Here is a 72,089-nt window from a genome sequence, read left to right on the forward strand (position 1 = left end):
TTACTTGGGGACTCTTGCCTTACATGCTTACTTGTGGGCTTTCGACTTACATGCTTGTTGGTTGATAGGCTTGCAAGTTAGAAAGTATGCATGCAACAAGCATGCATGTGTGCCAGCCATGTTGCTGCATGCTTGCATGCTGATTGGCTTATAAGAAAATCTAAGATCTCCCCTTGGGTTGTGCCCTAGGATCACCTAGCATAGAACCCTTAAGAATCAAGACACAGGACATATCTAAGAACCCTAGCAAGGTTTCCATAGACTCGACGCCAAAACTCATCGCATGACCATGATAGATTGTGGCTAGTGACTCACCACCCAATTGTAGGTTCAGTACCTTTTAAACAATCCTGAGTATTTCTATTATCCTCTAACAACTTGAAGACAACATATGACTTCAACCATGCTTGTGTTATATGTCCCTTGTCCTCTAACAACCTGAAGACAACATATGACTTCAACCATTCTTGTGTTCTATGCCCCTTGTCCTTGAATAACTTGAAGATACTACTTTTAACTACTTCAACCAGTCTTGTTTTCTATGTCCCTTGTCCTTGAATAACTTGAAGATACGACTTTTAACTACTTCAGCCATATGTGTTATGTCCCTTGTCCTCATGTAGAGGCCCTACTTCCCCAAAAGCAAACAAGGAAGTATAATATATTCTACCCCTAGCATGTCCATAGCTATAGCCCTACGAACACATGGGATTCCATATGACTCCAAAATCCTCTAATTAAAATAACCTCGTGAAACATCCATAGCTATAGCCCTACGAACACATGGGATTCCATATGACTCCAAAATCCTCTAATTAAAATAACCTCGTGAAACATCCATCCACCCATTGGGACTCACCAATATATGTCCACAAGGTCACTATAAAAATAAACGTTCCTAAACCTTGGACATGCAACCTAGTCTTGCACACTGAGTCCACGCATGTCATGTACATCCTACATTTGGATGCCATGTGGACATATCTATACAATAGGTACAATGTGTTAGAATGGTTATTAGCCCTTTGTGAGCACTTGTGTCCATGGCATGCCAAGAGTACACTAGATACTCATGGTCAGGTGTGTAAGTGGAGCAGTGCCAGGTCGTAGAGTATAAGTCACTCCCTAGAATGATGTAGAGTTATATCGGGCATTGCCTCAGACACCGCTATTAGGGTTAGAAGTCTTGTTGTATGCATACTTTTGTATGTAGGAAGGTAGGTAAAGAGGCAACCCTATGGGCCACCCCATAAGACTTCAAGGCCTTGCCATCAACAGCCATTAGAGGCTACCCTAGGGACCAAGGAGGCTCCCATGCCCACGCAACCAACCATAGGAGTTGGCAACCTATTGGGGGCACTTATCACAGCTAGTCATCCAAGTAGCAGGAGCAAGTCGACCAGCCCATAATGCCATGTATGAAAAGGTGTCTATTTTATGGTGATTATTCATGTTACGATAATTAATTTATTAATTATTAGGTGACCCGACAAGTGTAAAGAATATCTTGGGTTAAATTGATTGTGAGTGAATTCGATCAACGGTAACAGTGTGAGACGTGCCCAAGCTAAGTTGATTGTGAGTGAATTCGATCAATGGTAACCTCTGATGTTATGGAAATGTGAATTGTGGAATTATTTGATATTTTATGTGATATTTATGGTATGCTCATTTGCCACACGGTCGTGACTGGCTACACGACGTGAGAGCGTGGTGGTCACATCATGATGGACGGATAAGCAAGATTTAATGTGTCTTGTGTTTTTAGTGTGAGTAGATCAGTGCACGGAGTAGCATGGATGCGATGGATTTTTGGCCGGTGCGCGGCCGTTGGGTTTTGGTGTGCACCGATGGTCACCCGTCCATAGTTTTATTTAATTAAATTGCTATAGTTTTAAAAAGGCGTCGAAATAACAGTCAAAATATGCGTGGAAAAAGTCACCGGAATAAGCGTCGAAATAACAGTCGAAATTTTTCTTTTTTCAAAAAATTGAATTATATATAATATGCTAGTTCCCATCTTGGGGTGTGTTTTAGCCTTCTCTTTCTACCTCTTTGCAAGCATATGTTTCTATGAGAGAGAGAGAGAGAGAGAGAGAGAGAGAGAGAGATGATCAGAGAGAAAGAGATAGATAAAGAGAGAGAGAGAGAGAGAGAGAGAGAGAGAGAGAGAGAGAGGGGGGGGGGGGGGAGCCAAGGGAGAGAGGAGGGTATAACTTCCATCATGCTCTTTGAAGGAGAAAAAATGCTAGCTCCTCCTCCTCATTACTAAGGTGCAATTAAGAAAGTGCTCTATTTTACAATGAAATTAAAGTTCATCATCAACTTGCTCGTCCTCAGCGAGATCCATGGCTCCAAATAAATCTATTTCTAGAAATACTCCATCATTGTTGTCAATTGGTGGAGCCGGTTGTCTTGTAGTAGTAAAAGGTAATTCATCCATGTCGTCATCCTCTTCTAGCTCTAGCATGAGAGATGTCGATGCATCATGATCATACTCAGCTTGAATCTCTTCTTCTTCTAGATTTTCTCTAGTGTCTGTTTCTTGTTCAAGATGTATTTGCTCAATGAGTACATCTTCATCCGATCCTAATCCCGTGTGAGCCTCACCTATTTCCTCAACTAGTATGTCTTCTTCTTGTTCTTCTTGTTGTTCAATAGGTGCTAGTGGTGTATGCTTACCCATCACATGATCTGGGGGGAGTTCCTCAGCATCTGGCAAACAGTCAACTGCTATTTTCACCTCTTCAAATATTTGTTTTCCACGTGGATTTATTTGAATCACAAACGACCATTTATGATCTGTCGAGTCTTCCACAAAGATGACTTGCTCACATTGCTCTAGTAGCACAAATGTATCCCTTTGGTCAGTCCATATCTTTGTGTAGTCTACTTGAAGAAATCCACACTTGTCTTTGCGTACAGGTTCTTGCACCCCTTGAGTTGCCAACTTGAATCATTTCACATAAAAAATGAACATATCAAAACTTTTTGAATCCAACCTTGATAATATCTTGGATTGTTCCACTATAATCTAGCATGCCTACTTCAGTATTGCCATCACTTGCACTTGAACGACTTTCTTGCATGAAATTAGCTGTCACACCACAATCAAATGTTGTTCTCTTTTTATCTATTCCTTCTACTCGAAAAAGTGATGTCCACGTAACCAAATTGCCCCAAACTTATGATATTGCAAGTACAATAAATAAGTACTTTTATTATATAAATTGATGAAAGTACAACATAAAAGACAATGCGTAGATATCTCTAACTCACATACATGGAAATCACAACCATATGCAAGCTCCTCCTCCTCATCACTTATTGATTCACCATTGCGTTTAGCTTGTAGTATGGTTTGCTCGAGCCATTTATTAGAAGGAAAGTCTGGAAAAAGTGCAAGTTCTGTTGGGTACGGTAGTGTGCGGGTTGTTCGACTCCTTCTAAAACTAAAACAAGCTTGGTCCCTTTCAGCCTTCACCAAGTTATATCTCTCAATCCATTTCTCCATAGCATGTGAGTTTAAGATGCAAAATTTATTGATCTTCTCACGCAATGCTACATCCATTGTTCTCACAAGGCCTTTCCCTTGTGGCTCTTCCCCAACTAGTCGATCATCTTCTTCTTGTGTCCATAATCTTGGCATATCGGGATCAAACGTACTAAGAAATTCAGTTATATATACAAGTGATTCTTGAACAAGCCATCCCACTACCATACTACCTTCAGGAAGAGCTCTTTGACGAACAAATCCTTTAAGTGTCTTCATAAATCTCTCTAAGAAAAACATCCACTGGGTATGGACAACCCCAGCCACAACAACTTCATCAACCACATGAACGGTTAAAATACTTGTTGGAAAGTATTTCTCAGCCATTGTAACAACCTCGATGGAGTTTAATCGTGCTGCTTCCAATGTGTCTCTACTAATCTCTTTCCTTGATATCCAACATGCCACTGCACCAATTTTATAAATTGTTGCTCTAATGTCATCATTGAGGCAATCCTTGATGGCTATAGGAAGCACGAATTGCAAGAATTTGTGCCAATCATGACTCTTCAAACCACTAAGCTCATCGTCCTTTGTAAATGCTCCCTTCAAGCAATGCATGCATCCTGTAGGGGTATGAAACTCACTAATGCACTTCTTTACACGCCATTGCTCATCCTTTGTCATGACCCAAGGTGCTTTTGGTAGCTTCACCTTTTCATCTAATCTATTTTTGGGCCCATAAGTGGTGCATGCATTGAACCTCTTGTAAATCATCTCGTTGTGCCTTGCTCTCCTTTTCTCCTGTGATGGTTTTCCAAAGCACCTTGGCTATATTCTTGAAAATGTGCATTGGGTCAAGAAGATGGTTCACTAAAAGGTCATTCTAGTATGGAAGTTGATGGAAAATGGATAGACGCTTCATTCCTGGAGGTGTACAGGTTGGATCCAGCTCCCATAAGGTCCTCCAATCACTGCTCTTCCATATGCGAGGAGACATCCCTCACGCAAAGGATGGTCCACTGGGAGATACTTCTTGTGGCCCTCGTATACTATCTTCTTCATAGACTTTGAGTATTGAGCCTCAAGTTGCGGCCCACATAATGGACATCCATTATACCCTGACACTGAAAGCCCTGTAGAACATCAAAAAAGATTGTAGCAGGTAAGTTTGGATGACAATCATGACTTAACATAATATGTTAACAAGCTACAGTATTACCTGAGCACTCTCCATAGCCAGGCCAATCATGCATAGTCCACATAAGTATTCCTCTCAATGTTAGCGCACGTTGTCTAGACCTCTTGGAAATATCATGAACTTCAATGCCCTCCTATAGAACACGAAGCTCCTCAACTAAAGGGGATAAATACACATCCATGTTCTTCACCTTATACTTTCTAAGAACTATAAGACAATAAAAGATGCCCTTTTTTTATTGCTAGCCATGGTGGAAGATTATAGTTAACTAGACAAACAGGCCATGTACTCCATGATGAGCTTTGTAGACCAAATGGATTCACTCTATCCATCGTTAGTCCGAGTCGAATATGGCAAGCCTCCTACCTACTTCTCTTCAATGTGCTTCCATCATGCAGGGGAATCTGCGGGCACACGCATAACACCATCCGTGGACCTAGTGTTACGATGCCAAGTCATCAATCCTACAATGGATTTACACTTGAACATTGTTTTAATCCAAGGGATGATGGAAAAGTGTCGTAAAATTTTTGTTGGTACCCTTTCTCCTTGCACATCTTGTCTATATCTCGATGTACCACATTGTGAACATTGTACTGCGTTGTTATATTCTTGTCGATAAAGAATACAATCATTTGGACAAGCATGGTGTGTGTTGTAGTCCATGCCAATCGAGTGCAACATTACTTTTGCTCGACTACGGTTCATTGGCATCTCATTATCTTCTGGTAATATTTGATGTTTCAATAAGCTGTTACACAAAAAAGTTAGGCTAAGCAAATGCATATAAAGGTACATAACTCACTAATTGCATATGATATCATCACTTATGCAAAAAGTTTTGATACGCTCGTAGGATCAGACCATCCAAAAATTGATTTGCAAGTTCAATATGGATAGGCAAGCGCGTAAAACAGACGCATGTGCTCCACAATATAGTGGAAGACGAGCAAGCCTGCGTAGCTGTTTCTCTTCTTGGGAAGCTTATTCCACACATCGTGTGTTTTCTTCTACCCCTTCGTGTTTCAAACCTCGATCTTCTATTCCATCGTGTAAGGCATTTATCATGTCATCTATGTCATGTTCTAGTATTTGCTCCGAATCTGCCTCAAGTTCCTTGGGTTGTTGGATCACCTCGTTTGTGGTACTCTTGTTGGTCTCCATCGTTCAGGCTGGATATCCACTGGTTCGTCATTGTTGAAGCGCGCATTGCCACTAATTACATGTTCCAATCGCTCCACCAGAAATATTTTTCATTTTTTTGTATGATCATTGCAAATTCGTCGAAGTCGAGCCACTTGGTATTTGCAGCGCGCGATGAGTACATGTGCAGAGTGTCTTCTCCTCTAAATCAACAAAATTTGAGGGTGTAGCATCATCCATGGTTTCCATATTGATTTGCAAAATGGGAACGAATGCTTATTTTTGGAGGGGAATCCAAGTATTTGTGGAGGGTGGTAGTCGGTGATACGTAATTTGAAATGTCGGGGGCGCGCAAGATCTGAAAAGATTTTGAATTTGAATGAAAAGTAGCGACGGTCGAAATAAGCGTCGAAAAGTCGTTGAAATAAGCATCGAAAAGAGCGTGGGAATTTTATTTTTTCGACTCTTATTTCCACGTTATTTTTCATGTATTTTTGACACTTTTTTCCACGTATTTTTTGACGCTTTTTTCCATGCTTATTTCGACGCATATATCGATGGCGTAGGTTTTACAGTAAAACAGAACCTCTCTTTTTTTGCATTTTTTTCGTACGTGCGTGTTTTGCTTGCTTCCTCACCAAGTATGCCTCCTTTTCCCTCACTCCCATCTCCTCTTGGTTACATGTACATGTGATGTAAAATGTCTGTGTGTGTAATTATAAGTAATTTTCTTGTTTTTTTTGCTTTCTCATTTGTTTTGTAGGTTCTTTCTCTCTCCCAAGCTCTTCTCCACCTCCTTCTTTGCCCTCCCTCCCCTCCCCTTCCCTCCCCTCCCCTCTCCTCTCCTCTCCTCTTGGTTGTTAAATTGGTGTGTGTGTGTGTTGAAGAATAAACCTCCTTGTCTATCCATGCTATTCACACTTTTAGGGTTTTGTATTACTAATTCTTTTCTCAACTTTTTGTTTTGTTTTGTAGGTCTTCTAATCCTCTCTTTCAACTTCACCAAAAAGAGGTAAATTCTTTTCTCTCTTTCCTCTCTTTTCGATTTTATATGTATGCATTAGTTTCTTAGGGTTTTTGTATGTATGCATTACTAATCCTTTCCTCACCCTTTTGTTGGCTTTGTAGGTCTTCTAGTCTTCTCTTTCAACATCACCAAAAAGAGGTAAGTGCTTTCCTCTCTTTCCTATCTTTTTATCCGCTTTTTTCTCTATTTATCAAAAAGAGGGGTTTTGTTTTGTAGGTCCTCTATGCATGCATTAAGCTCTATCTATGCATGTATTAAGCTCTATACATAGAGCTTAATGCATGCATAGAGCTTAATCTATGCATGCATTAAGCTCTATCTGTGCATGCATTAAGCTCTATGCATAGAGCTTAATGCATGCATAGAGCTTAATCTATGCATGCATGCTTAATGTATAGTGCCGGGGTACGGTTTAGTTTAGGATAGCGTGGCGTGCATAGTGCTTTATGCATAAGCCTCATGCATAATGCTTATGCATAAGCTTTATGTATAAGGCCTCATGCATAGCTTTATGCTTATTAAAGCTTTATGCATAAGGCCTCATGCATGCTTTATGCATAAGCTTTAGCATAGCTTGCATAAGGCTTGCATAGTGGCATAGTTTGCATAAGGCTTGCATAAGCTTTTGTATGTATGCATTACTAATCTTTTCCTCACCCTTTTGTTGGTTTTGTAGGTCCTCTAATCCTCTCTTTCAACATCATGAAAAAGAGGTAAGCGCTTTTCTATCTTTCCTCTTTTCCTCTATTATTATTGCACCCTTAGGTGTGCTGGTTTGTTTTGTAGATTTGCGCATAAGCATTATGCATAATGTTTTATGCATAAGCCTCATGCATAGCTTTATGCATAAGGCCTCATGCTTAAGGCCTTATGCATAGTGCTTTATGTATAAGCTTTATGCATAAGAATTATTTTTTAGATGCCTCCTTTACCAAAGGGATCTACTATGTTGGTAACAGACCAAAAATTTGATGACCATGTGTGGCCCAGAATACACAACATGTTCAATGGACTCATTCAATGGGTTGGTCAGAATGAGTAGATATGGTGGTTTCGTAAGGTGCATCAACGTTGATTGTGAATTCCTTGAACTTAGAGGGCTTGTAAATGAAACTCATTAGAAGGGAAAGCTAAGGAGAATGTGCTCGCCAGGACTAATTACACATGAATACGGTTTGCTTGTGTGTTTGCATTGTGGTGAAATGCTGAAGTGTGTTAGGTCATGCCCTGCATTGATATACTATGAAAGAGAGCACACTACTAGATGTGCTATACATTTGGGTGTCCATGACCACCCTGTCAACACACACAGGTGTGTCGAGGGCAAGAGAGAAGCAATAAGTAAATGATATGGTGTCCACATGTGCTAAACTCAACCCATATGCAAATGAAAAAACATTGAGGTGGGTGTTACAAAGGACTTGGTGATGGCAATGTGGCCGGCCCACCAATAAGGGTGAGACATTGGAGGAGCTTGATGACACTTGTCTTCAAGAGGTGATTGAATCTATTAGACCTTAGGTCTTTGCAATTCGCAAGAGCAATTCGCAAGAAGGATACACAGAGGAGTGATACAAGAATGGATTTATTGCTTGGGTTGAAGAGAAGGTGTAAGTATCGTTTCTCGTAGGGCATACTATTAGGAGATGAAAGTCAACCCCACGTTTTTAAGATGTCCAATATTGGGGCAGGTTCACGTATTGATCGGGTTAAGAAAATGCAGCTAGAAGGAAGTTTGGTGGGTGCATTTTGATCATGTGCACACAATGTGAAAGAGTGGTCTCAACAATGGGATGAACCTTTCATTAGGATACTGTTACTTCTTTACAATTGCAACATGTGAGTTTAAATGCAAACATAAAGAGGCACAAGTGGAGTTTTGGAGAATGCTAAATGAACTAATGTTAAATAATGATTATCCCAATACCAGAGTTTAGAGGATTCATGGGTGTTGAGGCTAGTGATAATTGGCTTGCACTCAGAACAATCTATAATGGTGGTGGATGAGGGGGTGGCAAAGAAAGAGCATGTGGGTTTCAGTAGAACATCGTGGATCATACAAAAAGATGCATTAAACCAGAGTTAAAATGCTTTGGAGAAGAAGATGGCTGTGTTTCCTCTTTGGCGGCTTCCGTGGGTGTCTTGTCAGGTGGAAGCTCTTGGGATCGCTTCTTGTCGTGAGTGCTGGCTTTCTGGTGAGTTTCAAGGTAAGGGCACGGGCGGCGGCACTGCTGCTGCTGCAGGCGTGCGGCGCGGCGCGGCAAGGGCAGCGGCCTATGCGAGCACCCACAAGAAGGCGGCACGAGAGGAGGTGTGGCGTGCGACTGTGCAGATGAGCCGCCAGGAGCAAGAAGCGGACCTGCTGACGATGGCTCTAGTAGGGCTCAGATTGTGAGAGTACCACATCTCTACTTGAGGTTCGTCTCCACTTGGTTTTTTGTGCTCCACATAAGCTTTGGACTAAATGCTGGCTCATAGGTCTTTGCTTGGGAGCAGTGTAGAACCTTCCCTCGGTTAGTCAGAATAAACTACTTTATGAGTAGTTAAAAAACCACTTTAATTCATTCTAAACAAGAAAAGGATTATCCTGGTAAATTGGGAAAAGAGGAATGTTGAATTTAGCTTAATCTAGTGGGATGATCATAATTATGTTTATAATTATGGTTAAAATTATGATTTGAATTCATAGTTTAAATTTAAGCTTAAAAGTAGAACTTCTATCATATTTTCATTACAAGCTTTTATTCTTCTAAGAAAATTAAAAATTATCAGTAAGAGCAACAAAGCTATGGTAAATTTTTCTGGGAAAAAAATACATATCTTATTTTTATGCATATACTAAAAGAGGAACTCCTACCATATTGTAGGTATAGAAATGTAAAGTAAAAAGAATGATTTTGACCATATTTAGGAAAGAATACTTTTTTGTATTTATGCATAATTATTTAATTAAGAAAAAAAGGAATTTATGGATAAATTTATGCATAAAAATTTTTAAATGATAAAAGAGGAATTCCCATGACATTTTGAATTCAATCATTTAAATGCAAAAAGAGGAATTTTTGACATATTCAAAATAATGGATATTTTTATTTAATTTAAAAGATGAATTCTTGATAAATTTATTTTATACATAAGAATTTTTAAATGATAAAAGAGGAATTTCCATGACAATTGGAATACAATCATTTAAATGCAAAAAGAAGAATTTTTGGCATATTCAAAAAAATAGATATTTGTATTTAATTAAAAAGAGGAATTTTTATAGTATTTTAAGTTAAGAAGGTTTAAATTAACTTTGATGACAAAAGAGGAATTTTCACTATAATTCCACCTAGAAAATTAGAGTATTTTAATGTTGATAATTAAATTGGTGTGGTAAGAATATTCTTAGATATTTTTATGTGGATAAATTACCAAATTGATATATACCCAAAATTGGATTAATGGAAGAAGAGTATTTTTATAAAATCCTGATATTCTTGTATAGAACTATTTCTTAATCTATTGTGGTTAGGAAGGAATGAAATTCATAAAGTTAAAATTTTCCTTACGGTTAGAAGTTCAGTAGATTTTTATCTGAAGAAAATCCTTAGGAATCAAAGTTAGAAGTAAACCGAATAATTTTGGTTAGACCACGACTGTGAGAAGGGCGGCCAGTAAACTACTTGCCCATCTCTCGAATCTGAATCAAGTAAAAACCTCGAGACCAATTCCAATTCTTGACATAAAGAATCGACTACCGAATCGTACATTTTTTCCTTAACCAAAATCACCAAGAATCTAGTTGGAAATTCAGTCAAATGATGGGTAGATTACCCTGATGAGAGATCAATGATTCTCATTAAGAAAATCTAGATTACAGGAAAAGAGTTTTGTAAATCAATCTCGAATCGGGAATTCTACTTGCATAGAACCTATGTTTTCTTTTAAAGGACTGTTTTACGCCAAAATGCCGAGGAAGCATTTTGGTATGTAATTAACAGCTCGCGAAGAGTCGTCGAGGGACGTCGCTCGCGCAGCAAAGCCTGTCGAGGTCTTGACCAGCCTCGATATGGTTAAAATGGTACGCTTCCGGTACGATAGGTGAGGACCGACGAAGCGGTCCCTGAGTGGAGTGCTAGGACACCTAAGTAGGATCCTAGAGGGTTCTGACCAGGTGATGCACGGGCTCGCGGTTGCTAGGACACCCATGCGTACGTCGAGGAAGATACGGATGAACTAAAAAGAATTACTTTTGTGAACTGAATTTTGATATTGGATCTCGTTGGTTGACCAGCTCGTCTTCAACACTGGAGATTCCGGATGATATATTTTGTAAAACAACGGACTCAATATTTTGGAGGATTATGATCACTAATACTATGATTTCATTGAAAGATTGTTTTAAAGACAGCTGAATCTGTTAAAATGGCAATTTCATATTAGGTGTGTAAGTGGTATGACTACCTTGAATTTTGCTTGAAGCGTCGGCTAGGGGGCCTGGGAACTCTTTTCCTCGGTATCCGGGCAAAACATAACTAAATTTTTATAAAGAAATCCCACTAATATAGTGGTTGGGCTGTTGGCTCTAACCCATGGGCCGGTTGGGGTTAGAGGCTTGGATCGGGGGATTCCTGCGATACAAATAGTTACGATTAAGTTACGTTAGTTAGATTAGGTCCTAGGAAAACCCTTGTTCTGTGTGGGAGGGAATCAGCGGGTTGTGCCCGTCTCGCTAAAGGGAAAAAAAAGCGGTGATTCTATGGACCAAGTGCAAGTCTCTTCCTTGATCTTACCATGTGATTTTCGGGTTCATTCGGATCAGTTTGGTTAGTTAAGACTTGGACTCGTTAGATCAATTCTCCCGTTAGATGATTTTCCTGGTGAAATCACCCATGCCTTCCGAGCGAGAGAAGTTTTTTCGGGTTCAGTTTTGGAGGAACCGCCGGGCTAGTCTCTTGCCCGGATATCTGTGGGGGGCGAGACTCCGAGTGTGGATCCCTGCCCCACGTGGTGAGAGGCTAACGCTGCTTCCACCGCCAATGCCCTCGGAGGGGGCATCGTGTGGAGGGGACGAGGGTCACAGTTGGTATCAGAGCTTTGTGAAAAGCTAATAAGAAAAAACGAATTCTCATCAGAAATATATAATAAAAACTCAGAAAGAGCATTTACGTATTGTATTTTCATTCCTTAAGCTTCATTAATGAAGATTTTTAATCAAAGAATTAAGTTTTATAGATGGAAGTTCCATACTTATCCAGTATTCCCGATCTCACCCAGTCACACAGGATATGACTGCTGTTTTGCCTTTGAGCATATCATCTCTTCCGTTATACGACTCGAACGAGCCAAGCCAAACTCGCAAGCCATTTCGAGGATTTATATTTTCCAGACCCAGCGGAGAGATGGTAGCACAAGTGGTTTGCAGGGCAGTATGTCCATGCCTCTTGCGACCAGTGCGTGATACTGAGGGAGAATATCTCGTTGGCCATGATCCTGATGAGGCTAAAAGTGATCCATGGTGTTATTCTGTATCACCCCACGCCTCGAGATTTCAGACTTTCGTGCCATATCTATAGACTTCTTAGCCGCTTTATTCCAAAGAGTAAGATAGTAGCTCCTTTAGCAGTGAGGGAACATTTATATCAGGGCATGTCTGTAGCCCAGTATTGCCATCTTATGCATTTTTTCCGAGGAGGTTTTGATTTTTTGGAGCCGAGATGCTCTATGTACATATTGCAACCTTTATATAAATAAAGAAATGTTTTGTGAAAAATTTCCTAATATATAAGTGATTGTTTATTATATGATGAATTGAAGAAGCAAGATCTGTTACTCGAACATATGTCATAGATCTCCAATAAGATCGTTTATCTTGTTTAAGAAATTATTTTTCGAACCTCTTAAGTCTTAGGATCTCGTTGACGAAATCAAATAAAAATTTAATAATGTATCATTTTTGGTAGAATCATGAGGCGAGCGTGAACCGTGGCCGACAGCCAGATCCTCTCACTGTGATGAGGAAGAGCTTGACCCCGACGTTCGCAAGGCCCTTCACAGAACTCATCTAGGTTCCTTCAAAGGTGAAAGGGAGAACTTGGGCGAGGCTGGGAGAAGTGGGTCGAGGCCATGGAGGAATATTTTCATGTCATCGGATACAACAAGAGGAGAAAAATGGCTCTCGTCCCTTGCGAGGCTCAAGATTATGGAAACAGCCAGGGTGGCATGGAGAAACCATTGCGATACCAACCATCTGGATATAGGAACACCCAGTCTTAGAATGATCTCAAAGCTTATCTAAGGAAGAGATTTTATCCCCCTGGATTTTTAGAAACCAAGATGAATGAATTCTTAGAGCTAAACCAGGGGAACAAAACTATTAAAGAATATCACCAGGCATTTGCTCTTCTCCTCAAGTACAAACCATCGCTAGACGAAGAGCAACTCATGGCCAGGTTCATTCCGGGAATGAACAAACCTTTACACACACTGGTCAAGAATGCCAAGCCAGTTTCCATGGGCTGAAGCTGTAAGGATGGCGGACTTTGCCAAAGCCTTCATCGTTAAAGTCCCGCCGCCAAAGCCAACTCCCTCATCCTTCAAGAGATTCCAAACACTGAGAAGTTCTTCCAAACTTCCGCCTCCAAAGAGACACCAAGGTCCCAATCAGAATCTGGAGACAAGAAGTTTCAGGAATGAAGAAAGACCTTTTCCTCGAAGCTCTTTCTCAGGAACTCCAGCTCTTTTAAGAATGCAGAGGGAAGAGCTTCAAAGTGAGAACAGGTGTTTTGGTTGTCAGGGGTTTTGGCACCAGCTCAAGGATTGCCCATCTCCTTCTGTGGGCCAAGGAAGCCAGGGTCCGAGAGTTTAGAGACAAACTCCTTTGTATCAGTCCAATCAGGGTCCCCCGCGCGAAAGTTAGGGCAACCCCAGAAGAGTGCCAACTCAGCCTGTAGCCTCCATGCAAAAGTAGTCTCCGAACTCCCTCCCAAAATTGGGGAAACTATAGAGAGAGAGTCCCACCTCAAACTGCACAAGCTAGAGCCGTCACTATAGCTGAGGAAGTGGAGGAAGAAAAAGGACAGATCTATGCCGCAATTGAGCGTCAGGGGTAGAATCATCAATTTTCAGTCCTCCAAACTCCAGCAGAGTACCAAGGTAAGCAATTCAAGCTTTTGATTGATCCAGGCACTACTCATTCTTTTATTTTACCAAGATGTCTGCGTAAGTTAGTTCTAAATCAAAAATCAAGGAAACCTATGTAAGTGGAATTGGCGACTCGAAATATTCTTTTCACACACCTTGGGACAGACCTTATTCAGTTTAGTCTAGATGGGAACGTAACAGATTGCCAGTTCAGAGTCCTACCCTTGGGAATCTATGATGGAATCCTTGGAATGGATTGGCTCCATAAGAATCAGGCTGACATTCTTTGTCACAATGGAACCATCTCTTTCCTTGACCTTCACGAGAATAAAGTTCAAGGAATTGGAATTTCCGGATCCCCAATGCTGGAATTAGTCAAAGCTTCTAAATTGTTAAAAGGGCTTAGAAAGAGGCAAGCTGTTTATGTCGTTAAGATGAATCCACTAGACATAAAATGCAAGGCTAAAGAACTAGAGTGGTTAAGTGAGTATGCAGATGTGTTTCCTGAAGAGCTGACTGAGATGCCTCCGACTCGTGAAGTAGATCATGAGATCAAGTTAACCCGCGGAGCTCAGCCACCAGTAGCCCAACATGTATACAAAATGCCAATCCCTGAAGTCATAGAACTTAAGGAGCAGTTAAGATAACTGTTAGAACAGGGAATCGTCAGACCTAGTGTCTCACCTTGGGGTGCGCCCATTCACTTTCAGAAGAAGAAAGATGGAACGTTAAGACTCTATATTGACTACAGAGGATTGAATCAATTAACAATTAAAAATAAGTATCCTATCTTTAGGATCAATGAACTCTGGATCAATTAAGTGGAACCCAAATGTTCATCTAAGATCATTAATTTAGTTTAATTGTGTGTTTGTTGTTGAAATTGTTTGGATTAGAGTGTTAGCAAGCATTAGGAGTAGCTTAATCTTTCAAAAAAAATCTTTAAAACATCAAAAAAATCCTTGAATTTGACTAATTTCTCTTAATGGATTGGTTTTTGTCATTAAGGGTGATTAATCTTGTTCAAGAGGCCAAAAATTTAGAAAATGTGTTAATTAGGGTCTAAATGAATCATATGAGAGTCGAAATTGGTGTTCTTAAGTGTTCTGAGAGCATCTAGATGCATCAAAACACTTAATCACATCAATTTTTTCATCAATGGAGAAATTTGACTCTCTTTGCTTAATTTTGCCTTAAAAGAGGAGACCATAATTAAGAGTCTAATTAATCTCCTATTTTAGATTAATTTACACAATTGTTGATGTACAAAGATTAGCATTCCCTTGCTCTATCCAATGATGTGCTCAATTGTGTGAATTAATTAAGAATTAGTGGTTAATTAGAGTCCTTGATTAGTGTAAAAGAGGGAAAGATTAGTGAAAGGATTAATCTTGGATTAATTCTTAATCACTTTTTTACATAACTCATTAAGGCTACAAAAAAATATTCCCCCCCAAAAAAGGAAAATTCGTATTTCCCACTAGACTCCCAAAACAAAAAATCCGATCGTGAACGAAATTTCGACCAGTGAACAAAATTCTGGCATGAAAAAAAAATTTCGACCACGAACAAAATTCCGGCTGTGGAAAAAATCCGCTGCGAAAAAAATTCTGGCCGCGAAAAAAATTCTAGTGTGAAAATTCTGACCATGAAAAAAAATTGAGCGTGAAAAGAATTCTGACATGAAAATTCCGACCGGTGAACAAAATTTTGACCATGCAAAAAAATTCTAACGTGAAAATTCTGGTCGTCTCGTGAACAAAATTTCGATCGCCGTGAAAAAAATTTTGACCGTGAAAAGTCAAACGAAAAAATATATAAAATCAAAATTTATAAAACTCGTGAAATCCATCGACGTGAAAAGTCTAGAAAACATCCCTGTCTGGAGACCCGTATCTCCTAAACCGTATATTCGATGCAGGTACTCTAGGTCTCATTGAAAAGCTGACATCAAGCTCTTCGACTTTGGACCATTCATCCGAAGTCAAAATCAACCGTTTTGGCCTCTAATCAGCAGTCTCAAAATTCAACCCGAAAATCGGGGCAAAAATACAGCCCAAAAACCACGAAAAATCACAAAAAACAATACAAAAACGACAACGAGCCATATTCGGGCTACTTTTTTAGGGTCTAAACGACAAAATCACGAACGACTCAAGGAAACAAAGTTGTAGTACTCCAAAAATAATACAACTCCCTCATATAGAGTTTTTCAAAATTTCTTTTGGAACACCCTCAAAAATGTGCTGCAAAACAGGGGGAAAAATTCTCGAAATTTTTTTCGTCTTAAGACAGTGATGGTAGGTTTTAGGACCTCTTTTTCCATCTGGGAAGTTCCTAGCATATGCTTTTTTCGAAAAAATATCTCTAAGAGGTCGTTCACGTGCATATAGCACCTAAGCTAATTAGGCAAACGGACACCCGTTTGATCCAACGAAGAGTATGCCAAGCCTCTTGAGGCTCTAAACGGGTTGTGGGAGAATATAAAAAGCAAAAAAAAAAAAACCTAAAAAAACTATGATTGCTCATTAAGGAGCATTTAGGCACTCTACCATGGCCACGATAGAGGGATTGCTATGGATTGCACAAGGACTAAATCCAATGGCTGACATCTTCGAGCCGTTGAGATCTATGCCACAAATTCACCTCCCAATACCATTGGCCATGCCTATAACAAGCATGTCATTGGGTTTTACACCCCCTATCACTTTTATCCCACCAAGCTTTGGTCCCTTACATCGCAAATCCTATAAGTACCAACCCTTTCCTGCTGGATGTCCACACCCTGGACATACTAACTAGTCTAGGAAGGGGGTGGCCCAAGGACTCAATGAGTCTCTTCCAACAAGAGCACTCACATACGGCCTGAGTGATTCATACAAAAATATGGCTGTTCAAATTTTCAAAATTATGGCCAAATATGACGGAACAACAAACCCTATTCAATTTATTCAAATGTTTGAACAGAGATGTGAAGCCTTTGGAAATCCCAACTACCCCACTAAGGTATATGCGTTGAACTTATGCTTTAGAGGGGAAAGCTAGTCGATGGTTCATCGCATTGATGCCGGCGATCAAGACCACCATCAAAACCTTGAAATCAACCTTTATACATGGCTTTTCCAGACAAGATGATCAGTGGAGTGCAACAACAGAACTCTATTCAATTGAGCATCAACCCAATGAATCCATTATAGATTTTATCCTTTGGATAAAACTCTTGGAAAAAATTAAACAATGTTCAATTGAAGAGATGTTTCATGATGGGCTTAAAGAATAACAGCTTACACAACTTGATCATTGTATCCAATCCGAAAACATTTGATCAATGTTGTAAAGAAGCAATACGTTTAGATGACAACATTTGATCAATGTTGCAAAGAAGCAATACGTTTAGATGACAACATGCTAAAAGATGATCATGCTACGAGGTGTTCCTCATCTAACCAAGTGAAGCAATAACAAAAGAAAGATGAATCTCGAAATTAACATTCCCAAAATTTTATGCAGTCTTGCTTAAAACCTTACAGGCCAACAGTAAGAGAGGATGAAAACCTTCAAAACCAGACATCCTTAATGCCTCTAAAAGTGAGGAACGAATGCCTTGTGTTGAGTGCAATCACTACGATCATCCCAATCCTCATTGTTCATACAAGGCACCTATTCTTCTATATTGCATATATTGCAAAACCTTTGACCATGATACTAAAAAGTATCCCGCTTCATCCACAATGGACTCAAAACCTCCGTCTCTCGTGCACCAAACAAAAACAGTCCAAAGGGTAGAAGCTGCTCAAGAAGCAGTTAATCAAACACTTTAGTGTTTCTATTGTCGTGGACCTCACAAGGTGGCAGACTGCACTGTTTGGAATACTTCCATGCCCATAGTCACTAACACCTTGCGACCAATGTGTGAACAATGTGGCATTGAACACATGTTTCAAGATTGCCCAATACGAGTTGCTTCAATACAACTTGTCTCACAAAATACAACTCTTAACATCTTAAGTGTACAAAATACAACTCTTAACATCTTAAGTGTATAAAATGGGCAACTGGCCACACTACCATTGAATGTGCTTACACGTTTACAAGCCAAGGCACGACAAACAGTCCAAAAGAATGTAAAAGACAACACCTCAACATGGGTAGAAGAACATGCTTTAAAAAGAACCCAAGAAAAATAAAGGACAACAAACTGTTGAAACCAAGGTCGAATTAAAAGATACGGAAAAGGATCCTGTAGAGAACATAAACCCAAAAGGGGACATAAACACAAAAGAGCCAAAAGCTATACATGATGTAGAAGCATCCACCTCAAAGACCACCACACAAAACTCAACACCCATATGTGAGACACAGGATACAAAAACCCAAAAGAAAATTCGATCTCATCGCATGGGTAAACGTAATGAAAAACTGACAAACCAAAGAAAGTCAGAGAATGAAACAAGTTCTAGTACATCACTAAGTGAGGATGAAACAAGTTCTTACTCTTCGCTCAGTGCACCACATAGACCAATCAAGAAACTAGAATCCACCCAACCACCCCAAAATGGATAATTGTGATCACATGACATATGTGGAACGCAAAAAGCAAGCTCAGGAGAACATGCTTAGCTTGGTTGAATGTCCCCGGTTGTGATTGAGCCTCATAATGCCCATCCTAAAAGAACAACAACCAAAATACAAAGCACAGAGAAGTACCACTTCCCCTTTCAAGAGGAAGATATACTCTCTACAGAAGAGTCATTTGAAATAGATTGTACGAATTATACGCTTGAGAAAGCACATGAAGAATTCGATAATTCCCTTATAAGATTAAAACAATCTCTCAAAACCTCATTTGGAGAAATGCTCTTCTCTCATGCCAGCATCACATCAGCACTTTCATCTTTAAGGGCTCAACCTGAGTTATACAAGGACATAATGAACTCCATAAAACATGACTGTGAGGATTCACAAGTTTCCAACAGACCTCATTAAGAATTGTCAGAGGGCCAAGTGTACCAGTGTACGCATTGGGTACTCTTGAAAAAGCTAAAAGCCAAAATGAGGATAAAAGTGAATGGGAGTATGAAACAGAAACGGGATCTGAAGCTGAGTCAATAACCGAAACATCCATGGTTCCTTTGGAAGATTCTATCATGGTATGGTTGGATTTCCCTACAGGCAATGATGTTAAGCGCAAACACGCATTAATTAGCCCTCGAGCTAGTCATAACATCGTGGTGGACAATAGACACTTGGGTGTCATTGGGATAACCTAAACTGATCCCTACAAGTAATAGTCTTGCAAAAGGAGCCAATAGACAAAACATTGAAGTTCCAAGTTACTTTAGATACACTACTCAAACAATCGATGGCGATATGGAATTTACATTCCATGTTACCCTAGATTCCCTTGAGTATAATGTCATCCTTCGCGGAACTTGGATAGGTGAATCGTTGTATTCAATAGATGAATCCATGCAAATAGTCACCTTGAACACTCCTGCAAGCAATGTAATATTGCTATTATGGGAGAAAGAGACCTTGCAAGAGCTGGAACTTCCAAAATATCTTACTGAAAAGATCCCTAGGATTTTGGTGGGATTGGAAATTTCAAATAAAATCACCACAGCTCAAGCACGAGAACACAATCTCACGACCCTCGAGCTGTGGGATTTGTTAGGTCAACCACACTCCTGGCACATCTTGAAAGGAATACATTTACACAAGACTTGAACATGCCATGTTCGGGGTACTTTAAACATACAATGTATATTGAAACTAAACCCCTCACTTGCAAGTTTTTTGTGGTTGAGTATGTGTTGGAAGCATATTTGATCTTGGGGCATAAATGGACTATTGCTACCCAAGCACCACTGTGCTTTGCTAGCGATAGAGTCATCATGATGGTCAACGACAAAAGGTTGACAATACCATACTACAAGAAAGAGGATCCAACTTTAATGGATATCTATAATGCTGAACGCAAAAGGATACAAGCCTCTTCCACAAACTCCCCTACACAATGACCTACCATCTGCATCAACGAGACCGACTCCGATAAAGCATCTACTCCTTCAACCCTATCCTCACCTACAATGTTCGATGCCAAAACCTCGCAAATTAATAGCTATTCTTGAAGAATTTCCCACAGCCAAAACATCTATCTCTAACAAGAAACTCAAAGGAAAGGCCTGAGAGCCTATGCATCTTCCACCGACAAACTGCACCAAAGGAGACAACAACTTGATCAAAGGCCTCGTCATCGATAGCCACTCCACAAGAGACTCTAACCTCATCATCATCAACAATGCACATGAGTCTCAAACTTGTAGCCTCAGCATCAACCAAAGTCAAGGAGGGCCCCAAACCTTCCACGTCAACCCAAAAGAAAACTCCACCACAATAACCACAATCAAGGTATCTTAATAGTATCAAGATGTGGGTGGAGAAGCAGCTACTTATAGCTCAAGGCTACTATGAAGGTGCCAATCAAATTTGGGTGCCTCGACAGTCAAAGCCTCTTCCTCAACACAGCACTCGGAGGCCAAGGAAAAAGAAAAGACTCCACAATACAGTCCATAAAAGCCTATGCGAGTTCCTCAAAAATCTCCACCAAGTCATCAAGTGTGGGTACCAAAAACACTGCTGCACACACAAGGGTACTACCAAAGAAATACCAAAGCTTGGGTCCCCAAGTGCGTCACAAAAGACCCATAAGATTGTATAAAGAAGAAAGCCTCAGCACCAACAAGCACATCGGCCGCCACTTTAGAGTGTTCATCAAAGATGGGTGCCTATGCCTGTGCTTCAACAACAAGGATACTATGATGGTAATTCCATCATATGGTTGCCAAAATCGAATAATGTGAAGAAAACCTCACCACCACCGACTTTAACCCCAACAACTTCACCTAAAGTTTGACAAGAATGGAGGCCCAAGCAATGACAAGAAAATCACTCAACCACTCTCGTGTATTCAGCACCAACACAAGAGCTTGTCTGTTCAAGCAAACAATCAGCACTCTTCCCTACTGCCTCAATAACATTTGAGCAACAAATTCAAGAATCAATACCCACGAGACATATGAGCGCATCAAGAACAAAATAAAAATGCTCTTATCACCCCTTTGGATGTGAGAAATAAGTGCATAAGATGCTGTTGTTTGCAAGTCATGACCTAGATGACCCATAAAATTTAAAAAAAAACCCTCGGGGTCGAAACCCGCAACTTCACCGAATTAGGCCATTTTACGAAAAAATCCTACAATCTCACGAGTTCAGGTTTCTCACAAATTATAGTCTCACGGCTTAAGAACCTGCACTTTCTTCATGATTTAAGCCCTATCATCACGGATTAAGCCATATCACGCAATAGCCACTATATATTTGTTAAGCTTATTGCTTACTATTCTTTTGGCTAAATTAATGTAGCAGTTGCTCCATGGGTACATATCCATACTCATGCACTGGAGAATATTGCAACACAGCGTCACCATCAACAACTTCTAGGTACATCCATGAGTACATATCCATACTCATGTACTGGAGAATATTTGCACCACCAAAGCCTCACCATCAACAACTTCCAGGTACATCCCTGGATGGGGGAGCCATGGTGGACGAAAGCCTGGTCAATGGTATAACCCATCGCCTGGAATTTTCCTTCAAATTATAAACCTCTCCTAGCTTTGACATGTCAGAAGCTTGTAGGGTAAAGAAAAAAACTGATGTTCATGCTGCCATGAAACTCATGAGTTGCTAAAGATGCAGCTACATACTTAGATTCGGTTATAAAGACTGCAACACAATGTGGTTTCTTGCTATCTTCACAAGTCAATGATCTTCAATCCTTAGTGAAGATACCTATATTAGCCTCACAAGTCGACATAATTCTTTCAATCCTCACCAACAAGTGGCTACTTCAACACAGAGCAGTTCAATAAGAGTCTATATGACTCAATTCTTGTACTTCATGTAAATATGCTTCATAAGAACACTTAAATATACATAAAAACATAAAAAAGCACATGGGCAAAAGAAGACAGGAACAGGTCCTTCTCAACAACATTTGACAAGAATCTTGCCACACAAAGAGACATCATCAAAGGCCAAATCCTTCAAATGATGAATGTCACTTCAGTAAATCAAATAAGAAACGAAGAATCACCATCTCGTTCTGATGATTAAGTCTGCGTTCCTCCGGAGTCCTTCCCTCTCTTCTCTACCATTATTAACATCTCTTAGTGTCCCCTAAAAAAAATCACATGTAACCTGGCGATGATTGCCAAAAACAAATTGAGCCAAAAAAAGGGGGGACTCACACAAATATAAAAATACAATCATTCGCAAAGACCCCACCCCCACCCCGTTAGGAATTCCCAACACACCACTAACCTCTTCATTCATTAACTAGCTTTTCTTATTTCTTCCGAAGGAATAAAGACAATTGAATGTCACTCAACATCAAAGACATTGACAAAGCTTTCAAAGGTCTTCAACGTGATCACGCGGATGCAATCGCCATCAGGAAGGGGGGGATGTTAATCCAATTTTAGGATTAACAAGTGCTATCGCCATTATCTTACATCATCAAAGAGTCACGGTAGATACACCAAAGGGTCATACATTCAAGATATGAAGCAATAGTGTCCAAAGCTACAACTTGGATGGGCGCCCGTAATGGTGTGACAGAGTATTTATGGCCATTCCCACTTCAAGAGTGTGTGGTAACAAGTTAGGATGAAGTCCTAAGTGATGTACTTCATGGATATGTTATGAGAGTAGCCATTGTAATAGCCATTGTAATAGCATTAGGCTCTTATGAGCCTAAAGTGTCCGACCGGCCATAGTTTAAGTGAGTGTGAACACTTATGGCCATGTATATAAGTGAATTTCTCTCATAATACAACATACTCTCCCATTGTGCAATTGAGTCTTTCTCTTGCTAATCTCTCTCCCTAATGCATGCTAGTGAGTGTCTGTGAGTGAAGTGAGATGAGAGGAGGGATGAGGATCCGTAGTGCAACGCGGCGGTATGACAACGATTGCAAGAGGCTCGGTGGAATTGCTTCTCAAGGAGTTGTAGAGCTTGGAGACCTCAAGGGTTATGAGCTCGGCCATTGGAAAGATCCTCCTCACGACAGTTGCCGTTCACCAAGTAACCTCTTTTGGATGTGTTTCAAGGAGGGTTAGGGTGAGCCATAACATTGATCAAGGACTCACAAGGACTTTCCCACTAGCTATAAAAAGGTTACATCAAAGGGAGTTTTACATAGTACCACAAAGTTATAAGGATCTTCTAAAAATGTTTCTTTGCAATGTTTGCTTCTTGTTTGTTACAACCCTTGTCTTCATATTTGGTGGAGCCCTCCTCATCCTTCTTCCTCTTCCAATAGTCCTTTATAACATGCCCTCTCTTCTTACAATAATAGCAAGTTCTAGTGAACCCTCCTCATCCTTCTTACTCTTCCAATAGTCTTTCATAACATGCCCTCTCTTCATATAATAATCACAAGTTCTAGGGAGCTCATTACATTCCTTGTTCATAGTCACCCAGGCCTTCTCACCCACATAGGATCATGATTGCTTCCATCCTAGTCTCCTCAAGAATGAGAGACAAGGCCACTGAGGAGGTGAGAGTGAGGTTTGGTTAATCAGCAATCTCTTAAACACATTGCTCATAACATGAAGGCATACTTGAAAGCAATACGAAAATTGCTTCCTCTTCATTAATGTTGACACTAGAACCACTTAGTTGGTCTATCAAGCACCTTATGTCATTCACATGTGTGGCAACACTTGTGCCACCTTATGTTATTAGCTGCGTACTTTCTAGAAGTCACATTGAACCACAGTTCAAGTCATTAACACCCAGGTTTCTCTACGTTCAGTAAACTCCAAACTTAAGGATCACTATGGGTGTTAATGACTTGAACCACAGTTCAAGTCATTAACACCCAGGTTTCTCTACGTTCAGTAAACTCCAAACTTAAGGATCACTATGGATCTCACTCTAAGATACGCTCATTTAAAAAAAAAGGAGCAATGACATGCTCCATAAGTAGGATAAGTAGCTGTGTACTTTCTAGAAGTCACGTTGACAAGTCATCAACCCCACTCTTCCTTACTCGCACAATATTCAGAGATTTGTCTCCTCTTGATGAATGGAAGAAGAGCTTGGTTTTCTCTCTTCACTCCTCCATCACAAGTTGAATTGTAATGCTTAACTCAACTCACACATGCTATAGCTTGTTGGAATTGGTGCTTCTCCCACCCAAGAAGGACAAAGTATAGATTTGTGTTGCTTAGGATCACCTCAGCTCAACACTCTTGTCTACTCTCTTAACTTGCAATAATGATGAATACTCTCTCAACAATTTCTCACAAAGTAAGCAACATCAATGCTCTCCATAGATCTCACACAGAGATGACTTCGCAACACAGTCCCTTTGTGAACCGCAAGGAGATGAACAATCAGAAAGTATAAGAAATCACAAAGCCACTCAATCTTGCTCACACTCTAGATTAAACTTAACCACTAATCCCTATAATGTGCCTATGATCCCTATAATGTGCCTATGAATTCAAAGATTTTCCTAATGATAGATAACGATTCTCACAAAACAATGAAATCTCCACATAATATATATCAGTCAACTATAAGAAGCAGTGCTCACTAAGATGATAATAACACATTAACACTCAACTATGAGAAGCAACCCTCAATAAGATGATAATAGCACATTAACACTCGTTCTCACAAAGATACCCTCTCTCAAAAAAATTGATCAAGAGTACTACAATTGAAGGGACCATATTAAAATACTACTCAATAGGGAGAGCACCTCACCAATTGAGTGGATGAGAGCGCTCTTGGCACAAAGGAGAGATCCCACCTAATAATATTGATCATCAAAGTGAGGCTTGCTTATAAGTTTGCCTTCTTTCTCTTTGCTGTATGAGTGATGATGCTTGCTTCCCTCTTCTCCCTTTCTTTCTCTCTCCCCCATGCTTGCACTCACAATGGTATTGAAGTTGAGATAGAGCTTTCCATAGCTCTCTCCCTCTTTGCTCCTTACACAAGTGCATAGCTCCTTTGTGGTGAGAAACTAAAGGAGGTAAGGTTAAGGACCCTAGCTTCTCCATAAGAGAGGGTTGTTCTGCTAAGAACAACTAGCTATGATTTTTACATTACTTCCCTTCTTCCCCTCATGCAAAGCACTATTGGATTAATACTCCACAATATCCTTTATAACATCAAGGAACAAGGGACTAAGGTTCATTATGATTTTATCCATGTAAAAGCACCAGTAGTTAAGTTAAAAGTCAGAGCCTATGAGTTATGAAGAGGTGGAGAGAATCTAGGCTTTTTAGAGAAGGTTTAGGAGATGATGCAGGAGTTTCCCTCTTGATTCATTCCCATGAGTTTTCTCAAAAGATCAATGAACATTTGATGCCTATTTAAGAGGCCACTCATTTGATACAAAGTGCGTAGGATATTATACTAATCTCACCTATGCTTATGTTAACCAATGTTCTAATCCTTCTAACTTAAGTGATTCATTATGCTTCACGATGGTGTTTCTTGATCATTATGAACCACCCTAATCACTTCATTTGGTATTAGAGCTATGCTACTACTTTCATCAGTATCATTATCAACTAATTTTCTTGATTAATCCCAAAATTAATCTAGATTATGTTGTTTTATGACTCTCCTATAGACCCACACTCAACATCTTTGAGTGAGACAACTTCAGAGTCTTGAAGCAAAGCCACTGCGCTTGTTGTTGCTCATCAAAAAACCCCTCTACATCAAGCTCGCAAACGAGATAATTTTTACCTACAATTGACGCCTTTTTTTCTGAGAAAAACGGAAACCTCTCCTTTGTCGCAGCTACAAAGGTTTTCGGGCACGCTGGACACGATGGTGATCCCAATTTTGGCAATGGAGGTAATTTACCTCGACATTTAGGCCTGGGGACTTCTCAGAAACCCATTCTGGTAAAATCAAAATTAATGACTTTATTTTTGGGCTAATCTTGTGATTTATGCTTTCAACCTCATTTAGATTCACTGCTATATGGATGACTTGAAGCATTTTAACAACAAAGAAGCATAACTTGGTCATAATTATCCTCCACTAGTGCACTGTTTTTTGCACAGAAAATAGTAAGAGCTTCACTAATCAGAGGTTAATTGGGCTTAATCTCTGAATTTCTTTGCAATTGAGTATTCATTCATGCTATTCGGAAGGTGTTACAAAGCTCTATCAACTCACATTGTGGTTACCCATTAGTTTTGGGAGCTCATTAATCATTAGAAGTTATTACTCACATTAGTAGTGGAAGCTCATGCTCATTCTTCTTTTGAACTTTCATTATGCCAAGCTCAAGTGAATCATCTAATAGAAATCACATCAAAAAGAAGATTACAAAGATAAAAAAGAAGCCACACTACTATACTTACGCAAGGGCTATGGGTCTAAGTGTTTTTTTGAGCAACAATATGCATGTGTATGGTGAGGGTGAATTCTAGATTGTCTTGCCATTCAAATTTGTAAAGGGACTAGACACTTCTTGTTGGGTATTCATCCCAAAAGTAAGATCTTCCCTACAATGGCTTATTCACCTAAGACAGATAAGTTTGAAGGGCAAAATTTTCCACACATGGCAAACTAAAATTAAATTTACTTTGATGAAGAAAGGCTTGTGGAATGTTGCAAATGGTAAAGATAAAAAACCAAGCACAAGGGATGCAGAGGCTACATGGTTAACCAAAGATGAAAAGCACTTGCCATTATATCCTTAAGATTAAGCGATAATCTCACCCCCTATATCGATGGGAAAGAAACCTCAAATGAAGCTTGGGAGACACTTGATAAACTTTTTGGAGCACAAGCCAAGAACTCCAAAATCTCTCTTGTTATAAATTTCTTTGAATTAAAAATGAATGTGGGGGATTCTTTTCCCACTCATCTAAACTATAAATTTCTTTGAATTAAAAATGAATGTGGGGGATTCTTTTCCCACTCATCTAAACTATATGAAGAGCATTCTAACCCAACTTGCAGGAATCAACAAACACATTGAAGATGATGAAGTTACTGTAGTACTTCTAAAGAGTCTACCACAAGATAAGTATGGTAACATTGTTACCATACTTCGAAAGAGTTACTATATGAAGAGCATTCTAGCCCAACTTGCAGGAATCAACAAACACATCGAAGATGATGAAGTTACTGTAGTACTTCTAAAGAGTCTACCACAAGATGAGTATGGTAACATTGTTACCACACTCGCCAACGCTTCTCTACTTGAAGAAGAAAAGAAGATCAAGCAAAGGCAAGGGCACACTTACTATGAGGGTGCTTATTTTACCCAGGGGGCTACAAGAAGCGCATCTTTCAAAGGATCTTTTCAGAAAAAGGAGTTTCTTAAGGAGTCTTGTAACTTCTGTTGCGGGAAAGCTAACCATGAAGAGACGGATTGTTTTTTCAGGAAAAAGGCTCAAAAAGCCTTACTTGGAGCAACCACAGGATGACACCTTTTGACCATAAACTTTAAAGGAAGCTAACTATCTCCTTTGTGGAGGAGAAAAAAAAACTTGTTTTTCATGGCAAATAAATAATTATTTGACTATTTTGAATGAGAGAGTATTATCCACAAGAGCTTCACAACAAACTGAAACCTCTCCCTGAAACCTCCCCCCAGCCACGGCGATGGCGGCACTCTCTACATTCACTCCACCGTGCGCTGTGCCTCTCTCCTCTTTGATCACCAGGATTTCTCCATGCCGGAGGCATAGGCTTCTGGTGCGCTCGATGTCCTCCGACGAGTCCAATTCCGGCAGCAAGGGCCTCTTCAGCTTCGTCACGGACAACCCGTCCAGCAAGAGCGCCATCCAGCTGCCCAACACGCCCGCGGAGGACGGAAACCTTGGACAGATGATCACAGTAGGTCTCACTATCTTGTTTTTCCCATTTTTGTGACCTACACATATAGCTGAAATGCGACCTTGTCATTACAATTACTGTATTACACGATGAGTGGCCATGTCTCGGTTGCGGTTGCTCTCCCATTGTACAGCCAAGGAAGCGACACTTCATGTCCAGCGCTATGGTAGCACCCTTACTGCCCCTACAGAGAGGCATCATGTCCAAGGATATGTATGGTAGTGTTAATCACCCTTACCGTCCCAAAGAAAGGCATTGCTGGTCATTGGTGTACGATCAATGGCCATTGGTGTATGATAGAGCCATTGCTGGTCATGAAGTGGCAACTCCAGAGAGTGACACTTCACTGCTTTACAGAGAGGCTTCATGTATAGTATATCGTTTCCTAGGTTGTGGTAGCACCCGCTGTGGACATGGTGGTGGCCTTGTAGAGAGAGATCATGTCCTGGTGTATGGTCGCGCCATTGCTGGTTACGGAGTGGCACCTCATTGCTGACTCCAGAGAGTGACATGGTGGTGACCTTTTAACAGAGATCATGTTCTGGCGTATGGTTGTGTGATTGCTGGTCGTGAAGTGGCACCTCATTGCTGATGAGTGACACTTTACTGTTTACAAAGAGGCTTCATTTAGAGATTTATCATATCCAAGGGTGTGGTAGCAATCATTACGGACTCAAGAGGGTGGTCCTTTACTTTCCTCCACAGAGGCATCATGTCTTGGGGTACTCAAGAGGGTGGTACTTTACTGCCCTACAGAGAGGCATCATGTTTTGTGGTACTCGAGGGTGGTACTTTACTGCCCTACAGAGAGGCATCATGTTTTGGGGTACGGTGAGAACTGTGGCCTGTGCCCCGCTAACCATATAGAGAGTAGAGATATGTTCTTCAAATGTTAGGGTTCTTGCTTTTGGCACAAAAGCCGAAGAGTGTACCTGCAAGGTAGGTAGTAGCTGTCCTTTTGGCCACCTATAATGTCTGTCTAATGACCAGTTGCCCCCTGGGATGCATTTTACGGGGTAAAGGATGTGGATAAGGTGTGTTTTCCAGAAAGGGCTATTCACTTTCCCGGCCTCCCTTTCCACAGAATCGGCTTCCCCATGTCGTTCATCCAAAACCTCAGGGCACCATCTTGTTGTTGAAGCCACATGTGAATATTTTATTTATTTTGGAGGCATGTGTGAACATTTTATTTGGAATTGGTATCTGCAAGGGAAAACTATGGAAATGATTTCCATGTCAGAGATGTTTTGTATTTCCACGGCGATGGCGGCACTCTCTACATTCACTCCACCGTGCGCTGTGCCTCTCTCCTCTTTGATCACCAGGATTTCTCCATGCTGGAGGGATAGGCTTCTGGTTCGCTCGATGTCCTCTGACGAGTCCAATTCCGGCAGCAAGGGCCTCTTCAGCTTCATCACGGACAACCCGTCCAGCAAGAGCCGCATCCAGCTGCCCAACACGCCCGCACGGAACGGAAACCTTGGACAGATGATCACAGTAGGTCTCACTATCTTGTTTTTCCCATTTTTGTGACCTACACATATAGCTGAAATGCGACCTTGTCATTACAATTACTGTATTACACGATGAGTGGCCATGTCTTGGTTACGGTTGCTCTCCCATTGTACAGCCAAGGAAGCGACACTTCATGTCCAGCGCTATGGTAGCACCCTTACTGCCCTACAGAGAGGCATCATGTCCAAGGGTATGTATGGTAGTGTCAATCACCCTTACCGTCCCAAAGAAAGGCATTGCTGGTCATTGGTGTACGATCAATGGCCATTGGTGTATGATAGCGCCGTTGCTGGTGCTGTGGACATGGTGGTGGCCTTGTAGAGAGAGATCATGTCCTGGTGTATGGTCACGCCATTGCTGGTCATGGAGTGGCACCTCATTGCTGACTCCAGAGAGTGACATGGTGGTGACCTTTTAACAGAGTCTAGAGATCATGTCCTGGCGTATGGTTGTGTGATTGCTGGTCGTGAAGTGGCACCTCATTGCTGATGAGTGACACTTTACTGTTTAAAAAGAGGCTTCATTTAGAGATTTATCATATCCAAGGGTGTGGTAGCAATCATTACGGACTCAAGAGGGTGGTCCTTTACTTTCCTCCACAGAGGCATCATGTCTTGGGGTACTCGAGGGTGGTACTTTACTGCCCTACAGAGAGGCATCATGTTTTGGGGTACAGTGAGAACTGTGGCCTGTGCCCCGCTAACCATATAGAGAGTAGAGTTATGTTCTTCAAATGTTAGGGCTCTTGCTTTTGGCACAAAAGCTGAAGAGTGTACCTGCAAGGTAGGTAGTAGCTGTCCTTTTGGCCACCTATAATGTCTGTCTAATGACCAGTCCCTTGGGATACATTTTACAGGGTAAAGGATGTGGATAAGGTGTGTTTTCCAGAAAGGGCTATCCACTTTCCCGGCGTCCCTTTCCACAGAATCGGCTTCCCCATGTCGTTCATCCAAAACCTCAGGGCACCATCTTGCTGTTGAAGCCACGTGAATATTTTATTTATTTTGGAGGCATGTGTGAACATTTTATTTGAAATTGGTATTTGCAAGGGAAAACTATGGAAATGATTTCCATGTCAGAGATGTTTTGTATTTCCACATTGAATTCATGATCAATGTCTTTTATTTACCCCATATTCATTTGTAACGGGGGACTGAAGGTGATAGGTTTTCTATCAGGCTGCCTAGATGTGGGGATTCCTTGGAAAATATGGCAGTTACTAGCATGAAGAGATGAGAATTACACATCTGAACAAGTTACCAAATGCTATGCCGAGAGTGGTTGACATCTCCCTAGCCCAGCTGTGATAACCGCCTGGCCATCCATCTTTTCATTGAACTCGGGAGGTTTGAGTGGTTTCATCAATTGGGACCGGACTTCACATGGCGTGTGAGTCGTGTCACACATCCCAAAAGCTCTGCCATGACGGGGGGGAATGAAGAAGAGTTCGAACTCGATGGAGAGGGGTATCTTACCGTTGGTAGTGCCCTTTCGAATGTCAACTACTGTTTGAATGGTGAGTGATAGAAACCCAGTTCGTTGGTTTTATAAAGCATGTTCTTTTGGACTAACCTTATACAAACCTGCACCTACTCTTGGGCACTAATGACGTAAGTAGGGATGTCATAGCTTATTGTCCACGCTATGCATGATAGAGTTGATGAACCTACACTTCATGTTCGGATAGACATTGGAGTTAATGGTTGCACTTTTGAGTCGAAGTCTTTTTTAAAGTTTAGCTTAATGTTTGGTTCTGGCTCTTAAGTGCTTTAGGTCTAGAGTTTACAGTTCTCTGTTTTGCTATTTTATGTTGTTGTTTAGTATCTCAGCTCAAAAGGTTTAAATTCTTATTAAGAAGAAGTGTTTATGCTTTTGTGTGTGTGTGTGTTAAAAAAAATAAATTATTATTATTATTATATAAAATAAAGTTTCTTTCATTCATGTAATTGTTTTGTTTTGTTTTCTTATTTTCTTGTTTCTTGTTTTTGTTTTTTGTTTTTTGTTTTTTGTTTTGTTTTATTTTTTTGTTTGTTTGTTTTTGTTTTTGTTTGTTTGTTTGTTTTTTTTTTTGGTTTTTGTTTTTGTTAATGTCTTAATTAAAAGTCTTCGTTTGATATTATCTTTTGTTTTCCTCTCCTTAGTAGCTAGGTTTGTTAGTTTATTTATTTTTGATCTTTCAAATGCTTTGTTTTTGTCTTTGTCCTTCTTCACTATTATTTCTTTCTCAAATCTCTCAATTCGTAAGTTCAGATTTTTCTGACCTTATGAAGGTATATATATACTGTTTGAATGGCGACTTTCCTGCCGGTTCTTCCCATGATGATTCATTCGGTGGTTTGCTTGAGACTGGGAATGATTCATAGAGTGTTTCTTAGATTCATGGTTGAATTGATGCTCGGTGTGTCTGGCTGCACCAGTTTCATCCCTTGTGTTCAGGGAGTTGCAGGCGCTTTTGACAAGTTGAAGTCTGGCATCTTGAGTGGAGAAAGGTCGCCACTATGCCAAGAGAGGCTCTAGCTGGTAACTGCCTCGCCATCCATCTTCCCATTGAACTTGGGAGGTTTGAGCTGCTTCAATGAGTGGGACTGGTCCTCACGAGTCATGTTGGTGGGAGTGATGCTTGGTGTGCCCTGGGTCCTTCCCCCCCTTTTTTTCCTTCATGTTCTAGGAGTTGTAGATGTGTGATGAGCTGAGGTCTGGCACCTCTTGAGCCTGGAGAAAGGCTGCCATAATCCATTGGTTTATTCGGGGCAGTAATTGGGTTATTGAGCCAGGCCGACAGCATATTGAAAGCTGCCATGTGCTCATCTACAGCCTCGATGAAGAAAGAAGGAAATTGCAAAAAGCTAAGGGTATCAAAGGAAAAGCTAAGCGAGATTCTAGCTGAAGCAAGGCTCTAGGAGATGTAAACTTTGGTGCCAAATGTAAGGCTATTGGCTACATGCAAGCGTTTAATAGAGAGAGAATGATAACTGAAGACGAAGAAAGCACAAACATAAGCACTCCAATAATCTACTGCTAATCATTGTATCAATCTATTCTAATCTTTACATTGATCGATGCAAACACTCCAAAATACAAAAGATTTTTCTCAACTGTGACCGAAGCCCAAGTTGATGAAAATGCTGATGCTTTCCCAGACAGTGGCGGACTCTGCTACCTGCCTTACTGACAGCTGACTGAAAAAAGCAGAAGGATTGAATCAATGATGACTGGGGAATCAACAAGATTATTGAGTCATGCAATATATTCTCTCTAGAGCTTCTCTCTCTCTCTCTCTCTCTCTCTCTCTCTCTCTCTCTCTGCACAGACACAGTAGCCATGATGGACGTTTTTCATCCTCCTTAGCTTTCTCTTGTGTAACCTAATCCTAGAGTCTTCATCTACCTGATTGAGCTGCGCTGTCATAGAGATCAGCTATGTAGAGAGGCATAGAGGTAGACCCTAGATACCTCACAACGCATCATCATGAGTTTCTTTCATCCGACCCAAGATGGAGGCCCTTGCCAGATAGCCCTGACCCGGATGCCCTTACTCGACGGACCATGCAGCACGCACTGACAACATGTGCCACAGATGCCACCTGCCTAAAAAGGCGTCTCCTTAGATAGAATGATTTAGGTGCAGCGAGCTAGATGGCTGACCCACTGGTCATAGGAGATGCTCTACCTCACAGCTTCATCCTCCAGAGATACATGAGTGCCCCTCCAGAGACAGTGGATGTGGAGAGCCTCAATACAGTCATAGATGTCGAGGACCCACTTGGATGCCCTCACATTATATCATTGTAGCATTGTACCGGTGGCACCTACAGGGCTCTTGTTTCTTCTGCGAGCTCTAGTTGGGTTTTTATTTTTTATCGTGTTTTTTTCCATGAATCCTTTGGGTCCTTTGTAGACATTAGTAACATCTTTCTTTCTTTCTCTCTCTCCTCCCCCCAAAAAAACCACACAACATGCCTCAGCCATTGTATGACTACTTCATCACACGATCCTTGTAACATGGTCTTTTACATGATGGTTTTTTAAATATAGGTAGGTAGTTTGTTTCTTTTTTCATGATACTGTTACTTCATGGATTCATCGCAACACTTTTGGTCTCATAGACCTTTTAGGTAGGTAGTTTGTTTCTTTTTTCATGATACTGTTACTTCATGGATTCATCGCAACACTTTTGGTCTCATAGAATCTTTGGTCTTTTGATCTCTCTCTCTCTCGCAGGTCGACTTTGGCCTCTCGTAGACGTTAATATATCTTTCTTCTTTCTTTTCTTTCTCTCTCTCTCTCTCACACACATACACTTTTTTTTTTTTTGTGGAATCATAAGTATATTAGATTTACAAGATGACTATCCAAAGTAGATAGTCTCAAAGTACATCAACTGAAGATGTCAATATAAGACAAATATACATCATGATCTATTTGGTCAACCTGCATGCAATCGAAGAAAGATTGATGCAGGGAGTACCGAAAGAAAGAAAAAGCAGAAAAAGCCGCATCACCGAAAACTCCATGGTTGCGAACTTTCCATAGTGTCCATAAAGCCCAGTAGCGCACCCATGAGAAGAAAAGAGTGAATTCTGGTCTGGGCAAATGAAGACCAAATAGCCAGAAAAACTTTCCAAATTTCATATTTGGAAATCTAGCCCGCAGAAGTTGGATGATAGGAAGAAAAAACTGACGAGAAGAAGGACAGTTCCAGAAAATATGAATGACTGTCTCCCTGGAAACAGAGCATCTATGGCAAGTGGATGAGGATATATGTCTGCGTGCCAGAAACTGTCCTGAGGGAATAACAGCCAAAAGAACGCGCCACAAAAAAAGCTGTTGTCGAAGAGGAAGCTTCGAATGCCAAAGAGATCGCAATCGTCTTTTCCACCACAAAGACGACCGATGCATATGCCAGAAGAGATTTGCCCGTTCAGAAACCCAAGGCAATGGCAACAAATGTTTATACAGACCAGCAACTGTAATATCAGATAGCCTCAAGGGATGGCATGAAGAATCAAAAGAGGAGATAGTCCAATCCTGTAGGCGATCTCGAATTTCCAACAGTGGAATCGGCAAAAAAGGCTGAAGCATCTGAATTATATCACGCCAAAGACGACGATAGTGAGGTCCCAAGCCATAATGTGCAGCAGCCTGTGGAAAAGAAAGAGGGGAGCCATTAGGATGGATGACATCTCCCACAGAGGTAACACCCTTTGAGTGGAGAAAATATGAACGCCGGGGTTCTTGCACCGCCAGGGGAACTGAAAATGCTTTGGACCAATGGATGCTCTCAGCGCGGAGAGAGTTGCCTTGTAAGGAGTCACGACCATTCCATTTTAAATTTGAAAGGACAAGCTTCCAATCAGCAAGTAAGCCAGAAATGAGAGGACAGCCCTTAATTTTGCCAGTAATGTAACCAAGAATAAATTCCCAATGAGTAGGTTGCCAATGGCCAAAAGCCGAAGTCGTCAGATGAAGTAATAAATGACGGATCATCGCTGTCCAAGGCTGAGTGACTACCAGAAATTGAAGCATTAGTTTACCTCTGTGGGCAAGAATATGCACTTGTAAATTAAGGATATTCAAGCCTCCATGCATTTTAGGGGTACACAAACGATTTGCCAAAAGCAAACGTACACTCTTTTTCCCCTGCTTCGATCTCTCACACACACACACACACACACACAGACAGGGTCATATGCTGATATCACATGTATAAACACTTGTGATAGTCGTTTTTCATTTTCTTTCAGTTACTTTTCCCAAGGCTAAGTATACCCATGGTATCATTGTATCACTCATGGTCTCATAGACCCTTGTGGTCTTTTGTAGACATTAATATAACTTTCTTTCTTTTCTTGCATGCGCGCGCTTGCACGCACGTGTTGCACTATCACACACACATGCCGCGAGAGATCATGTTTTAAAGATTAGTGCAAAGGCTCAATGTACCTGTTGATAAAGGCTTGCAATGCCAAGAGCTGCCCAGTAAGGAGGTTTACATGAGGCAGTGTGCATGCTTGCACACAGGTATTGCACTGTCACACACACATGCCTCGAGAGACCATGTTTTAAAGATTAGTGCAAAGGCTCAATGTACCCATTGATAAAGGCTTGCAATGCCAAGAGCTTCCCAGTAAGAAGGACTTGTTGCACCAGTTTTGTGAAATGAGTTAAATGAGTACTGATCTTACAGACGCATCAATTTTTAAAATCTTGCATACATTTTCTTATGCCAAATTCAAGAAAAGCTTTGTTGTTCTGCAGGAAATAGAGAACAAAGGCAGGGAATATGGATCTTACAAGCGTGCTGGAGAGTATAGCTGGTTTGTACGAGAAACAGGTACACCTCATACTTTTCAGCATGTAAGTGTACATTAGTCCTTACCTAGATCAGTGTGCCATGCCTTCATACCGCGTTATCATACCGTGTTATCAACATGCATAGGGGGCAGTTGTGAGGTTATCCCCTCGAAAGTTCCCCTTAAGAGTTAACTCTACAAAGGCTCTAATGTCCTTCTGCCACTCCAATGCATCTATTGGCAACATTATGCCCTTAGAAATAAGAGCAGTTTACAAATATACTGAACCTGCTGCATCTTGGGCTCTGTACAAACCTGCTGTTTAAAATAACTCTTCATGGGTTGGTTCCCACCCAAAAATTTATGTTAAAATTGGAATCAGTGGTTCTACTTTGAGAAAGTGGGCTCAAAATGGACTTCGTGTCCAGGTTGGCTAGGCACATTCACACACACTTGTTGAACACTCCAATTTGCATTGAAAAGGAGTGTTGATATTGGCAATGCCAAATTGTTGGGGGTGGTTTGAAAGTAAATCTATAAATATCTGAACAAAGTTTTTTTGTTGAATATACAGGATCCCCTGAAGCAAAGAATGGCACTATTATCTTCTTGCATGGGGCGCCCATCCAATCTTATAGCTATCGCATTGTTCTGGAAAAGGTATTGTATCTGTTACTATTTGATTGTGCGTACATTTGTTCATGTGTGGCTAAAGGACTTAATGATTTGCATTGCTTTGTTTCATGCACTCAGATGGCCGAAGCTGGGTACCATTGCTATGCACCTGATTGGCTAGGGTATGGTTTTAGTGAAAGACCACAACCTGTGTATGACTTTGCTTATACAGGTATGGTAGTCATCCCTTGTTTGTGTATGCTTGTTATTTGGATTCAAGCAAACTGATAGATTTTATTTTTTCAAACTGTTTTCATTGAATTGTTTTTTAAATCTGATGTTTAGGTGTAATGGTCGAGTGCTGCAGAGGAAGCATATCATGAGGAGTTTGACAAGTTGCTAAATAGACTCGGGGTTGATTCGCCATTTTCTCTAGTAACTCAGGTTGCCTCTTTTAGCTTGGATGATGATTTGACTTGGTTATCATGTGGCTTCTGGTACTATCCAGTTATTTCAGCATCAATTTTCTCTCTATTTTTGCAGGGATTTATAGTGGGTTCTTATGGTTTGACTTGGGCACTGAAGAACTCTGAGAGGATTGCTAAGTTGGTTGTTCTGAACGGTCCGTTGACTTCTGCAGCACCACTTCCTGGAGTTTTTCAACAAATGAGGTGTGTGTTTCTTTCCTTGCTTTCTTTAGTGAGCACGCATGCAACATCTCCCTTCAAGGTTTGTGGGGTATTGTGTGCAGGTGCGTGTGTGTAAGATTTGCCAGTGCATGCGGTGCGGCAGGGCTTCAATTTGAAGGCCTACCCTAACCTTCAATTTGAAGGCCATAAACTAGGTTGACCTATATATTTATGTGTAAAATTTGTAGAAAATTTGAAAATAGTGGCCTTCTTTTGCAACCCTATTTTCTAAGAGGCTGAAACCGATCCAGGAAACTCAAGCAAAGACAGACACTTCAGTACTAGATACAAACTTTGAAACACAGTAGCTGAACCATAAACAATACCAAAACACAGCACTGAGCCAGAATGGCCAGCCTCCCCCTAGGAACTTCTTTATTCAAAAGAAGAAGCTTTTATAACAAACAAGGTGCAGGTGCAAACTTGCACCGGATTTTCCACAACGCTTCACCAAAGACTCTTGCTCAAGAGCAAGATACAAACAGCACAAAAAAGCTTTCCAAAGGCTGCAGTCAGCACTGTACGGCCAGGACCGGGAGGAGAGAGAAAGAGTGAACAGTCAGCTGCCCTGCTGTATGGCCAGAGAGAGAGAACCTGCAGTTGGTTACTGCAGCTGTGTACGGCCAGCGCACAGAGGGAACCTATAGTCAGCCTACTGCAGCTGAGTACGGCCAGCACACAGAGGAGAGAGAGAACCAATCGGCTGCCGTGCTGTACGGAGAGAGAGAGAGAGAGAGAGAGAGAGAGAGAGAGAGGGAGAGAGAAAAGAAGAAGAAACCAGCTGCTACTGCTGTGTACGGCCAGATCTGAAGGAGAGAGTTCAACAACTACTGTGCACCTGTGCAGTGCGCATCCCCCTCCAAAGAGAGTCCCTCCTGCTTTTCATGGAGTCGACCAGCCCATAATAGCTGTGCTTTTCCTTTTGTGCCAAAAGTGTCCGAGTTGCCCAAAATATCAACTTTTATGATTTTCCCAGCTTGTTGGCCAAGTTTCCTTTAGGCGCCTCCTCTTGTCTACATATGCATGCCCAGAAAGTAATAAGTTTGGCCAATCTTTATTGATGTGTGAACTTGTTGACTTATAAACCTTATAAGTCACACCAACAAATAAAATCCCCTGTTGCTTGTGCTCTATAGCCATTTTTCAGGCCAAAATATGCCAGTGAATGTTTCAGCTTTCTTCTGTGGAAAATCCGTGCTCACACCTTGGGTCCGTTCAGTGTGTGAAATACTAATCAAGACTGGTGAAGGGACTAAATGGTGACATCCCCTCTGTCTTATAAAGTAGTCGTCCGCAATTGTATAAGCCTGATACCAATGGAATATTCTTCTAAGCTAAAAGAAAACCCTTCTGCTTAGTTGTATCAATCAAGAAGAGTGTTTAGGGATCCACAACTGTCATGGCCCTGTGAAAATGGAGCAGGACAAGTGTGGGCATGGTGGTTGCAGAGTCAGAATATTTTATGATTCACATGGGGGGGTGCCCGGACAGTGTTTAAGATGTGTGGACATCCCTAGGTGTGAAGGGGGAACATTAAAACATTAAGTTTGAATGTTTATTGAAGTTTGCCCCTAGGCCTTAGTGGCCCTAGGAACTTATTAAGTTGGGGCCCTAGGGATTAAATTGGGAAGGGGTTTTCTCTCTCTTCTCTCTCTCTCTTTTTTTTTTTGGGGAATCGTGTAGCAAAAGGAGAACTCCCCTCATGCGCTTGTGTACATGCGTGGAGAAGCTGAAGAGAAGAGCCGACTGCAGATTTGCTGTGTGCTGAAGCTGATTTTCTGAGTAGAATCAGCCGTACAGCACTGTACGGCCAGAAACTGGGCACTCTCTCTCTCTCTCTTTCTCCTCTGTTGCTGGCGGCGCTCAGGACTGCTGCTGGTTGGCTACGCAGAAGCTCTGTACAGGCTGTACAGCCTGTTTTCCAGCCCAAACCCTACTGTACGACTGCCGTACAGTGTACGGGCAGTCAGATACAGCACATACAGGTGCAGGTGGCGCTTTTCTGGGTGCTGGACAGACCTGTGTATGCTGATTCAGGCAGGTACAGAAGTGGACAGCAGGTTGTTTATGCAAGTACAACGCTTGGCACGTATCCCGAGGCGGTACAGACGGGTACTGTGCTGATTTTCAGATCTGTATTTTTCAAGGACAGCATAGGAGTGAGCATCAGGAGGAGGATACAGGCAAGAGCAAGCACACGTGTGAAGCAGGATTGTGGATTCAAGTGCCTGCAGGCACAGATTGGTGCTGTTGCTACCTCCAGTGTTGTTTCACGAGCTGAACTTGGTAAGCCTTGACTCTGTTCATCTATCTCTCTTTCTATTGCTTGATGTCTGCTACAGGTATGTACTATCTGGCTCCTTGTGAGAGGAGGAGTATGGCAGATTGACAAGGGATTAAGACAGGGATTGAACAGCATATGTATGTTTGAGCTGAGAAGATGTATCATGCTCTTGAGTTATGCCAGATGTATGCCCATGGCTGGCCTGCTTTGTGAACTTGGCTGATCAGAGGGAGGCACAGTGTGTTGCTTGAGGACACAGATCTGTGTGCATAGATCCTCTGTGCTGAGAAGGATTTGTGGGCAGTCAGATTGGACTTACAGGTGTAAACTCTTGGCTGGTTTTTGTGTTGTACTCAGCCATACATATTATTTTAATTGAATAAAGAAATACCGCAAGGGGCGCCAAGCTTTGGGGCCAACAGGTGTCGTTGTGTTTTCAGATTTGGGCACTCTAGCTCCAATCTGTGTTTTGTTTATCATCTAGACTACAAGTGGACGGGTGTTAGCTCTTACCGCACTCTGGTTTTCTATCAGAGGCCGGTTTCAAGGTTCCGTCCCCGGGACCAATCATCAACTTTCTGAAGGGGGTGAGCTCGTGGTTGCTTTGGAGAAAGCCATCGCTGAAAATTCAGCAATCATGTCTGATACAGAGGAAGAGTACTTCTATCAAGAAGAAGAAGAGCAAGAGTCTTCTCCCGAAAGAGATGTATCTGAGGATATTTTTGCAGGAGAACAGGCTGCAGATGTTGAGCCTTATGAGGATGTAACACAGCCAGAAGATGTGCATGGTAAAGAGGATGATGATGCTCGGTTCAAAGATCGCTTGGCTAGTGTTATGGATACTTTTATGCAGCTCACACAGAGTGAGAGATTTGCTGAATTTTTGAGATCTCGCTCAGAGCCCCGCACAGAGCCCCAGAAAAAGAAGAAGAAGGTTCGTTCGAAGAATCTTTCTCAAGGTCATAGTGGTACCACTCCACAGGATCCATCTCCTGCCCAGTTTCCGAACATGCAGCATGCTTTTGGTGCTAACCCACAGAGTTCCTTCTATGGACAGCCACCTATTCCTCCGCAGAACATGCATCCAGGGTACTTTGGTGGTGGCTCGGTATTTCAATCCATGACTGGGGGTTATCCTCAGGGAGGCATGGGTATGTATGGACCTTTTGGAGCCAATTTTCAGCCTGGCATGCAAGGGAATATGTATGGTGGTATGCAGTCCGGTATGCAAGGAAATGTGTTTGGAAGCATGCAACCTGGGATGCAAGGCAATATGTTTGGTGGCATGCAGCCAGGTATGCAGCATGGAATGTTTGGAAACATGGCTGAGATGTATGGTATGCCTGGTGTTGGAATGGGAAATGTTGACCCAATGATGGGTATGAATGTTGGGGGCAGCAATCTTACAAAACCACTTCCATATGATAATCTAACGCCTATGGGCAAGGCGAAGGATTACAAGGAAGGGGGAGCTGCAGTGAAGTTTGACACTTTCAGTGGGGCCAAGGATAAATTGAAGGCACTTACCTTTTTACAGCAGTTTGATGCTGCTTTTTCTGGTGGGAATTACACAGAGTCCTCAAAGGTGAGGAAAGCTGCCACTTTTCTCAAGGGCAATGCTTTGCAGTGGTGGTCTACTCTTCTTTTGCAGGGCATAGCACCCACCACATGGGTCCAATTCAAACAGGTTTTCTCTTCCGTATGGCTCACATCTACATTTGAGGTGGATGTTATGACCGCATGGCACAAGCTGGATGCTTCAAAGTGTGATAGTTTGGAGGATTATAACAAGAAGTTTTGGGAAGCTCTACTCCCAGTGACTTCTTATCGTGCCGTGCCATTATCTGAGCAGGTTGAGAAGTATTGTTGTGGGCTGCCCAAGGAGGTACGAGATTATTGTATAAAGACAAGAGTAACGAACATGTCACAGATGATTGAAAATGCTATGACAGCTAATGCGTTACTCACAGGTGGTTCATCTGGATTTAAAGGCAGTAAGAAATTGGGCAAGAAAGCTGAAAAATTTGGGCATGCTTCTCGTGATGCTAAAGGGTCTTCAGAGACAAAGTATAAGAAGTTGCCGATGCCCAAAAGGACTTCTGAGGAAAGACAGGCTTTGCGAGATGCTCAAAAGTGTTTTTACTGTACTGAAGAGGGGCATATGTCATTCAATTGTCCCAAAAGAACGTCCAAGAAGGACCCTGACAATAAAGGAGAGCCCAAGCCAAAGAAACCAAAGCCTTCTGCAGGCTTAGTTCCTGATCTTGTGGGGGAGCAGCTAAGTGGTGACGCTACAGAGTTGTGCAGGGCATGGGGCAAAGTGAGAGATCAGAATGCTTTGATCTTCTTTGACACAGGTGCTAGAGCCAACTTCATTTCACCAGATTTGGCTAGCCGATTGGGGAATCGTGCAGAGGAGATGGGGCCGTTACATGAGGCTCATATGGCTTGTCCAGGGTATGCAGAACCCGTTACTCCTATCATTGGGAAGCTTCGGCTTCACTTGCAGGGTTATGTGGACAGTTAGGAGTTCTTCATCATGCCTTTGGATGGCTGTGATGTTTTGTTGGGGATGCCATGGTGCCACAGGGTACATGCGGTGGTGGATACTTACAATAGGAAAATTACTCTGACTCATAGAGGGAAAGAGCATGTATTGGATGTAAAACTCAAAGGGGAATCTGTTCCTATTGTATCCGCTTCGGTGATTTCATCAGTAATAAAAAAGCATCTTTCCGCGTACTTGATTTATGTAAAGGATGCACAGGATGATGAGTCTAAGTCTAATTTGTCAATGTTAGATAAGGACAGGGCTGATTTCTTAAGTGGGTTTCAAGACTGTTTTTCCGAGTCATTGCCAGGAGAATTACCTCCTGAGAGGCCAGAAGATCATGCCATAGATCTGATTCCTGGTAGTACTCCACCGAATAGACCGCCGTATCGTGTTAGTGCAGCCCAACAGGAAGAGATTATGAGTCAGGTGCAGGAGCTATTGAATAAGGGGTTGATTCAGCCTAGCTCATCACCCTTTTGCTCACCTGTGCTCCTAGTGCAGAAGAAGGATGGTTCTTGGCGCATGTGTATTGATTACAGGGCGCTGAACAAGAATACCATCAAGAATCGATTCCCCATACCGAGGATCGATGACATCTTGGACCGCTTACAGGGCTCCACAGTTTTTAGTCGTATTGATTTGAAAAGCGGGTATCATCAGATACGCATTAGACCCGAGGATGTGCATAAGACAGCATTCCGAACCACATTTGGGTTGTATGAGTTCTTGGTTATGCCCTTTGGTTTGACGAATGCGCCTGCCACATTTAACAGAATGATGGACAGGATTTTCAGACCTCATAGAGAGTTTGTGGGCACATTCTTTGATGATATGATTGTGCATTCACGAACTGAGGAAGAGCATAGAAGGCATTTGGCCATTGTGTTTGCGGAACTCAGAAACCATAGATTGGTGGTTAATGGCAAGAAGAGTGAGTTTTTCTTGCAGGATATACATTTCTTGGGGCATATTGTGTCTGGTCATGGAGTCCGTATGGATCCAGCAAAGGTAGAAGCATTACTTAATTGGCCAGCTTTGAGGACCGTGCATGATGTACGCAGCTTTCTAGGATTGTGTTCCTATTACAGGCGTTACATACGGCACTTTGCTGAAATTGCTTCGCCTCTTCATGCTTTGACGAAGAAAGCAACTCCGTTTAGATGGGCTGATCGGGAAATTACAGCATTCAAAAAGCTCAAAGAAAAGCTTACTTCGGACCCAGTATTGGTGTTACCGGACCTCCGAAAGGCTTTTGTTGTCCAGTGTGATGCATGTGGAAGTAGCATTGGTGCAGTTCTCATGCAAGAGGGACATGTGATAGCCTATGAGAGTAGAGTTTTGCAAGATGCCGAGAAGCATTTGCAGGTGTATGAGAAAGAGATGTTGGCTGTAATTCACGCTCTTTCTACATGGAAACACTACTTGCTTGGGGCTGATTTCACTGTGCAGACAGATCATCAGACCTTGCGATATTTCCTCACGCAGACTAAGCTTTCAGAGAAGCATATGCGTTGGGCAAACTTTTTGTCAATGTTTCACTTCCAGATTGTGCATGTGGAAGGCAAAAAGAATGTAGTGGCAGATGCTTTGTCACGCAAGCCACAGGTTTCTGCTGTTTCACTTGCTTATCATCATGAGCTTGATGAAATGAAAGAGCAGTATGCCCATGATGAGGACTTTGAAAAGTTGTATGATCAGATGTCTGAGGGTCAGCGGCATGAACATTATACTCTCAGAGATGGGTTTTTATTGATGCATGGCAGACTGTGTGTTACCAGGCCATTGCGACTCAAGGTTATGATTGAAAGTCATGCTCCACCGTATGCAGGTCATAGAGGTATTGACGCCACGGTCAAAGCAGTGGAGACTTTCTTTTATTGGCCAACCTTGAGAAGAGATGTTGATGCCTTTGTGAGGCAATGCATCGTATGTCAGAAGGTAAAGTTTGACCGTCAGAAGACACCAGGGTTATTACAGCCTTTACCTATTCCGGATAGACCTTGGGAGAGCATTGCCATGGATTTTGTATTTGATCTTCCACGGACACAAACGGGAAATGATGGCATCTGGACTATCATATGCAGGTTCAGTAAGCAGGCTCATTTCATTCCCGTGAGGAAGACAATTAAAGTGGATCATATGGTGAAGTTGTTCATGGCGAACATCTTCAAGTATCATGGCTTGCCTACGTCTATCATTAGTGACCGTGATCCACGGATGATGAGTTTGTTTTGGAGAGGGTTGTTTGACAACATGGGTACAACTCTCAAGTTTTCATCGTCATTTCATCCACAGACAGATGGTCAGTCAGAAGAGGCTAACTCTACAGTGTTGGATCTTCTCAAGTGTTATGTGTCAGAGCACAAGCAACAATGGGCAAAGTATCTTCCTTTGGTGGAGTTTGCATATAACAACACTGTACATAGCTCGACAGGCAAGGCGCCTTTTGAGATTGTAGAAGGAGGGAAGAAGGTACCACCCATTTTGCATACAAAGGATAAGATCTTTGAGGCTGATCAGTATGTGGAGAGCTTGGATGAAGCTTATCGGAGAGTTAAGTTGGTCCTCCAGAAAACTCAGCAGAAGCAAAAGAAAGCCGCAGACCGTCACAGACGTGATTTACAGTTTGCATTGGGTGATTGGTTTCTTTTGCGTTTTGAAAAGGCTAGACTCAAGAAGATGAAGGGTAAAGAGCGCTTATTCCCTAAGTTGAGTATGCGATATTATGGGCCTTTTCAGGTTTTGGAAAAGATTGGTGAGGTAACCTATCGTTTGAAGTTACCAGATCACTGGAGGATTCACAATGCTTTTCACGTGAGTCTTCTTAGACCTTTCCGTGGGGATGTGCCTGAGGATGTATCAGATGAGGCTCAGCCGGAAGTTGAGGAACTTGATGAGGTTCTGATTCCAGAGCAAATACTGGCACATAAAGAAAGGAAGGTACGAGGTAAAGTTTCCCGTCGCTATCTTGTGAAGTTTAAGAACTATTCACCGATGGATGCGAAGTGGATGGAGGAAGGTGACTTAACAGATTCACCTCAGGTTTTGCAGCTTTATCTCGATGCCTTTGAGTTAGAGCCGACTCTTATTGTGGCTCATTCAGGTTCAGCAGAGCATGGGTCTGGAGCATTACCTGATGCTCAAGAGGGGGGTAGCACCTCCACTCCCTTGATACAGACAGGCTCAGATGACATCTAGAGGTCGCTTGGTGCAGTTTTTTTATCTCACCCGAAGGTACTGAGGCTGACAGTACATCTGTTTATGGGACTTCTATGATATATGTGTACTAGTCACATGGAGATTTTTGTGGATATGTATGGTTCACAGTGGTATACAACTTGGACTATTACTATGCCATTGCTTTGCAGTGAATGTTGATACATGTGTATGGCTCAGAGAGATTGGGACGCTGATCTTGCCATATTGTATATTTCACTTTGGATATTTTGATGCATCACCAGAATGCAATCGAGGACGCTTGCCATCTTTCAAGAGGGGGGTATGTCATGGCCCTGTGAAAATGGAGCAGGACAAGTGTGGGCATGGTGGTTGCAGAGTCAGAATATTTTATGATTCACATGGGGGGGTGCCCGGACAGTGTTTAAGATGTGTGGACATCCCTAGGTGTGAAGGGGGAACATTAAAACATTAAGTTTGAATGTTTATTGAAGTTTGCCCCTAGGCCTTAGTGGCCCTAGGAACTTATTAAGTTGGGGCCCTAGGGATTAAATTGGGAAGGGGTTTTCTCTCTCTTCTCTCTCTCTCTTTTTTTTTTTGGGGAATCGTGTAGCAAAAGGAGAACTCCCCTCATGCGCTTGTGTACATGCGTGGAGAAGCTGAAGAGAAGAGCCGACTGCAGATTTGCTGTGTGCTGAAGCTGATTTTCTGAGTAGAATCAGCCGTACAGCACTGTACGGCCAGAAACTGGGCACTCTCTCTCTCTCTCTTTCTCCTCTGTTGCTGGCGGCGCTCAGGACTGCTGCTGGTTGGCTGGCAGAAGCTCTGTACAGGCTGTACAGCCTGTTTTCCAGCCCAAACCCTACTGTACGACTGCCGTACAGTGTACGGGCAGTCAGATACAGCACATACAGGTGCAGGTGGCGCTTTTTTGGGTGCTGGACAGACCTGTGTATGCTGATTCAGGCAGGTACAGAAGTGGACAGCAGGTTGTTTATGCAAGTACAACGCCTGGCACGTATCCCGAGGCGGTACAGACGGGTACTGTGCTGATTTTCAGATCTGTATTTTTCAAGGACAGCATAGGAGTGAGCATCAGGAGGAGGATACAGGCAAGAGCAAGCACACGTGTGAAGCAGGATTGTGGATTCAAGTGCCTGCAGGCACAGATTGGTGCTGTTGCTACCTCCAGTGTTGTTTCACGAGCTGAACTTGGTAAGCCTTGACTCTGTTCATCTATCTCTCTTTCTATTGCTTGATGTCTGCTACAGGTATGTACTATCTGGCTCCTTGTGAGAGGAGGAGTATGGCAGATTGACAAGGGATTAAGACAGGGATTGAACAGCATATGTATGTTTGAGCTGAGAAGATGTATCATGCTCTTGAGTTATGCCAGATGTATGCCCATGGCTGGCCTGCTTTGTGAACTTGGCTGATCAGAGGGAGGCACAGTGTGTTGCTTGAGGACACAGATCTGTGTGCATAGATCCTCTGTGCTGAGAAGGATTTGTGGGCAGTCAGATTGGACTTACAGGTGTAAACTCTTGGCTGGTTTTTGTGTTGTACTCAGCCATACATATTATTTTAATTGAATAAAGAAATACCGCAAGGGGCGCCAAGCTTTTGGGCCAACAGGTGTCGTTGTGTTTTCAGATTTGGGCACTCTAGCTCCAATCTGTGTTTTGTTTATCATCTAGACTACAAGTGGACGGGTGTTAGCTCTTACCGCACTCTGGTTTTCTATCAGAGGCCGGTTTCAACAACCCTTTTGAAACCTTCCCAAAACATAAATACAAAGTGAACACCAGGATAGCTAGTCCTGGGAAAACACACCATGTCAAGCTCCATATGCCATACATGTACTGTTACGTCAGGCTCCATAGGCCACACATGTATTGTCATGCTAGGCTCCATATGCCATACATGTACTATCATGTCAGGCTCCCTATGCCATACCCATGGCAGATCATCTCACCAAAGTGAAAGATTTGCAGGAACAATTGCTCAACATTGATGAGGTTATCCCAGACAGACAGATGGTGACCAACACTCTTCATTCTTTACCACCTTCCTACTTGGGCTTTCACACATTTCTCAACCTCTCAATGAGAGGAGGTGGTGATCCCGTCACTTTTGAAGAGCTGGTGGGTTTACTCTTGCAGGAAGAGCAAACAAGAGCAAACTTATCGAGCAACCGTGGTGGAGACAAGGCATTTACAGCCAAGGATAAGGGTAAAGCAAAGAGCTTTAAGCATGGGGGACAACAGTCTAGCAAGGCTGGTCATGGACAGCCCTCTTCTGGTGGTGAAAAGTCTGACAAAGGGGATGCAATTAAGCCCAAAAAGAAAGGCAAATGTCACTACTGCCACAAGCCTGGACACTACATCAGTGAATGTAGAAAGCGGATTGCAAAAGAGAAAAGGAAAGAAGCAGGCAATGCAGTAGCAGACTCTTCTGATGACAAAGCACAGCAATCAGCTAATGTAATCCAAGAAGAGTACACTTTTTTGGTCACATGCACTAGTGGCACACCAAGTGCTTCAGACAATGATATGTCTTGCATTGCATCGGACAATCAAAATGTATCATGGTATTTTGATAGTGGTGCTTCGAGCCACATCACTTCATGCAAAGATGTATTTCAGCACTTGGTTTATGCTTCAAATGGCCGCACTGTATCCTGTGCAGATCATACCACATATCCAGTAAAGGGAATTGGCAATATCATACTTATTGCAGCCAATGGTGCCAATATTTGTATGAAAAATGTATTGTATGTTCCAGGGATAAAGAAAAATCTGCTCTCCGTCTCAGCCATAAACGACCAAGGTTTAAAGGTTGAATTTGAAGATGGGAAGTGTTTGGTAAAAGACCCATCAAAGGGTTATGAAATAGTCACTTCTGGAACACGATACAAAGGCTTGTATAAGCTGGACAGCTATGACAAGCGTTCTTATGATGCAAATACAGTGGCTGCCCACACTCCTGCTATGCATGATGCAGAGCTATGGCATGCTCGTTTTGGGCATGTAAATTTTCGGAGTTTGATGCTTATGCAAAAGCATCATATGGTTGATAATATGCCGCCTCTTGAGTCTCCAACAAGACATGTATGTGAGGGGTGTATTTTGGGAAAGATGCAACGAAAACCATTCCCCAAAGATGGAGCTGTTAGAGCTGAAAGTAAATTACAGCTCATACATAGTGATGTATGTGGTCCAATGCGGACACCATCCATAGGGGGGCATCTTTACTTCGTCACATTCATTGATGACTACTCTAGGTTTGCTTGGGCTTACCCCTTGAAAGCGAAAGCAAATGTGTTTACATGCTTTCGACACTTTGTAGCAATGGCTGAAAATCTGTGTGGATGTAAAGTCCAAACACTCCGCTCAGATAGAGGTGGAGAATACATGTCAAATGAATTCAAGGATTATATGCTTCAAAAGGGCATCAAACACCAATGTAGTGTGCCTTATACACCGCAGCAGAATGGTGTAGCTGAAAGGAAAAATAGATCTCTCATGGAGATGGCATGATGCATAGTGAAAGCACAAAAGTTGCCTCACAAATTTTGGATGGAAGCTATAATGTGTGCAACTCATGTGTTGAGCAGGTGTCCAACAAAAGCTTTGAAAACCATAACACCATTTGAGGCTTGGTATAGCCGAAAGCCAACAGTGGATTATATGCGTACATTTGGGTGTTTGGCATATGCACATGTGCCAGAACAACTCCGAACAAAGCTAGATGACAAAGTAATGAAATGCATTTTTGTGGGCTACAGCAATGAGAGCAAAGGATACCGTCTTTATAATCCAACTACACGAAGGATTTTTGTCAGTAGAGATGTGGTATTTGCTGAAAATTCAGAACAGCCCATGTACAGCTTGTATAAAAGTAATGATACAGGCATACAGTACATGTTTGATGGACTATTACCCATTGCAATTAGGGGGGATTCAGATCAGCCAGCCCCTACACAAGAAAATCCTTATGTAGAACATGTGGAACAGCCAGCCATTCAGCCCCCTTCTATGGAAGAAGTGGAAGATCTTGTCAGGGAAGAGCAAACAGCCATAGACACAGCCAAGTCAGTGCCAAGATGGTTACTGAAAACTTTGCAAGAAAGCAAACTTGCAGCTCCACTCACAGGTAGGACAAGGGCTAGTTCCAGCCATGCTTTGAATATACATCTTGGGGAGTCTGCATTAGCAATGGGTGGTCTCTTTTGATTCAGAAGAGCCTTCTTCTTATGAAGAAGCACATGAGAATGAGCATTGGGTGCAAGCTATGCAAGCTGAAATCTCTTCTATCATGAAGAACAATACTTGGGATCTTGTGGAATTGCCTAAAGGCAAGCATGTCATTGGAACAAAGTGGGTGTACAAAGTCAAAAGAAAGTCTGTTGGTACTATTGACAGGTACAAAGCAAGACTTGTGGCTAAAGGCTACTCCAGAAAAAGGGAATAGATTATGAAGAGACTTTTGCTCCTACCTCGAGAATGACCACAATAAGATCAGTGATTGCATTGGCTGCACATAAAGTATGGAAAGTGCATCAATTGGACATCAAAACTGCATTCTTAAATGGGGATTTACAGGAGGAAGTATATGTAAATCAGCCCATTGGTTTTGTAGTTCCTGGTGAGGAACATAAAGTATGCAGGTTACACAAAGCATTGTATGGGTTAAAGCAAGCTCCAAGAGCTTGGTATGATAGGATACATGCTCATCTAGCTAGCCAAGGTTATGTGAATAGTCCAGCTGAAAGCACATTGTATGTGAAGAAAACCGATGCCGATATTCTCATAGTCATCTTGTATGTAGATGACATGCTCATTACAGGTACTAGCAAAGCACAAATTTCAGATTTCAAAGCTGATTTGAAAGCTGAATTTGATATGTCAGATTTGGGGCCTTTACACTACTATCTCGGCATACAGTTTATGCATACAGATGATGGCATTGTTATGCAACAAACTAAGTACATAAAAAGTTTGCTAAAAAGGTTTCACATGGATGAATGTAAGCCCATTTCTACTCCAGTAGAACCAGGTGTACGGCTTACTATGCATGATATTGGAGAGCCTTTTGAGGCCAGCATTTACAGCCAGGCAGTGGGATGTGTCATTTACTTGTGTAACACGAGGCCAGACATATCTTTTGGGGTGTCTTTGTTGAGCAAATTCATGCACAACCCAGGCACAAAGCATTGGCTAGCAGTCAAACGCATTTTTCGTTATCTTAAGGGTACCCTGGATCTTGGTTTGTTCTATCCCAGGGGGGGCAGCTTGCAGCTTTATGCATACAGTGATTCAGATTGGGCTGGTGATTATGATACCAAGCAATCCACCAGTGGGAATTGTTTTTTTCTTGGCAGTTCATGCATATCTTGGTTGAGTAAAAAGCAACCCATTGTTGCCACATCTACTTGTGAGGCTGAGTACAGGGCAGTCTTCACAGCTACAGTAGATTGTGTATGGTTGAGGAGACTATTGGCTGATCTTTGTGAGTGTCAGCAGACACCCACCACCATTCTCACTGATAGCCAGAGTGCTATGGCCGTGGCACAAAATCCAGTATTTCATGCACGTACCAAGCACATTGAGATTCATTATCACTATGTCAGAGAGAGGCTACATGCAGGGGAGATCAGTTTATCTTACTGCCCTACACAGGATAATGTTGCAGATCTATTCACAAAGGCTTTACCTCGAGAAAAGTTTGAAGCTTTTCGCAAAGCTTTGGGCTTACTCTCATACAGAGAGTGATCTGCTACCTTGTACAGGTTCACACTTCCACTACAGGGGGGATTTGTAGGCATATGCTCACTTATGGTAGTGCTATGTGTGAACAGGGCTTAACCAAGGGCACTTTTTCCCATGTGGTTTTTCCCCTTGGATATCAAGTGTGAAATCACACTTCCACTACAGGGGGATTTGTAGGCATATGCTCACTTATGGTAGTGCTATGTGTGAACAGGGCTTAACCAAGGGCACTTTTTTTCCATGTGGTTTTTTCCCTTGGATATCAAGTGTGAAAGGACACTCTACCTATAATATTTTGTACTTCTATATTATATGGATGTGGCACACATGCAAGGGTTGACTTGCATTTTGTGGCTACCACACTTTTGGCTCTCTCTCTCTCCCTCTCATTTTTCTGTGTGAGCTTCTATATCGTGCACCTAACCCTAATGTGCAGGTTTGTGTGTGTGAGTGTGTGAGTCCAACACCAACATCTTTGAGCTATTGGGGTTATAATACACGAGCAGTATGCAGACTTTAAGATGTGGAAGTATGTAGGCTTTCATGTACAAGGGTCTTGATTTCTCATTATTTGCTCGAATAGAGGGGGAGTGTCTCCCAAGGTTCTAGCATGTCATCATGGTGGTTCAAAATAGTTGGATATTGTCATTGGCACGTGCTAAGATCGAGAGGGTACCTGAGAGTCCTTGCTACAAATCTTGATAGGTCCTAGAAGAACAAGGTCATGCTAGCCGCTTGTCACTTAACTGGTGAGGCTTGCACATTCGAGGATGATCTCAAAAAGCCTTTCCTGCCACCAAAGTATCTCGATCGTCTTGAGGATGCACATTGTGATTTGTGGCAAAACTCACAACCTGTGCTCAATTCTACAAACAAGGTCACCTATATACATACATGCCTAAAACATAGAAATGATGAATCACAATGTGAAACCACAGTGCACTGAGCCTAAGTCACAATGGCCGAGTGGCAATAAAGCGCAGTCTTAGACCTAGGTCCCAGTCACAAGCTGCAAGAGCCTTTAGGTTAGGCAAGAAGCCCAAAGAGACCCAACCACAGCTTATGCTTGACCAAAAGGCTAAAGAAGGGAGTTCTTGTCTATGTCCAAGAGGCAACAATATTGGAAAGAAAACAATGTAGGCTTCTCACCATCTTGGATACGGAGCATCTCTGCCTTGTACTCCGGTTCCCATAGCCAGAGTCTCATACAAGGAGGGAGCGGTGATCGCTTTGCCATTTCACGCTCTGTGGTAGGTTTGCCCGCAAGCACCCTTCTTCTTTGTCTTTGTCGCAGAGGCGATGCTCTTTTACCTCCTGGCTCAAGACACTGGACCCTAGGGTCTTCGCCTCCCCATTTGATCCGATGACACCATTGGGGTGCGGCAATGATCACAAGGATTTTTGCCTCGCCTTAAGAGCTCGGATCAATTGGCACAAGTTGTGTGGTTTTTGGGTTAAGAAGACACCCAACTTGACTTGGAGGCCTGTTGATGGTTTTTAGTGGACCCCCCTTGGCACTCCGGTATGCTACCATGGATGTCAGGTGAGACTTGACAGTACTTTGGAGTAGCAGATCACCCTCTCGTCGGGAACATTCAAAGGAAACTTCTCTATTGAAGTACTGTCTCTCTCTCCCTCGCCGGTTGGGTTGTCGTATTGGCCAACCCGGTCCTCCTTGCTACCATGTGGTACATCACTTTCCGCTGTATTGGCCAAGTGGAGCGAGACTGATCCGGAACTTTCTTTGGTCAGGAGGTGACGGCAGGCCTGAAAGGGCCAAGGTGGTGTGGAGAGTGCTTTGTAGAACCATCTCAGCAGGGAGGCCTTGACCTTATTGACCTTGTAGTGTAGAGCAAAGTCCTTTTGGGAAATTTGATAGTTCAAGGTCTTCAGGCAGGGACACAGGCCTGGAAGGATTTTCTCTTTAGTCACATCTCCTCTTGGCCTCCATCTTGTGGCGGCATCTAGACCCCAGTTATGCAATGGTTCTTTTCTGCAGCCCCCTTGATATGAAGGGCTCATGCTATGGTGGTACATGTGTCTATCTCTCCCAAGCACAGGGGTGGCTCGAAGAAGTGAGGTTATGGTCGGGAGGTGAGTTCACTGCCTACTGCTTTCCTTATGTGCTCTATGCGTGTGCATGTGTGTGCTTTGGATGCAGGACGATCAGGGGTCGGCATCATGGGGATGTCATGTCACATGAGTGACGCAACAAAAAGACCACTTAAATATAGGTTAATGCAAAGCATGATAGATTAACACTAATAAAAACTTGAGCAAGACACAACAGAGAAGGAGAGATAGACCATGGACATAGCTGATCCAAAGCTAAATCCCTGATTTGCAGCAAATAAAACATCAAGATTTGAGTAGCAGCAGCTGTCATAGGCATGAGGAGGCCTATGTGTGGACTAGGGCCCTGTCGGCCAGGTTTGGGAGGTCATATACCTCTAGTCGGCAGGATGTGTATTAATTCATGGCCATGGAATTGGCCGACCAGCAGTCAGCCAGTTGATTTAGTCCTCCAAGAGCCTATAAAAGGCATAGCTTGTGCTCAGAGTAGATATCTCTCTCCCATATGGAGATAAGTCAATGGATAGGACTTTTGGGGTTGCTAAAGGCAGCCAGAACATATGTACCTTTTTGTACTATAGAAATGTACTGAAATTACAGCTCTTCTCTCTCTCTATTCTTTGTCTATGTTGATTGTTCTTGCATCAAGAGTTCCTATGCAGTGCTTAGGAATGAAAGAAGACTATGAGAGCTTCCACATCAGAGCATCAGGCTCAGCTATGCTAAGTGCTGTTAGTGTCCCAAAAGAAGTGTATAGGTCCAAGGAGAGTAACTCAGCATGCACCAAGACCCCTAGAAGCTGGTTGGTATCAGGCAAACCTAAGGGGAGGGTTTCATGAGAGTCGGTAGCCAATTGGGGCATCCAAGGGGTGGAGCCAAGGGTGCCATGATCAGTTTCAAGAAGAAGGATTCATGCTTGTGTTCGGTGACATGGCAAGAAGGCTAGGGGACAAAGTAGAACAGATGCAGAGATCTCTACACTAAATTTGGAGTGAAAGGGCAAGGTTTCAGTGAAAAAGTTGCCAAGAAGAGAAGGATGACAAGTTTGGGAGTCCATGTGGAGACAAAGGGATGATGACAGTCATGCAAGGTCAAAGGTTGGAAGCCTGTCATCAAGTTTAGCAGGAAGGGATGTCATGTGCATGCATATGGACATGGCTGATCCAAAGCTAATCCCTCATTTGCAGCAGATAAAACATCAGGATTTGAGCAGGAGCAGCTGTCACAGGCATGAGGAGGCCTATGTGTGGACCAGGACCCTGTCGGCCAAGTTTGGGAGATCTGACGTCATATACCTCCCATTGGCAGCGTGTGTATTAATTCATGTCCATGGAACTAGCCAATCAACAGTCTGCCAGTTGATTTAGTCCTCCAAGAGCCTATAAAAGATAGAGCTTGTGCTCAGAGTAGATATCTCTCCCCCATATGGAGATAGGTCAATAGATAGGACTTTTGGGGTTGCTAAAGGCAGCCAGAACATATGTACCTTTTGTACTACAGAAATATACTGAAATTACAGTACTTCTCTCTCTCTATTCTGTCTATGTTGATTGTTCTTGCATCAAGAGTTCCTATGCAATGTTTAGGGCTGAAAGAAGACTACAAGAGCTCCGTATGTTACACATTGCAAAACATGAATATTTACAATGGTGAACATGGATCCTGATTCTTGATTAAGATTCTGGTTATGGATACCTATGTGCTGATGCATACAAAGTTGACTTCCTGATGCACAGGTTCTGTGGTGATCGGTAGATGCTTGCATTTGGGAGTTGAGGACTGCCTTCTAGCTAGTGTTGTCAACACCTGAGTGTGCAAGAATGAGATGCCTATGAATGACCCTTGTCCTACCTCTATATAGGGAACTGAAAGCAAGTTGTATTCAGGTCAGCTAGGGCTTTTATGGCCCCAAAAAGTCATCAAAAAGGTTTTAATTGTGTTCATATTGTGCCCAACTTGTGTCCCAAATCCCGGGCACCTCCAGGCACCTATTGAGCTGCCAAAATAACCCTAAACAGCCATACTCATCCACGTACTTTGCCTAGAAAGTGGCTGCAAGTAGGAAGCATGCTGTGGCATGCATAAGGGTGATGCATGTGACATGTCACAAAAGGTGTCAAGACTCAAAAGAAAAAGATTCAGACGAGGCTCTAGGCACTTTTTGGCCACACAAATCAAGGGACTGAGGAGTCTATATAACAGCCTAGGCTCTTCACTTTCCATGGCATGAGCAGCTAGTGCTTCATCTCAAGGTCAATGCAAATCAGCCATTGCTCAAGAATGTGTGTTGCTTGCTTGTGCATCCCTGTGCTTGCGTTTTCCCTTGCAGTAGTAAACGCACCAGTTTGTTGCCCTTGCGTCTGTGCATTTTTCTTCAGCTTCTGCGTTTTGCATGTGCGCAAGTGTTCAGCCTGTTTGGGGGTCAGTTCAGCCCATTTGCTGCTACTTATAGCCTCCAGGTCTGCCCAGAAATCTGTGTTAGATCTCACCTTGATAAAACAGTGAATTCACTGTGCTTAAATCAATGTTTTTGCACTCAGCCTGCTGAGTTCCTTGCTGTCCAGTCTTGAGTTTTACCTTCCGGGGTTTCATCGCTCCGAGCGCAGCCTGCTTGTGCATACATCCTGCCTTGGTGTGCAGCTCCAGCCTTCTGTGCAGCCCGGAATTGAGTCCAGCACTCATTTCATCAGAGAATGCGGCACACTGGGGATCAGTCTCTACATTCAAAGGTCAGGTCCTATTTATTGTACTTGTTCTTCAGCATTAAGCAAATACACCGAAAGGTGGGGCCCCGATAAAGGATAATTGGGAACCAATCCTGTGTTGATGCATTCTCTCGCTGGGTCCTCTTCCAAAGTGAATTAAAAGTAAAATCAAGCTTCTGCATGTGCATGTAACAGCACATGAAGTAAGCTGTATGGCTTCTTTAGGAACATCTCTTTACATTCAAATGAAATGTCGATTGTTTTTTCAGGTTTCCTTTGGTTGGAGAGTTTACTTGTCAGAATGCAATGCTTGCAGAGCGTTTTGTTGAAGGAGGAAGCACGTACGTTTCCTAGCCTCATGAAGTCTTTAACATAGCTTGCTATCACATGCCAATCAGTGGGTTGTGACATGTTTAACCTGGCAGATATGTACTTGATCTGAATGATGCTGACGTTTATAGGCTTCCATACTTGGACAGCAGTGATCCAGGTTTTGGTAAGGCTTATCCAACATTATTCTATGAAGCACAAAATCAAATCCCTGAAGTAAATACCCTCATTGCTATGTGCCCTGCAGCACTCTTGGAGTCCACAAGGAAAGCTCCTCTCAAGGACTTACCTTCTCGAATTGAAGCTGGGTTTTCTTCTGGCAGGTTTGTAGCTATACAAATGCGGTTGCTTAGTAGACAAGTCAGTGTGTATCCTGCTGCCAGGGTCTTATTTTCCTTGCTTTGCTACCATGTTCTTTGGGAGCTCCGGTTCCGTACATTCTACTCAGAGGCCTATGTTTGTGAGGAGATATGCCTGGGTATAGAACCAATCTGGAGCCTCCAACCTTATAGTTCAGTGAAAAACCCCAATTATTGCTTTATTTATACAAGGGGGTTTGGCATTGTTGACACGGACATGTAAAGCCAAGCACTCCTGAGCAAGCTCATGGTTACTCTGAGTATCTTTTTTGCGGCAGGCAGTTTTCTACCACTGCTTGTAGATCTGCAAGCCTAGCAAAAGTGATGGTTGATGTCCTAGCAAAACAATGGCTTTTCGAAATCTTAGATTCTTGAACAGTTGCTGAAAGCTTTGGAAAGTGTGTGCTGGCCTAAGTTTGGAAGTTATCTTTCAAAGATGTGAAATGTGCAGACCCGGTGTCCCTTCGAAGAGCCAGAATGTTCTAATCGGTCATCTTTCTCCAGGTGGAATGTCCCAACGCTGGTTGCTTGGGGAATATCAGACAAGTACTTGTCCAGTTCAGAAGCAGAGAATTTTGCCAAAAGGAATGCGGATGTCATCCAAGTTCAACTAATGGAAGGGACAGGGCATATTCCTCAAGAGGACTGGTAGGGCTGCCTACATGAAGCCCCTTTGCTCCTTTATGCTAAAGGATGATGTTTGAAAAGTTTTGGATTCTCACATACTTTGCAGGCCAGAAAAGGTGGTGGAAGCGCTTACAAGGTTTTTATAATGCACATTGGAGTCTCCTAAACTGAGGAGGTATATAGATTAACAACCCCAAAATCCTCTCTCCCCCCCCCCCCCCCCCCCCCCCCCCCCCCCCCCCCGCAAAAAAAAAGAAGAAGAAAACACCACAACACACCCATCCCCAACTCGACAACAAAAATGTGTTTTTTTCAAAACTAAGACCTCATTCTAGCATTCTTATGCTTGTATATTGCATTGCTGATTATTTGCTCAATTTTCCTGTATATTGGATTTATGCTTTGTAATTTTCAATTTTTTGACCGTGGGCCATGTCTCAGCATTCCACTTTAAAACATACTGTTCTGTATAGATGCTTTGTATATGTAATTTAACAAATTTAACCATGCTTTAAGGGTCTACGAGGATAGACAATGTGCATGAATTATCTTTCAACCATTTTCATGTAGTTTCGTTATTTGACATCACGAGTGATTGCGTCTCTTAGATGTGGATGCTAGTCTCAAGGAGCTCTCAAAGAGTGCCACAGTCTTCTTCAGTCTAATAAGATGGGCATTTTTATATTAAAAAAATGTGAGAAAGAGTACTGAAATACATGCTACAAGGGTTTCTGTGCAAGCTGGCTGATGGGGAAAGATCTGTCTAACCAGGCTTTGATAATGGAAGGCCACACGGCCCCTTTAGAGTCATGCTTCCCTCTGCTAGCAATTTCACATCAAGGGGCATGGCGGCCATCCTGTCCATGGTTAGTAGGAAGATGGTCTAGCGCTTGTTCATGAAGAAATGCTCCAAGGTCAACAACAGCCCCTTGTGTGGAAAGGAGTAAGGTTCATAAACAAGAAAAGGCCTAGCAGGGCCACTAAGGTGGTTGCCCTGATGATGAGATCTAGATCTCTTTGCCTTAGTAGGCATTGATGAATTCCTCTATCCGGTTGCAGGTAAGGAGAGAGGTAAGGTGGTGGCTACTCAGAGTACAGATGGTTGTAGAAGGATGGGGGGCTCTCCTTTGGCTTTTCGTGGAAATCCACCCAAGACTACCCTTCTTCAGATAGGCATCCGTTGCACTACAGTGCCTACTAGTACATGGGTCCTTGAGGTGCTGCTTCTGTCACTCTGGTTGTAAGCCCAGAGTGTCCCCTGTGGGGGTGCGGTGCAGTTGGATGGAGCGGTAGATGAAGATGGAAAGGTACGCTATGGATAATAATAATGGCGTCAAGAAGAGAGATTTTTTGAAAGGGGATTTGAGAGGTCTGAAAAGGGTAATCTTTACTTAAAGAAAAGTCGGGTACATGTATCTTGAGCATAACTCCGAATTTATATCAGAGATGGTGGATTTAGAATCTACTCTTCAAGATTTTTCCAACAATATCCCATACGAGAGGGATTTTTCATCGAAAATTCAAATTCGATGATGTGTTCATAATGGTCGTTGGTCTATACTCTCTTTCCTTTTTTCTTAAGAGGCCCTCTTGAGACCCCAAATTCCCCCTAATGTCACCTTATGGCATTCATCAAAAGCGTCGATACCCTTCGTAGCTTCTTGTTTTTTAGCCCTAGCAAGAAGCGATGTAATATCTCGTCATGAATGAGCCTCTCCCTTTCTTTTCATCCAGATTTGAGGTTTTTAAAACAAGACTAGTGTTATGTGGTGCGCAGCGGCTGTTAAGTGTGTGGTGTAGCCACTAGATCTTGCAGTATAGTAGGTTGTTGAGCTAGGCACAAAGTTTGGTGATAAGTACTAGTCCATTGTAATGGGGTATTTTCAAAATACCCCAAGCAACTTAATGGGGTGCTTATATTGTCTCTACTCTACTGGTTTGCTTGATAGGGGTTGCAAATAGAGGTTGAGTTTGCACCCTTGAGCCCCTATGAATTGGTGAAATAGTGTTAAACTAAACACTAGTTGCATGGGTGCCATGGTAGGATTAAGAAGTTTAAGAGCAGCTAGATGTCCTACTTTAACACTTCTCAAAGGGTCTACAAGAGCTTAATTTTGCTAGAAGTGGGCCTCCACTACTTTATCATGTGTAAAACTTGTAGTGCATGTAGCAAGTATTATGTTGTTACTACGAGTTGTCCCTAAAATGCAAATTGCATGCATAACGTAGCAAGTGCTCTCTTGTTATATGTTGTCCCTTGCATAATGTAGTGTGTGCTCTCTTGTTGCTATATGATGTCTCTTGCATGCATGAAGTAGCTATTAAAGAATAGGCAAAGTGATTGCAACAAGATCAAGTCAACAAGAGGGCCTGTAGAGCCACTTGCCTAACCCACTTGGCCATGTGCCCTCTACCAACTAGAGCTGCCATCAATGATTGGGTTGACCTACTTGACCATGGTACTACAAAGTAATCATAGTTATGTGAACTTTAGCCCATAGCCTATAATTTGATGTAACCTACTACAAAGAATTTATACGTGAGCATACAACACATATGTAGATCACATTTTCAACACCCTCTCTTGATCTACTTACATACAAAACGAAACCATTAGAGATTTTATCTTTCGGATAAAAATCTTGGACTCACGATGTGAGCCATGGGAGAAATTAAATGATGCTCAATTGAAGAGATGTTTCATGATGGGCATAAAGCAAAACAGCTTACACAACTTGATCATTTTATCCAATCCAGAAACATTCAATCAATTTTGTAAAGAAGCAATACGTTTAGATGACAACATGATGGAGGATAATCATGATATGAGATGTTCCTCATCTAACCTAAGTGAAGCAAAGGTGTAGATTAGACTATTTTCACATAGCAAAAAATGTCTAGTGGCTAGAAATCACAAAGTTGCAACAATGAGCCACAAAAGCTTGAAGTTTTTACCTACATTACATTTCCTTCATGTTTTGCAGAAGCTTCCTCTTTCGTGTTGGATTTTCCCTTCTCTTCTTCATTCTTTTTATGCTTGAAGCCATCTATGATGAAGTGTCATTTCTTTTTGTAGTAATAACAAGACCTTGGAGTCTTGGTCTTCTTTTGGTGCATGGCAAGTTGCTCACTAAGAGGTTGAGTTGGTGGTGGTGTTGGAGTGGAAGATTTTGCTGCTTCCAATCTTGTTTCCTCTAAAATGAGTGAAGATGCAACTAACACTAGAGTTAGATTTGGTTGATTTGATATCAAAGAAAACACAATGTTTTAATGCAGGCATGCCTACAAAGAAGAACAAACACTACTTTCTTTTTAGAATAATGACTCTTGCTCCATTAAGTTGATCCATTAAGCACCTTACATCAGTTATATGAAAATCCACATAATTCTTTCATCTTTTTCTAATCTGTATAGTTACTTTCTTAGATAAAGTCATGCTGCTACATTGGTTTGACCAAAGATTGCTCTAAGTTGGACCCAAGCTTCATTGGAATTGGAGGATGAACTCACTTGATGAATTTAGTTATCACTTAGTCCACTGATGATGTAGGAAAGTGCTTTGGAGTCACTTGTTTCCCACTTACTCATCAAGTCTAGGTTCTTGCTTGATTGTTTTCTTTACAATTCCCCATAGTCCTTTATCTATGAGTGCCATTTGCATTTTGATAGCCTATGTATGATACTTGGATCCATTAAACCTATTAGCTTTTTCAAATAAACCATCTATATTGCTTATCATGATGTTCAAGGATAACCCTTTATAAATAAGGGTTTATCAAATAAACCACCTATATTGCTTATCATGATGTTCAAGGATGACCCTTCATAAATGAGGGTCTGTAGTACAAAGGGAGTGTGATGACAAATGTGAATAACAGAGAGTGAATCAACTAAAAATTTCCCTCGTACAAATGAAGATTTTTGCTTTAAGATTTTGAAAACCCTAATCTTTTTGCTGTGAAATAATAGTGAGGGGGTTTTGACCTAGTGTTTCTTGATTCATATGAGGATACTGAATTTGTTATCCTCTCCTACTCCATACATAGATCACAAATCCTCCTCCACACCAAGTGATGATTATACCTTTTTGACAAGAAGTAATTGATTTTTCACAAAGCAATGTTGTAGCCTTTTGTTTACTATTACTTATCCAACCTAAGAAAAAATGTTTTTTGTTGAACTTTTCAATTGTATTGCCTACTCCTTAAATTAGTAATATTTAACAATTTTGCCAGTGAACGCCGATTGCTCGTCTTTAATTGCTCCACATGCTTCTTCAAGATCACCATAAAAGATGCAACTGGATCTCCTTCACATACCACTTGGCCCTCTATGATGCAAGGTGTTGATTTTCATAAAGAACCAAACTTGGAGCTTCACGTAGAACCTTGAACAGCTTGAATGGCCTTAACCAAGGCTTGAACACACAGTAGACATCAGTCTCTCTTCCTCTCCTCATGGAAATGCTTTCTTTCAACCTTTCTCTCACTCACACACAGAGTTTGCAATACAATACCCATAAGCTAGATACAAAGAACTACTATCTCTTTCTCTTTATCTCACAAAGAGGCTAAAGGAGATATTGCAAAACTCACCCACATAGAAATCATTGAATGCTTTCATTCCCACATAGAATACTTTCCACAAGGACTCCACCAAGAAGATCTCATCTCTTTCACTCTAATATGACTCTTTAAAAAATGATGAAAAGATGAAGATCAATCCAAATAAAAATGTTTAAGACTTCACTAAGCTCGCAAGAAGTTCTGAAACACACTCCCCACTAAAGCAACGAGACTCAATAATGACTCTCACTAAACACACACTCACAATTAAGGCCACTCCCATGTAAGGGTGCTCTGATACCATATTAAAATATAGTCACTACGATTATCATATGCTAGATGACCCAATCGTGGGCTAGATGACCCAATCGTGGATTGATCATGAGTCACTAATAATCCTTGATAAGCTTTGTTAATTAAAGATGCTATCTACTAAAGAACTTGAACTAATCAAGCATAGACACATGATTAACACTAAGCATCACCCATTGCAAGGCTTAAGCTTAACACAATATGCAGCTTAACACAATATGCAAGAACCAAGATCTCCACAGGGGCCACTTAGAATTGCTCACAAAGAGAGAGTACAAATGCTAGAGTTCACACACAATATTGATGAAATGTGAGTACGTCAACTATATAGGCTCTCAAGAAGAGGACACCTAGAGCCACTTGCCTAACCCACTTGGCCATGTGCCCTCTACCAACTAGAGGTGCCATCAATGCTTGGGTGAACCTAGCTGACCATGGTACCACAAAGTAATCATAGTTATGTAAGCCTCAACCTATAACTTGATGTAACCTACCACAAAGTAATCATAGTTATGTGACCCTTAGCCCTTAGCCTATAACTTGATGTAACCTACCACAAAGGATTTATATATAACCAACACATGTATGTAGATCACATTTTCAACAACATGCAAGACATTGAACTATCTTTGGACCATATCTAGAAGGAGCTCACAACATGCATATGTTCGCCACACATTTGAACACACTTATTCCAAGACACCCTCTCATGTCATGGTTGTGACTCTAGAGGATCTCTCCATGTAACTCTAAAGGATCTCTCCAGCAGGCATCCAAATATATGATGATGAGACTAGAGTCCGTGTTCTCACAAGTACCATCTTTTGGTACTTCGATTAACACTTTGGAACTTGTAAAATAACGGGAAAAACCATACTCTAGGAGTATCCCACATGGTCCATGCAAACTCCAAGTTTATGCTATTTGCTTCAACCAATCACCTAGGTCATGAGATGAACAACTCTTATCCTCTGAATATCAATGCTGGGTGAACTTCCATCGAGGAAATCAATCTAAGGGGCTATCCCATGATGAATCGCATCCATATGAGCAACCTAAGATCATCCCTCTTGAGGCACTCCACAAGCATCATGACCTCACAACATCCCACCTCCGAGACGTAGTCCCATCTCACCGATGAACAAAATATAAAACAAGACCTGTCAAATCTTATGAATCTATACCATTCATGGAATATGAGTCCCCAACTTGATATTAACAATGTCTAATTGTTTCGGATCAACAAAATGTGACATGCTAAAACCTCGGGAAACACCTCCCCCTTTGATTGAACAAATAATGTGAAATGTAGTTCTTGTACACAAATCCTTCACACACCCATATCTTAGAATCCGCGCACTACTCGTTTTATAAACTCAAAAGCTCTGATCACACTCATACTCATTTGCACACCATCACTCCACGCTATAAGCAATATGCATGCATTCATCCCATGCCACACACTTGGCATATGGACCACATTTCTAAGCTCCAACCATCATCTACAATTATCAACATACTTGCCATAACCAGTGTACCACGGTCTCGCCACCAAGTACAAAGACCAGAAGATGTGCAATGTCTAGCTTCTTTTTTTAAAAATTGTGAGGGATATTTTTTATTTATTTTTAGTGAGGGAATGGATAGACCACATTTTTAGGCATGTGGGAGGAGGGGGTGGGTATTGAACCCAAGTAGGGCAAGATCCCTTACCGCTATATGTCCAGCTTCTTGAACAGCCTCCAGGAAAAAAAAGTTTTGGCCACCTGCTTTGGGTGTAAAGTGTCCACTCTTAGTTCTTTGAAGGCACCTCCATCAAGCTCTAGAAAACAATGTGTGTGAATGCCCTTTTAGGCTCTGCCCAAAATATGAAGGGGCCACTCCTTGTGTATGAAAGCCCAACCTTAATGGATTAAGACTTCCAAGCATGAAAAAAAAACGCAATGCAATCTCTTGCACGAGGCCACCGAAGATAATGTGTCACCCTTCTCCTCCTGCTTTAGCTAGCCCCTGGCATACACACCCCTTGTATAAAAGGCAAGAGTGGTTGCTGGTACTTTCATAATATCAAAAGTTACACAAGGGGTGTATATAAACTATAAATGTCAGGGCAAAGGTCAGGGCTATAGTTAGTGGGCTATAGTTAGTTGGCTAGGGTCTATATCTGACGGTTGGGTGAAGAGTTGCCCTATTCTCTTCTAGGAGTTCTCATGGAGGTCTTATGGTGGCCTCACTCTGGTATTAGAGCTATGAGATCCAACTGCGCCACCAACCACAATGCAGCAGCCCCTCACCTTGTCCGCATCAGCTCGTAGGAGAAAGACGGCACACCGCCCGTGTGCCGTGAGCCAATAGCTGGCGCGCTGACCATCAAGAGTATCCTCTCTCTCTCTCTCTCTTTCTTTCTCTCTGCTCTCACAATCCGTGGAGGAGAGTAACTACTCTCTCTCTCTCACCCGTTACCAGCAGGAAGGAGGAGATCGACATCACAGCACCGTGGGGAGAGAGCAAGCTCTTAATCTCTCTCTTTTACTTGTAGTCGGCACACAACAGCCAGCCACAAGAGCAACCAACAGCCGCGAGGAGAGCACATGCTCTCTATCTCTCTCTCAACAACGCACTGCCGTGCGTAGCACCACAACACAGGCACGGAGAGAATTAACGTCGTATCAGCAGCGCTGAAGTGTAGTAACCACCACAAAGGTCGTGCAGCAGCAACACAAAGGCCCCACAGCAAGCAACAGCAATACAACACCTACGGCCACCCACATAGGCCGACGTGTGGAGAAAAACAACGCCGCATCAACAGTTCAAGAGACCAATATACGTGAGAGAGGAGGCTCTCTCTCGCTTTTTCTACAGCCGTGACAGAGAGGATGCTTTTTCCTCTCTATTTCTCTACAGTCCGCACACAGCAAGGGGACGAGAATGCACCAAGCCCCACACAACACACAGCGGCACTACAATGGCATCAACATCAAGGCCGCGCTAGACAATATACAGTCGAAGACGAGCCAGTTTTGGTTAGGTACTAATCTTCATCTCGCATACAAATTTGATTTGTTACCATGACTTCTTAAGTTTTCGAGCATCACGATGGTCAGCAGCATGGCGGTCTTCCATCTCTCGATACAAATATGGCTGATTTGGATACGGGTGATCACGGATTTTTGGATTTACATGCGCATACTTTATTAGAATCATGCACATAGCATATTGAACAAAGTTTACTTGTCCTTTCTCAAAGTTTACATACCATGCAAGCGACTCTCCAGCAGTTGGTCACTAATTCAGGGTTTCGAAGTGTCCCGGCTGATACTCCAAGGGCATCTATCCCCTGGCGAGTCAACTGAAGACACTGAAATGCCCGGGAATCAAGAAGTGGCAGCTATGCTCAAGACCAGTGTTCCGTGAGGAAGAGAAGGAGCGTAATTAAGATGCAGTGAACACTTTTTTACAAAAGTGGACGGACTTGCACCTTTTGAAGCATTCTTCAGCGCTCTTGAGGCAAGTCTCATGCTTGAGGGCAAGGCCTACAAATGGTGGACGATCCTAGGTGAGAGTGATCGACCTACGGCATGGGCTACTTTTGAGGCACTTTTTCGAAAAGAATTCTTACCTGAGAACGAGAAGGATCGCAATTGGAATGCTTGGGACAACTATAAGATGAACCAATATATTTCAAAGTATCGCGATATCATTCTCAAGCTTGAGGATTTGGATGATTTTCATAAAGCACAAGGTTTCTATATGGTCTAGATAATGAATATAAAACTAACGTTAAAACTCAATACCCTAAAACTTTAGAAGAGGCCATAAAGAGTGCACAGATCTTTGATGATAATATTGAGAAGAAACACACGACCGCGACACCTTCGGTTACTTCCATAGTTCTAAGGGAAACAAATGAAAGGGGGGCAAACAAGGTAGTGACACGATTAAGAAGGCTAAGGGGCCCAAGGGGTCCCTTGTCTCTGCAAGATTATGAGCGAGCTAAAAAGGAAAAATTATGTTTTATTTGCATGGCTACTGATCACAATAAACAAAATTACTATTTTATTTGCATGGCTACTGATCACAATAAACAAAATTATCCCAAGGAGGCTTAAACCATGGGAAGTTGTGAATTGTAACTTTGGTTCTTCAAGCTCCTTCTTGAACAGGTCCTAGCCCCCAATGTCATGGTAGAGGTAAATAGATGGGACTTACTTGGATATATTGTGCTACATGGTGGAGGTAACTAGATGGGACTTAAATGGATATATTGTGCTACATGGTAGTTCTCACGTCACATGTGGGGCTTTAGCAAGTAGGATTTCCTCAAGATGGGCTATTCACCCATCATCTCATGGGGAATGGGGCAAGTGTTGGCATGAAGTCTCCCATAGCCATCATCTCATGTCTAATGGGTTGGGTGTTGGCGTGAGGCCTCCTATAGCCACATCTCTCCTTGGTCCTTCTCCAGGGCTTCATCTTCTCTTTGAGATAGCCCTTGATCAAGCAGAGATTCACCCTCTCAATGATGAGGTTGAGCTGCTTTGGGCAGTGGATTGTGTGCTCTAGCACTCTAATAGCTTTGTGACAATCTATGTAATCCAGCAGATCACGCTAGTTGAATGGGTTTTTTCAGATTCTCTAGGTGGGGGAGGTGGGATCTTGCCTTCCTTTGAGGGTGTCAAGAGGTTGGCCACATTAATGAGATGAGGTAAGTGGAATGGCTAGAGCGAAGGAAGCAATGGGCACATGCAAGCCTCTCCAAGGGTGGTGGGGGTGAGAAGAATACGGGGTGAGAAAGTGAGCTTAAGCTCTTACACACGAGTAGCCAAGCATATAAGAGAGATGGATGGTTGAATTTTCTTCTATTCTTTTTTCTTCTCTACACCCTAAAGATAAGACTATATAGTATATGCGAAAGTACTCTACTACCTTGAAATGCATGAAATTTTAGTCAACAGAGTTAATTGAGTTAACTGAACGCAACAAGGTCTTGTTCCTTCACCTAGGAGAATGCCTTAATCTAAGACAATGACTTCCTTGTCTTCCTGTAGTTGTCACTCACAGCTACCCAAAGGTGTTGCTCTAAATCAAAGAGGAATTACCCTTACCCATGGACTGCTTCCTTTGCTTGTCTCTTGAGCTCTTCATGAGAACTGATGATCTGATACCATAAGAAGAATGTGGGGGAGAGGATGAATGTGAGCTCCTTGTAAAAGAGGGGGAGAGGATGAATGTGAGCTCCTTGTAAAAGAGGGGGAGGTAGGTAGGCAATGTGTGTGTGTGTGTGTGTGTGTGTGTGTGTAAGGGAGAGAGAGCACGATGATATCCCAAAATCATTACATAAAGCACATTAGCTGCACAGATATACAATGCACATATACAAAAATATATGTGACCAAAATAGTACTACCATGCAAATGGAGTAATGTTGCCAATGTCCCCTTTCCTAATCGTGGTTAAGGCCATTGAGGTTCGTAGAAGATAGAGTAGTGCCAATAGAAGTCATAGTGCAATAAAAGGCCTTGTAGGATCTCCAAGAGGTTGTCTTGAACATGTCTTTAAATGCCTAAAGTCGCGAGCCTTGGAACCATTGTGCATTGCGTACCCAAGTGTTTGCTTTAGTGTTAGGTCTTTCTTAATATCAAAGCTAAGTGTCTGCTTTAGTGTTGGGCCTTTGTTGATGTCAAAGGTGAGGCCTTGAGGACCTTCATCAAACATGTGTTGGGCCTTTATTGGTATAAAAAACGAGGCCTTGAGTACCTTCATCAAACTTATGCCAATCTAGAAATTCTACCAGTAAAGTAATGATGAGCCTGAAGTGGTGTGACCATATCTGGATCTAGTACTTGATCATATTGCTCAATGAAGTGGTACATGGTGCAAAGAGCAGATATACCTTATTAACCTCAGAGAGAGAGAGAGAGAGAGAGAGAGAGAGAGAGAGAGAGAGAGAGAGAGAGAGAGAAAGCAAAAGAGAATGGGAGAGAGAAGGGGGGAAGTGGGAGGGGAGAGAGACAGAGAGAGGGGCGAGGGAGGAAGAAGGGAGGAGAGAGAGAGGGAGAGAGGGAGAGAGGGAAAGGAGAGGAGTTGAGGGTGTTGAAAGAAGTGTGTGTGTGTGTGTGCAAAGGTGAGTGAGAGAAAATTAGTAGCGAATGTTGGAGAGAAGACAAAGTTTTGGAGGGGGAGAGAGAATGTATGTATGTATTTATGCATGCATATATACATACATACATACATATATATATATATATATATCATACATACATATATATATATATATATATATATATATATATATATATATATATATGTATGTATGTATGTATGTATGTATGTATGTATGTATGTATGTATGTATGTATACATGCATGCATGCATGTATACATACATCTATGTATGCATGTATGTATCTATATACATCTATTTATGCATGTACGTATATATGTATACATGCATGCATGCATGTATACATACGTCTATGTATGCATGTATGTATCTATACACATATATGTTTGCATGATGCGCATGTATGCTTGTGTGGATGCATCTATGTATGCATGTATGTTTTATGTTGAAGAGACTTTTAAAAATCTCTCAGCACCTTTGAGAACTGGCTTGCCTAAATATAGATTTGTATAATGCGCATATTATTCTTCCATAATGCATGGTTCAGTCCATGTGTGATCCACGTGTGTGTGTGTGTGTGTGTAGAGAGAGAAAGAGAGAGAGAGCCTTTGTGAGATGCATGTACACACACCCTTCTCATTAAAAAATAGGTTATGCACATAACCTCAAATAACTGAATTTTTTTCAAAAGTTTCTTTGGAAAAATAATGCATATTTGCTATCCACTAATACGAGATCACGACGCTGCAAGAAAACATACGGGGGAGAGAAAACTTGACGCTGCAAATCGAGTTCAGAATGCAGTATCTGCGCAGTCGACTTCGCCCTGATGCACGAGGGCTTAATCTTATTGACGTAAGCATAGATTAGGGCAAGTTATCAGGATAATTAGAGAAAATCAGGGCAAATTAGGGCAAAGGATTGTGATCATCTGGGATAAACAGGGATAGTTACGGGCATGCCAAATCTGGGCTGCATTCAGGGCATGCCCATCACGATTAGGGCAAGAACTTATGAAGATTAACAAAATACATGATGGCATTCAGGGCATGCCCATGAAGATTAGGGCAACAACTTATGAGGATAAACACAATATGTGATGGCATTCAGGGCATGCCCATGAAGATTAGGGCAACAGCTTATGCGATGGCATTCAGAGCATGCTGATGAAGATTGGGGCAACAACATATAAACATGAGAAAAATACACGATGGCATTCTGTTCATTCATGAGAATAAGAGCAACAACTCATGAGGGAAATCCATGGTGGCATGTAGAGCATGCTGATACAGACAACAGGGCACTGATGCAAATGACTGCATGCTGATAAGGACATCAGTCTACGAGCTTCTGATGCAGAGGAGGGATAGGAGAAACCGACGCAAACTTGGCCATGTTTGATGAGGAATTTATGTCAAAAGCATATGCTGTTGCAAGTTAGGGCATGCTCTAAGGCATGACAGATGGGGATGAATATCAAAGATACACATACTAGCACATAGGAGACATGTTGACAAGGATGAAAAACCAAGAAACTCAAGAGAACATATAGGGCATAAGGCTTTTGAGTTGATTCAAATTCCTACCGATACACCCTGCCATGGCGCCTGACCTGCAATCCATCCCTATGAACTTCCTGTTTGATGGGGCCAAAGCTTCAAAGGAGGAAAATGACTATGCAGTTAACCTGCGTGAAAACCCCCTTCTCTTCAAAGCCCAGCATGCCTTAAAGGACCAGCTCCTGGAGAGGAGAGCGGGAGCTGGAAGAGCGCTTGCACGAGAAGCAGTTTGTCCTCAAGAATGCCACAAAGAAGCGAGAGGATGCTGGTGTGAAAATGTATGGCCTCCAGAAAACGCTGGCAACCCTGCAGATGAGCTTGAATTCTGCCAATGAACATCTCACCACCACTAGTATGGGCCACATTAAGGTGCTGCCTTCTCTGAACTCTTAGCTTGGGCATAAGCTATGTAAGTTATGAGTGTTTTTATCCATGCACCCGATTAGGCCCACGACTTTGACATCTTACAAGAATGCTTCCATGTACAAAGCAGATGCTTCTCCATCTCAGGTATTTTCCGATTAGGCCCATGATTTTGACATCTTACAAGAATGCTTCCATGTACAAAGCACACGCTTCTCCATCTCAGTAATTTTCTGGTGTGCTGTAGGCAGATGAAGAGCTCTCTCAATATCAGAAACAACATAAGGCTAAAAGCTTTGAGTTGAACACTCTACATGAAAGAATGGAGAAGTCGAAGCAAGAGTTGAATAGCCTTGGAGAAGCTTTAAAGCAGATAGAGAGTCACAATGAGAAGCTCAAGAATGATATAGCTGTAAGCAGGCGTGTAACGTATGCAATCGAAGAAGACATAATGAAGGCAGAGAAAGATAAGAAGGATCAAGACTTTTTCATTGCTCATCTCCAACATGAAACCAAGCGGCATTTGGAGAAAAAGAATTGATTCAAGCAAAGCTTACAGGCATGTATTGTTGTGTTGTTTGAGTTGTTTCAGTCACAACATTGCTGGGATGCATTTCAAGTTCTTGTGGGCTTAAACTACGTGGGCTTAAACTACAGAATTCTCTTCTTGAGAGCTGATCGAGTGTCACGGCTACATGTAATGCAGCTCAAAAGAGAGAGAAACAAGTTGCCCGGGATGCTCTCAGTGAAGCTGAAATTGAGATGGAAAGCATACATTCAGAGAAGAAACAGATCATGGCACAATGGAGATCATCTTTAGTCATTCTTGCGCGCTGTGATGAGGCATTGCAGGTGGGTGCATCTTCAGAAAATAAACATTATATAAAGACTTGCACTTCTCTATGGTGCATGATATCTTACCCTTACCTTGTATGTCTGCATAGAGTGAGGATTTTCACCTGCAAAGAGCAACGTAGTTTGTGGAACATAGAAGCAACCACAAGCCAGCTATGAGTTAGATTTGGGAGGTTGCCATGTGTATATGGATTTTGTATGTGGTATCACCTGGACTCCACAAATTTAATTCCCCTACAGGAGTGACTTTGTCATTTATGTTAGAAGCCCCATATTTGGCATATTTACGTTAGAAGCCAGCTATGAGTTAGATTTGGGAGGTTGCCATGTGTATATGGATTTTGTATGTGGTATCACCTGGACTCCACAAATTTAATTCCCCTACAGGAGTGACTTTGTCATGTACGTTAGAAGCCCCATATTTGGCATAGATACTGATGATTTTCTTGCCATCAATGTATTTAAATGGACCTGTAAGATCATGTTTCTAGGAGCCTTTCATGTTCCTTGGTTGACTCCTGCCTGTTGTATGTTCAGTTTCACTGAATAAGATCTGCTTGTAGACAAAGAGGAAGGCAGTGAGAAACCCTTAATAGCCCTGCATGTTGCAACTGCTGGTGCTTCACACAGCTCAAAGACACTCTAAATGACATAAAATCTGTCTGCAGAGCAACTTTCCCCCAAGCAGAACTGGGAGATCTAGGGGAGGACTAATGCTTGAGATGAAACATACCTTTTGCACCAACAGGCCCTTGTTTGAGTTTGATGATTGATCAGTCACGCTTCCTTTAGTTTCCCTTGAGATCTCTTCCAAAGATCCCAAGTCCAACAAGAGAGTTTTCTTTGTCAAATTTCCGGGGTCGACATACTCTTTCTGCCCACTTAGCCACTAATTCCGAAGCCCCTGAGAGAAGTCAAAAACTCTGAATTAATATTCATGAATTGAAGACTTATTCCTCTCTATCGACGAGCACCTCTTCCTCCATTAATATCTAGTTTGGAGACAAGAATCTTTTTGCAGAAACCTGTAAATACAGATGTGGAGCTCCTCGTGTCTTTGTCATGACCTTCCCCTTCCCCATTTTTGGTTAGGGTTATTTCACCAAGCACCAGCTCCCTGAAAGCCAAGTACAGTAGTTTCACTAAACACTATGGTTCCTCCTCTGAAGAAACTGTTTGCCAATACTAATCCTTCACTCCAGCAATCACTGAAAGATTTCAAATAGATTCTTCTTTGCTCTCAAGCCACAACTGCAGAAGCAACATCCCCAAACAACATCATTAAGGTCTTGTGCATATGTCTTAATGCCAAGGGCCACAACGGCTCAAGTGATGACACTGGCTAATCCTCCTTAGGTTGCTATGGTACTGTGCTACCAAG

General features: G+C 42.1%; 1 protein-coding gene and 1 pseudogene across 4 annotated transcripts in view; both read left to right on the plus strand.

The window, feature by feature from the left end:
- The first annotated feature begins 27,627 nt into the window (after positions 1–27,627).
- Positions 27,628–58,106, plus strand: LOC147612154 (alpha/beta-Hydrolases superfamily protein). 3 transcript variants are annotated; one of them, XM_086784021.1, is made up of 12 exons: positions 27,628–27,940; positions 35,713–35,788; positions 36,322–36,407; positions 36,501–36,594; positions 36,730–36,806; positions 36,906–37,033; positions 55,885–55,956; positions 56,041–56,111; positions 56,193–56,268; positions 56,809–56,952; positions 57,038–57,106; positions 57,991–58,106. In XM_086784021.1, the coding sequence occupies exons 1-11, from the start codon at positions 27,707–27,709 to the stop codon at positions 57,075–57,077; spliced, it is 1,098 nt and encodes a 365-aa protein (XP_086640147.1). In that variant the 5' UTR covers positions 27,628–27,706; the 3' UTR covers positions 57,078–57,106; positions 57,991–58,106. The 3 variants fall into 3 exon arrangements, with proteins under 3 accessions (XP_086640147.1, XP_086640145.1, XP_086640146.1); XM_086784019.1 differs by lacking the exon at positions 57,991–58,106 and having other exon boundaries at positions 57,038–57,356; XM_086784020.1 differs by lacking the exons at positions 27,628–27,940; positions 57,991–58,106 and adding an exon at positions 29,202–29,437 and having other exon boundaries at positions 57,038–57,356.
- Positions 58,107–68,658: 10,552 nt separating this feature from the next.
- The window catches only part of LOC147612155 (uncharacterized), a 35,484-nt pseudogene continuing 32,053 nt past the window's right edge, over positions 68,659–72,089 (plus strand). The window contains exons 1-3 of the transcript XR_015263683.1: positions 68,659–69,859; positions 70,101–70,416; positions 70,560–70,705. The product of XR_015263683.1 is annotated as an uncharacterized LOC147612155 (transcript). The remainder of the gene's footprint in view (positions 69,860–70,100; positions 70,417–70,559; positions 70,706–72,089) is intronic.

The sequence above is a fragment of the Cibotium barometz genome, chromosome 46 (assembly GCF_041138505.1).
Source record: "Cibotium barometz isolate CiBa-2024 chromosome 46, ASM4113850v1, whole genome shotgun sequence".
Taxonomy (NCBI): Eukaryota; Viridiplantae; Streptophyta; class Polypodiopsida; order Cyatheales; family Cibotiaceae; genus Cibotium; species Cibotium barometz.

What these genes read in the sequence shown, in the direction of transcription:
- LOC147612154 (XM_086784021.1), top strand. Translation starts at nt 27,707, where the DNA reads ATGGCGGCACTCTCTACATTCACTCCACCGTGCGCTGTGCCTCTCTCC. An exon ending in GCTGGGTTTTCTTCTGGCAG is followed by an intron (nt 56,269 to 56,808) that starts GTTTGTAGCTAT and finishes ATCTTTCTCCAG; the next exon opens with GTGGAATGTCCCAACGCTGG. An exon ending in CATATTCCTCAAGAGGACTG is followed by an intron (nt 56,953 to 57,037) that starts GTAGGGCTGCCT and finishes CATACTTTGCAG; the next exon opens with GCCAGAAAAGGTGGTGGAAG.